This window comes from Sorghum bicolor, chromosome 10, assembly GCF_000003195.3.
Source record: "Sorghum bicolor cultivar BTx623 chromosome 10, Sorghum_bicolor_NCBIv3, whole genome shotgun sequence".
NCBI lineage: Eukaryota > Viridiplantae > Streptophyta > Magnoliopsida > Poales > Poaceae > Sorghum > Sorghum bicolor.
In genome coordinates this window covers 52,972,635-53,044,723 of record NC_012879.2, presented here as the reverse complement: position 1 = coordinate 53,044,723, position 72,089 = coordinate 52,972,635, and the positions used below count along the sequence as shown (strand labels likewise).

The window sequence follows — 72,089 nt, the reverse complement described above, 5'->3', positions numbered from 1 at the left end:
TCAATCTTGTGCCAAATCCATGTCATTAGGTAGCCACCACTAAGTACTCAGCTTATCACACTCAGACATGACATGTGGTTTGTTCGAGGGTTACTCTGACTCACTATAACATAGAGGTGTCCCTTAACTACTCCATAAGCTATGTCACTTGAGATCCAACACTCATAGTGACCTTACCCATTGTTTGAGCCAACTCTCACAACAAGTTAATAACTTAAGTCAAAATTAAAGCATGGCCTCAGTCAATTTGTTAAAATAAGTCATTCCCCTTAAGTGAATGCCAACTCAGTTCATAAACATCCTTACTCTTTAGCATGAGATTCTACCACAATGTGAATTTCTAAACCATGATTATGAGGGAGGTAATCTAAGGATTGAAGAAGAGATAGATGAAGTTACTCTTGATGATTTGCTAAAAATGGGGTCACCAAGATCAAGCTCTTCTTCTTGATGTTCTTGCATCCGTAGGAGGGAAGGGTTTCTTCCACGAGGGAGGTGAAATTGGAGGGAGTGCTCCTTGCTGAGTGATAGAGGGGAGATGAGCTTCGAGGCTTCACTTCAGAATGGAGGGGAGAGTCATGATCTTCATTCATCTCCTATGTTTAAAGAGAGAAAAAGATTAGAGAGAGGATTTGTTCATGAAAATGAGCTAGAGAGAGATTCTTGAGCTTACACTTATGATAGCATGAGGGAGAGAGGTTGAGCTTCATCTTCTTCTCTATTTATAAGTATAATCTTGAGCTTAAATTCCTTCTCTTTTCCTTCTTCTCTTCTTTTCTTACCCTTCTTTCCCTTTATTGTTCTTCCTTTTCTATGCTCCATTCTAGAGAAAGAGAGGAGGGGAGGAGAGTGTTTAGTAGCGAGATGGGGCTAGTTTTCATGAGTTGAGAGTGATAACTCATGCTGATAATGGGGCCAAGGAGAGAGATAGGAGGACAACTCACTCATTTGCGTGTTTGCATAATCTATGATCTGGTGGACAATCTGGTAAAACCTTGTGGAGTCCGTCGTGTTGACAAGTCAATTAGCATTTGACTAGTGGGAATGGTGCCGAGCAGTCAGAGGGTGTCTTCGGACCTTGAAAGGATCAAGATGCCCAAGAGGGGGGGTGAATTGGGCTTCTCTAAAAATTTAAGCAACCTATAAGCTCCAATTCAACCCCTTGTGCCTAGTGTGACTTAGAGAGCTACCGGATAAAAAGTTTTGCAACCTAGTTCCAATCCTATTCTAGCATGGCAATTCTAAGAATGTAAAAACACAAAGTAAATGCTAGAAAGTAAAGGAGTAGTGGAAGAAAGTGCTCGGCGATGTTTTGCCGAGGTATCGGAGAGTCGCCACTCTCCACTAGTCCTCGTTGGAGCACCCGCGCAAGGGTCTTGCTCCCCCTTGGTCCGCGCAAGGACCAAGTGCTCTCTACGGGCTGATTCTTCGACACTCCGTCGCGGTGAATCGCCCAAAACCGCTCACAAGCTTGACACGAGCCACCCACAAGAACTCCGGGTGGTCTTCGTGCCTCCAATCACCACCGAACCGTCTAGGTGATGGCGATCACCAAGAGTAACAAGCAAAGAACTCTCACTTGACCCAAACAAGGCTCTAGAGAGTGGTGGATGCACACTTGACTCTTGGAACTCACTAGAGGAGGATTCTCTCAAGAAATCACTCAAAAACCAATCCTCTCTAGGCTCTTTGCAACTCTCTTGCTCCACAACAAGTTTCTCTGATGTTCAAATGGACAAGAGAGGTCTCATGGACGAGGTGGAGAAGTATAAATACTATCCACGAAGTCCAAAGGTCCGCCAACCGTTTTCCACTGAAAACGGGGTCACCGGACGCACATTATGTTGCACCGGACGCACTGCACGGAGCGTCCGGTGTGACATAACGGCTACCTGCGCTTTTCTCTGACAGGTCACCGGACGCTAACTCTCAGCGTCCGGTGCACCGTTCGGTGCTCGGGGAAACCTTACATGCTCCCTGCGCATGGGACCGGACGCTACCCGGTGCGTCCGGTGCTAGCGTCCGGTGCTCAGGGAAACATTGCAAGCTCCCTGGGTAAGGGACCGGACGCTGCTCGGTGCGTCCGGTGCCAGCGTCCGGTGCCTAACCCTAAGCACCAAACTGTTCCAACGGCTAAGGACCTCACCGGACGCACTCACAGAGCGTCCGGTGCAGCGTCCGGTGCCCCTTTGGGCACCCAAACTTCGTCGAAACGCGATCGCTCCAACACGAAGTTTGTTCCTCTCGATCTAAGGACTATCTCTGAGCTGCCTAGTGCTAGGTTTACCAAGTGTGCACCACACCTAAACCTAAAGCCTTGCCTAAGTCAAGCTACTAGATCAAAGCCCCTCTTAATAGTACGGTCAAAGGAAAAACAAGGTCCTAAACTACTCTAAGTGCCCTTCTTCACCATATGGCACTTAGACCTAGTCTAGTCTTGACGATGTCCATCCATCCTTTGAAAACCGAAACGATTTCCACTATAAGTAGGCATGTACGTCCCTGTCCATCGAGTCCCTGTTTACCATGACCTTACCTATGACTTTGCCTCTGCAAAACACACGTTAGTCATAGTATTCAACAATGTCATTAATCACCGAAATCACTTAGGGGCCTAGATGCTCTTTCAATCTCCCCCTTTTTGGTGATTGATGACAACCTAGAGTAAGTAAAGAGTTGAGGTTTTCAAAGTGACTTGGTTTCAATAAGCATATGACAATAAGAATAAAAGGATTAGGAATGCTTATATCAACCAAGTCCAATACCCTGCATCCAAATATATGAGTGGTATACGACAGGATATAAACACTAGGCTCATAAGTACATCGGAGTAGACATGTGGAAGCAAAAAGTAATATGAGCCAAACACATGACAATAAGATATCACAATAACCAAAGTCATGTCTCACAACCAAAGTATCTCACACAAGTGCAATGCATAAAGGTAAACATGATGCATGATAAAGTAGCACACATAACAAGTATCTCAAAAGAATAGACTCCTCACAAAAGAATAGACTCCTCACAAGAAGACTCCTAAAACCTCTCTAGCTCCCCCTAACTCCTAACTCTCATACTACGAAGTCTCTCCCCCTTTGGCATCAAGCGCCAAAAACCTAAGAAGTCGGTGGAGGAGACGGAGCAGTAGAGTCCCTCGGCGCGGCCACGAAGCGAGCTGCATCATCTGAACTGTCGGCCGTCGAGGCAGAGGAGGTGGAGTGACCCTCTGAAGCTGCAGGTGCTGGAGAAGCGGTCCGGGTCTGCTCTGGCGCTGTCACAGGCTGTGCTGGCTGCTCAAGTCTGGCTGACGAAGCTGGCACGGACTCGGTCGCTGTAGCTGTCATCTCTGGAACGGTAGTAGACGGTGCAAGCTGCTCGGACGACGCTACTGACGACGACAGAAGCTCTGTAGTGGTAACTGGCACCGTAAAGACTGTAGGAGCCTGCAGAGGAGGAGGCGTAGGGTCACCAGTCAGAGCACTGTAGGTGAAGCTGAGGCGCGGATTTGTCTGCGAGTCCCACACAAGCTGTGACGCTGAAGCTGACTGAGGTGTGAAGCCTGAGCGGAGACGGGTAAACTGCGGTACCTGCTCAAAGCCTGAAGAGATAGCACCCTGAGAGACCTGGTGCTGTGGCGTCGAAACGGCTGACTCTGAGCTGGTAGCTGGAGCGGCTGCTCAGACAGGCTCTGAGTCTGAGGCACTGGAGTAGGTGGCCTGACAGTCGACGTGCCTGGGAGCTGGATCTGCGGTAGCTGAATCCCTGAGGTGGCCATGAGAGCGGCCATCATCGCTGTCTGCTGGGCCTAGAAAGCAAGCTGCTGCTCCTGAAAAGTGAGAAGCTGACGCTGGAGCTCATCCTGTCTGGCCTGCATGGCTGCATTGATGGCAGCCTGATCCCTGTCTCGCCTCGCCTGCTCCTCAGCTGCACGGCGCTGATTTGCCCTCATCCCCTCTAAGATAGCAAGGCGGGGTCCGAAGAACTCGAAGAGCCGCCTGCCTTGTGGTCGTGTGCCCTGGGAGGGAGATCAGTCACTGGCGGCTGATAGTCGTCATCTGAGCTGTCTGAGGCGAAGTCGAACTCGCCCTCTGCCTCTGCATCGGCGAACGCCCCGATAGCTACGTCCTGCTGCTCCTCTGTCTCTGCAACAGCTGCTGTGCTGCGGGTGCCCCTAGGAGAAGGTGGGGGCACCGGTCCACATGGAGCACGAGGAGGAGGGGCACCGCGAAGGTCGTGGTGCGCTCTCAACATCTGCCGGGGGTCGTAGTGGGGGAAGACGGTGTCGGACTCTGTCAACTCCCTCTGTAAGTGAGCTGGCAGGGGCAGTGGCCTAGCACGAAGTATAAGCAGGGTGATCCAATGTGCGTAGGGCAACTGACGCCGGCCCCTGAAGCTCTCTGAGATGGTGTCCTCTATCTCTGAGACAATCAGATCCCACAAGTCAAACTCTGTCTGGGAGATAAGGTGAGCGACGAGCCACTGCTGCATACGAGTGAATCCGTCTCTGTAGCCTGTCCTGGGAAGAAGAGTCTTCCTCAACACAAAGTCGAGAATCCTGGCTGGGCGAGTCAAATCTGCCACTGTCCTGCTGGAGCCCTCCCCAAAAGGTGCACGGAAGCATGGAGCAACGAAGTCAACCGGTGGTATCTCACCACCGTGAGGACGACGAGGGGGATCCACGTTCCCGTAGCACAGCTGGTGAATCCTGGTGGGAGAGGCTCGCAGTCCAAGCACCTCTCTGGCCCTCTGAGCTGTCACTCTGTAGTCTGTCCCTGCCAGTGCGTAGTGGATATAACTGTGATCTGGAGAAATCCACACTGACGCATAGAACTCTCTGACCCACTGCTCACAATAAGTACCGGGGAGTGCTAGCAGCTCTGGGAGTCCGTGGAGGTAAGTGAAATACTGCCGAATATCTGCCCCGACCACGTTTTCGAGAATCTCGAGGTCAATCACCCTGTGCTCCCTGAACTGTGACTAAGAACGAACTAGTGCCTCGTGGATGTCCTCCTAGACGACTGTGTAGAAGCGGGCACCGGCTCTGGGATTCCTGGCAGCTGGAAACCAGGTCGGAAACGGAACGAAACGCAGCTGCTGGATCTCTCTGGCTGACACAAGAGTAAAATCCCGGTGGATCCTGACTGGCCTCTGGCGGGAAGCTGGAGTGCCTCTAGCCGGAGTGGCACGAGCTGTGGAAGTGGACTGACTCGGTGTGCCGGTCCGAGGAACGGCCTGGGTGCGAGCACGAGTCGACCTCCTGAGTGGCTGCTCCTGCTCCTGTGCTGGACCCTCTGCCTGGGTCTCTGTCTCAGTGTCTGGATCCTCCTGAGCTGGATCCCTGACCACAAGCCTAACCCTCTATCCTCCAATCGTCACAGTGCCTGGAGGGGATCCATGGAAAGCCTCTGCCTCAAGCACTGCACGCCTCTGACGCGGCGTAAGATCATCCCCAATCCTCAGAGAACCAGAACGACCACCCCTCTCGGCTGCCTCAGCTGCTGCTGCAACTGCCTCTGCGACCTCTGCATCTCTGTCAGTGGCCTTGCGCTTCTTGGTGGCCAGCTTCTTTCCCTTGCCTTTCTCTGCCGCTGAGAAACGACGAGGAGGATCACCTCCACCATCGCCTCCTGGGGAACCTCCTGAGCCGGCTGTCGGTCCACTGATGTTCTTGGTACGAGCCATAGCAAATCAAGCGTCCGACAAGCAACTGACTGGCAATAGAGAACAATGTAATGCAGAGAATTGACAAGATAAGGTCTATATAAGCAATCGTATCGACTAGAGATGAGATAAGCCTGTGGATCACAAGAAAAGATAAGATACGGGCATGAACGGCTTACGATCCACGGACGAGATGCGTTCCGAAAGAGATGACACGATCGGGAACTGCCGGAGAACGCGAAGCTCCTCCTTAAGGTGCTGCACAGGGTTAACGAAGAAGATCGGAGTCAAAACCCATTTTCTAATCCGTTGAGACAAAAATTCAAACACCTTAAGGGCAGGAAACTTAAGAGACTCACTCAAGCCTTCAAATCACTGCGAGATTGAATCTGCGCAAGGGAAGAAGGAAGAGGGAGAGGCTCCGGAGAGGATCTGGCACGGGGGAACCTCCAAGGACGCCGCGGATGGCCGGGATTCGACGGCGGCGGCGGCGCTAGGGCAGGGCGCGGGCACGGGCAGAGAACCGGGGAGGAAAAAGATCGGCCGTGAGATGCCCCTGGGCGCGGGCTTTATGCTCCCACCGCGGGGTCACCGGACGCTCTTAAAGTGGCACCGGACGCGTCCGGTGACCACCGGACTCATGCGCAGAGAGGTTTGCATTTTGGTTTTGCACCGGGCGATGGGCACCGGACGCTGGCTTTAGCGTCCGGTGCTTTAGGTCACACCAGGTGAGCACCGGACGCACCGCACCGGACGCAACAGGGATACTGTACCTGCGTCCGGTGAGTACAGTCTGGCGCACTCACCGCACCGGACGCTCAGAGGCAGCATCCGGTGCATCGTTCGGTGTTCCTCTGAGCACTTTTCCAAATAAGCACCACGTCCGACTTTGACCCAACCAAGTTCCATCTTCAAAAGCACACAAGGAAACACCAAATGGAACTGGTATGAGTGACTTCTCTCAAACCCTCAAGTTTTCACAAATAATTAGCCATAGGCTTAGTAGTTTTTATGAAAATAGTTCAAGAGAAACACCAAGGAGCATCGTATGGCCATAAAGCTAGGGGTTTGAAACATAATGAGCTTGGAATGCTCCCCCTATCTATGGACGAACACAGCGGATGCTCAACGAATAACCGAAAAGAAACGGTCAACTAACAAGCATGCAAATGAAATGAGTTGTAGTGCAATACTTGAAAGTAAACTAGTGCTTGTCAAGTTTGATCCAAGGTTAAGCTTTTTCACACACTCAAAAGGGGTTATCTTAACCATGTTAGACAAGCCCTACATGCAAGTTGAATTTTAGTTTTAAGTATGCATGATATGCAAAGCAAAAGTTATTTACAAGATTCAACACACAACTTTTATCTTTTAGTGAAGTTGGATAGGTCAAGCACATTAAGTTCATTTCTCAACATACAAAACCTAGCTTCATCTAGGGGTTTTGTGAAGATATCCGCCAATTGATTTTCTGTTCCCACATTCTCTAGGGATATGTCACCTTTAGCAACGTGATCCCTAAGGAAGTGGTGGCGGATGTCAATATGTTTTGTGCGGGTGTGCTGAACCGGGTTGTTTGCAAGTTTTACGGCACTTTCGTTGTCACACAACAAAGGTACTTTGTCTAGTACTATTCCATAGTCTAGCAAGGTTTGTTTCATGTAGAGTATTTGTGCACAACAAGCACCGGCGGCTATATATTCCGCCTCGGCCGTTGACAAAGCAACACTATTTTGTTTCTTTGACATCCAAGAGACAAGTGATCTACCTAGGAAGTGGCACCCGCCGGATGTGCTTTTTCTATCAATCCGGCACCCGGCATAATCCGAATCGGAATAGCCTACAAGTTGGAATCTTGCACCTTTGGGATACCACAAGCCTAGGCAAGGTGTGTATTTTAGATACCTAAGAATTCTCTTGACCGCAATCAAGTGAGATTCCATAGGCATTGCTTGATATCTAGCACACATACACACACTAAACATTATATCGGGCCTAGATGCGGTGAGGTAGAGTAGACTTCCTATCATGGAGCGATAGAGAGTCTTGTCAATAGGGTTACCTCCCTCATCCAAGTCGAGATGCCCATTTAATGCCATGGGAGTCTTGATTGGCTTGCAATCCATCATCTTGAACCTCTTGAGAAGATCTTGAGTGTACTTCTCTTGAGAGATGAAAACCCCTTCCTTCATTTGTTTGACTTGAAATCCTAGGAAGAAGGATAGCTCGCCAATCATGGACATCTCAAACTCTTTGGACATCAAATCACCAAATTCCTTGCAAAAATCTTCATTAGTAGAGCCAAAAATAATATCATCAACATAAACTTGGCAAATGAAGATTTCCCCATTCATTTTCTTGGTGAAGAGTGTTGTGTCAACTTTCCCAATATTGAAGCCCTTCTCAATGAGGAAGTCCCTAAGCCTCTCATACCAAGCTCTAGGAGCTTGCTTGAGACCATAGAGTGCCTTGGACAACCGGTAGACATGCTTGGGGTACCTAGGGTCTTCAAAACCGGGGGGTTGCTCAACATAGACAAGCTCATTAATATAACCATTTAAAAAGGCACTTTTCACATCCATTTGAAATAATTTGATATCATGACTTGATGCATATGCAAGTAGGATACGGATTGCTTCAAGTCTTGCCACCGGTGCAAACGTTTCACTGAAGTCAAGACCTTCCACTTGTGAAAAGCCTTTTGCCACAAGTCTTGCCTTGTTGCGCACCACCTTGCCTTGATCATCCTTCTTGTTCCGGAAGACCCACTTTGTTCCAATCACTCTTGCATCTTTGGGTCGCTCTTCAAGTGTCCATAGTTGGTTGCGAGAGAAGTTGTTCAACTCCTCTTGCATGGCCATGGTCCAATCCGCATCACGAAGAGCTTCCTCTATAGTCTTTGGTTCATCTTCAAGAGACACAAAAGCGTGATGTTCAATAAATAAAGCATGTCTAGAACGAGTAGTTACACCACGTGATGGACTCCCGATGATGAGATCTTGAGAGTGATCTTGGAGGAGATGTGATGTTCTTCTTGGTGCCACTTGAGGGGTTGGTTGTGGAGCATCAACATCTTGTGCTTGTGCCACCGCTTGCTCATGAGTGACTAGGGTGTCTTCATGAGCATCTCTCACATCCTTGTCTTCATCTTGTGGACCTTGTGAGGTGGATGGTGGCTCAATGACTTGCACATCATCATCATCTTCTTTAGGCTTGAGGTCTCCCACCAGCATGTTCTTCATGGCATCCCTCAATGGTTCACCACCTACATCATCAAGATTATCACTTGCTCCTTGGGAGCCATTAGTTTCATCAAATTCAACATCAAATGTTTCTTCAACCATGTTTGTGGCATGGTTAAAGACCCTATATGCTTTGGACTTTGATGAATAGCCAACCAAGTAGCCAATGTCACATCTTCTTTGGAACTTTCCCAAGTGTTGGCGCTTCTTGTAGATGTAGCACTTGCACCCAAACACTCTAAAGAATGAGACATCGGGCTTCTTCCCATTGAGCAACTCATATGGTGTCTTCTCTAGGAACTTATGTGGAAAGAGCCGGTTTGAAGCATAGCATGCCGTGTTGATTGCCTCGGCCCACATCTTCTCCGAAGTGTTATACTCATCTAGCATTGTTCTTGCCAAGGTGATCAATGTCCGGTTCTTTCTTTCTACAACCCCATTTTGTTGTGGTGTGTATGTTGAGGAGAACTCATGCTTGATTCCCACTTCATCACAATATTCTTCAATGTTGGTGTTGTCAAACTCTTTGCCATTGTCACTTCTAATTTTCTTGATCTTCACATCAAATTGATTTTGGGCATTCTTTGCAAATTTCTTGAATATTGATGCAACTTCGGCCTTGTCTTGCAAGAAGAATGTCCAAGTGTACCGGGAGAAATCATCAACTATGACCAAACAATATTTGTTGCCTCCAAGACTAGCATATGTGGTTGGTCCAAACAAATCCATGTGAAGTAGCTCAAGCACTCTTGAAGTGGAGAGATAGGCTTTGGTTGGATGAGTGTTTGCAACTTGTTTGCCCGCTTGACATGCACTACAAAGCTTGTCCTTTTCAAATGTCACATCCTTCAAGCCCCTAATCAATTCTTTCTTCATCAACTTCTTGAGTGTGCCCATTCCAACATGTGCTAACCTTCTATGCCACAACCACCCAAGAGAAGTCTTGGTGAATAAGCAAGTCTTGACATTAACTTCATTGGATGAGAAGTCAACCACATATAAGTTGTTGTGCCGGAAGCCTTTGAATATCACTTCATTGTCATCTTCCTTGGTCACAATTACTTCCTTCTTCTTGAAAAGGAATTCAAATCCAAGATCACAAAGTTGTCCAACCGAAAGCAAGTTGAAACTCAAGGATTGCACATAGAGCACATTGGTGATGGAGTTGTCATTTGATATAGCAACCTTTCCTAGTCCCTTGACTTTCCCTTTTGAATTGTCACCAAATGTGATCTTCTCTTGGTTGTCAACATCTTCATCAAGAGAGGTGAACATCCGGGGATCTCCGGTCATATGTTGAGTGCAACCACTATCAATTACCCAATGTGATCCACCGGTCTTGTAGTTCACCTACACACAAGAGATCAAGCTTGAGATTTTGGGACCCACATTTGCTTAGGGCCTTGACCTTCTCTACTAGTTGCTTTGGCACCCAAATTTTTTTTGGCCTTTGCTTGTTTGGTGGCCCCATGAAGCTAACCTTGACCTTGCCACACTTGTCTTTTCTTACAATGTAATGAGCATTGAAGGCAAATGGTCTTGCATGCTTGGGCAAGGGTGGTGGTAGTGGTGCCTTACACTCATGAGCAAAGTGTCCTTCTTGACCACACTCAAAACATCTTTTTGGCTTTGGCTTGCTTGCTTGATCATGAGTGACTAGAGACTTGATGAGCTTTGTTTGATGAGCCTTATAGCCAATCCCACTTTTGTCCATCTTCATGACGGTGTTCATGAAAAACTCACTTTGAAGGTCCTTCCCTTTTGTGAACTTTGCTAACCCCATGGTTAGATGTTCCTTCTCTTTCTTGAGCTTGTTGTTCTCTTGAGTTAGCTTCTTGATGATTGGGTCATTGTTGCTAGCTAACTCATCCAAGATGAATGACTCATCTTCTTCTTGCTTGTCATACATCAAACCAAGCTTGAGATATTGATTTTCTTCTTTGAGTAACTTGTTCTCATATGCAAGTTTCTTGTCTTGATCAAGTGACTCAATCACAAAGGTGTTGTGCTTGGATTGGTCTTGCAATTCTTTCTTGAGCATGACAATTTCATCCTTGAGCTTGATAGTGTCCTCATAACTCTCGGCCACTACCACTTTCTTGCCCTTGCAATTTACACATTTGCTTGTGCTCTCCACAAGTAAGTCATCACAAGATGTGGCTACATCAAGCTTAGCAACATTGTTAGTAGCAACATGTGTTTCATCAATTGCAAGTTCATAAGCAATCTCAAGGTTGTCATAGTTTGCTTTTAGAGTTGTTAGTTCTTCTTTCATTGCTCTATATCTAGTGATAAGCTCATCATGAACACTCTCAAGTTTATCATGTTTTTCTTTGAGCTCTTTTAGAGAGAGTTTGAGCTCCTTGAGCTTAGTGGTCATGATCTCATTTTGTTCTCTAAGCTCATCACTAGAGTTAAGCTTTGCTAGAAGTGTATCATTTTCAAGTTCAAGCTTTTCATTTTCACTTCTAGTCTTTCTTATGACTTTTGTGTATTTGTTTAGCAATTTTACAAGTTCATCATAAGAAGGTGATTCATATTCACTATCACTTTCACTACTCTCATCCTCACTTTGTACCTTCCGGTCACCTTTGGCCATAAGGCATAGGTGTGTAGAGGATGTAGATGGTGGTGAAGATGATGGTGATGGAGCATCGATGGCGATAGCGGCAACCTTCTCATCATCACTTTCATTGCCGGAGGAGTCACCACTTGAGCTTTCAATGTCGGTGAGCCAATCACCAACAATATAAGCCTTGCCATTTTTCTTCTTGTAGTGCTCCTTCTTCTTGCCACCTTTCTTCTTGTATTGCTTCTTGTCATTTTTCTCATCATCACTTGAGTCATCTTGCTCTTTGTTCTTCTTCTTGTACTTGTCCTTCTTGGGCTTTGGACATTGATGAGCAAGATGACCAAGCTCACCACAATTGTAGCAATCCATCTCGGAGATGGGCTTCCTCTTGCTACTTGTGAAGAACTTCTTCTTCTTGGAGTCAAAGTTGACTCCATTCTTGTTGAGCTTCTTCAACATCTTGGTGGTTCTTCTCACCAAGAGGGCAATACATGCATCATCATCACTTGAAGTTGATGACTCAACTTCAATCTTCTTGGCTTTGCCCTTGTGAGAAGCTTTGAGAGCCAAGTCCTTCTTTTCTTTCTTGGCCGATGAGGAGCCATCTTGAGGGTTCATGTGCATGTACATCTCATGAGCATTGATCTTCCCCAATATGGTGGTTGGTGTAGCGGTGGAAAGATCGCCTTGATGGAGCACGGTTACTATGTGCCCATATTTCTCAATGGGAAGCACACATAGTATCTTCCTTGCAACATCCGCCGTACTCATTTGTGTAAGCCCAAGTCCATTTAGCTCCTCTACAATGACATTCAAGCGAGAATACATTTCATTAGAATTTTCTTTAGGAAGCATTTCAAATGTATTAAGCTTGTTCATCACTAGGTGATAGCGTTCCTCGCGTTCACTCTTAGTTCCCTCATGGAGCGCACAAAGTTCCTTCCAAAGTTCATTGGCGGTTTTGTGGCTCCGAACACGGTTGAACACTTCTTTGCAAAGACCTCTAAAGATGTGGTTTTTGGCCTTTGCATTCCACTTCTCGTTTTCTTGCTCTTGTGGAGTAAGAGCGGTGGCTCTTTCCGGAGGGGCAAACCCTTCGGTCGCGGCTTTTAGGCACTTTACATCGCATGCCTCAAGGTATGACTCCATCCGTATTTTCCAATACGGGAAGTCATCCCCATCGAACATGGGTGGCGGTCCATCCCCGTTAGACATCTTTCTCTAGGCGGTGAAGCCTAAATAGTGAGCACTAGGCTCCGATACCAATTGAAAGGATCAAGATGCCCAAGAGGGGGGGTGAATTGGGCTTCTCTAAAAATTTAAGCAACCTATAAGCTCCAATTCAACCCCTTGTGCCTAGTGTGACTTAGAGAGCTACCGGATAAAAAGTTTTGCAACCTAGTTCCAATCCTATTCTAGCATCGCAATTCTAAGAATGTAAAAACACAAAGTAAATGCTAGAAAGTAAAGGAGTAGTGGAAGAAAGTGCTCGGCGATGTTTTGCCGAGGTATCGGAGAGTCGCCACTCTCCACTAGTCCTCGTTGGAGCACCCGCGCAAGGGTCTTGCTCCCCCTTGGTCCGCGCAAGGACCAAGTGCTCTCTACGGGCTGATTCTTCGACACTCCGTCGCGGTGAATCGCCCAAAACCGCTCACAAGCTTGACACGAGCCACCCACAAGAACTCCGGGTGGTCTTCGTGCCTCCAATCACCACCGAACCGTCTTGGTGATGGCGATCACCAAGAGTAACAAGCAAAGAACTCTCACTTGACCCAAACAAGGCTCTAGAGAGTGGTGGATGCACACTTGACTCTTGGAACTCACTAGAGGAGGATTCTCTCAAGAAATCACTCAAAAACCAATCCTCTCTAGGCTCTTTGCAACTCTCTTGCTCCACAACAAGTTTCTCTGATGTTCAAATGGACAAGAGAGGTCTCATGGACGAGGTGGAGAAGTATAAATACTATCCACGAAGTCCAAAGGTCCGCCAACCGTTTTTCACTGAAAATGGGGTCACCGAACGCACATTATGTTGCACCGGACGCACTGCACGGAGCGTCCGGTGTGACATAACGGCTACCTGCGCTTTTCTCTGACAGGTCACCGGACGCTAACTCTCAGCGTCCGGTGCACCGTCCGGTGCTCGGGGAAACCTTACATGCTCCCTGCGCATGGGACCGGACGCTACCCGGTGCGTCCGGTGCTAGCGTCCGGTGCTCAGGGAAACATTGCAAGCTCCCTGGGTAAGGGACCGGACGCTGCTCGGTGTGTCCGGTGCCAGCGTCCGGTGCCTAACCCTAAGCACCAAACTGTTCCAACGGCTAAGGACCTCACCGGACGCACTCACAGAGCGTCCGGTGCAGCGTCCGGTGCCCCTTTGGGCACCCAAACTTCGTCGAAACGCGATCGCTCCAACACGAAGTTTGTTCCTCTCGATCTAAGGACTATCTCTGAGCTGCCTAGTGCTAGGTTTACCAAGTGTGCACCACACCTAAACCTAAAGCCTTGCCTAAGTCAAGCTACTAGATCAAAGCCCCTCTTAATAGTACGGTCAAAGGAAAAACAAGGTCCTAAACTACTCTAAGTGCCCTTCTTCACCATATGGCACTTAGACCTAGTCTAGTCTTGACGATGTACATCCATCCTTTGAAAACCGAAACGATTTCCACTATTAAGTAGGCATGTACGTCCCTGTCCATCGAGTCCCTGTTTACCATGACCTTACCTATGACTTTGCCTCTGCAAAACACACGTTAGTCATAGTACTCAACAATGTCATTAATCACCGAAATCACTTAGGGGCCTAGATGCTCTTTCAGACCTTTTATTTTGTCGATTGAAGTGTTGGGTTTTCTAAAGGGGTTTTCACAAGGTTTTAATTTGGAACAACCATCGGGTCATGACAACATTAGCACATAAGTTCTCCAATTAGATATCATTCAATTAGAATACATGCAAGAAGTTCAAATTGTGCACCTTATTAGCGAACACCGCATGATACTGCGGTCAATATGTTAACATCACCCTATCATACATTAGGCTCATTGCGATTAGGTTTGTCATGTGTCTAGTGCTCTCTATATAAGCATGTACATTCATCCCAAGCTCTATCAATGGTGTTCACTAGCTTCACCGCCGGTCGTATCTAGCAGTTGACGCGGATGGCATCGTCCAATACATATGTCGTCCCACATGGGGTTAGAAAATTGGGATTTCCATTCCCTTGACACCAATTTGGGGGTGTCTCACTACACACGCTCACCGCCTCCATCAATTGGTGGTATTGGGCGCGCCTACTCCTCACCACTCCTCCTTAGCACTATTCCTGCTTATCATCGTGCCGATGATGCTTATTCCTCCTCACTAGCGTGTTCGCTTGCCGTCGACGCCAGTACCCATGCTCACGTCCGGCGTAGCCTAAGGGCTTGTTTGGTTGGAGATGTTAAAATTTAACGGACACTGTAGTATTTTTGTTTTATCTAGCAATTAGTGTCCAATTATGGACTAACTAGGCTCAAAAGATTCGTCTTTTAAATTTTTCTCTAGTTGTGTCTTTAGTTTCGTAAATAGTATATATTTAGTACTCTATGCACGTATCCAAATATTGGATGTGACGGAAGTTAAAGTTTACCACGATGAACCAAATGAGGCCTAAGTTGACGACCTTGGTGAGCCTTTGCATTACTAACAAGGACGACCATATGACCTCTCGCCAATGTTGCTACCGCCACGCCCCTGCTGACTCAACTATGCGCAAGGTAAGCAGCTCATTCTAGCTTCATTCACTACTAGAGTTTAGAAAAAAATCATTAAATTTGAAGTTAGGACGAGGGCAAAAGACTAGTTACAAGTTTTAGAGAGAGATTAAAAAGAAAAACTACGCTTTTTCATATGAAGTTAGTATGAGCGCTTGTTCTATTTTCTGTGTGTGTTTACTTTGTTTTTTTTTTTGTAGAAACTCATAGAATAATTGTAATTTTTCTATGTGTGTTTAATTTTTATTCTGTGCGTTTTACAGAAACGCACACCAAATGTGTTTTTTCTGTGAGTGTCAATTTTTTCTGTGTGTGTATTGTCACGCACAGAAAAATCATATAATTATTTTGTGGGTATTTGTATTTTTCTGTGAGGATATTTTGAAACCCACAGAATAATTGGAATTTTTCCGTGCGTGTCGAGAAAAACTCACAGAAAAATGAAGTATTCGAGTTTCCAGTAGTGCTTGCGAGCCTGATTTTTGATAGAAATTTGGGCCTATGCATGTATTATTTAATGGTAGCTTGGATCTCAAACAGGGTAGACACATAAATTCATCAAAATATATTAAGGAATTTTAATCCTATATATCCTGCCATTGACACTTAGATCTCTAGCTACCTATACTTTAGAGAGCAGCTTCCGCTTCTGAATGAATCTAGTAGTGGAGGAACTACCAACAGTATATTACAACTTATCTTGGTTCACTACCTATGTACACAAAATCACTTGTACATAGATATTATCGTAGAATTAATATAATTACTTTCAATCATAGAATCAGGCCTTGTTTAGATACACCCAAAAAATCCAAAACTTTACAAGATTCCCTATCACATTGAATCTTGCGGCACATGCATGGAACATTAAATATAGATAAAAAAGATAACTAATTATACAGTTTATCTGTAAATCACAAGACGAATCTTTTAAGCCTAGTTACTCCATAATTGGATAATGTTTACCAAATAAAAACGAAAGTGCTACAGTGTCAAAATTCAAAAAGTTTTTGGATCTAAACAAGGCCTGACTTCTCTTGCAGAGAATTAAAAGTAGGATCGAGGAGCTCTATTAAATTGACCCTAACATATGTGCGCATAGTCATACTCATAGTTTGAGAAATGCATACACTCATACTTATCGTAGTGTATCAGATATCTGTCACAACTTAGAAATGTCAATTCGGCCTTGTTTAGTTCCAAAAAATTTTGCAAAATAGGAATAGTAGCACTTTCGTTTGTATTTGACAAATATTGTCCAATCATGAACTAACTAGGCTCAAAAGATTTGTCTCGTCAATTTCGACCAAACTGTGCAATTAGTTTTTATTTTCGTCTATATTTAATACTCCATGCATACGTCTAAAGAATTGATGTGACGGGGAATCTGAAAAATTTTGCAAAATTTTTTGGGAACTAAACAAGGCCTAAAAAGAAGTACTCACTCCATCCCAAATTATAAGTTATTCTAGCTTATCTAGGTACTAGTAACTAGCTACATAGCTTTTATTATATATTCAGACATGACTTATATTAATTTATGCCTTGTTTAGTTGCTGCCAAAAATCAAAAAGTTTTTGGTTTTTAGTAATGAAGCATATTTATAAATATAGCAATTAGTGTTCAATTATGGACTAATTAGGCTTAAAATATTCGTCTTGCGATTTAAAACTAAATTGTACAATTATTTTTTTCATCTATATTTAATGTTTTATGTATGTGTCTAAAGATTTGATGTGATAGGTGAAAAGTTTTTGGGTGAGAAACTATAAACAAGGCCTTAGTTGTATACTAAAAACAATATACCTAAAAACCACTAGAACGACTTATAATTTTAAATGGAGGGAGTAGTACCAAAAACCAGACCCATTTTAGGTATCAGGAGAGGCATAACCAAATTTGGGTATCCTCTCTCCTTGAGACCTATTTGCAGAGAGTGTTGTCTTTTAGGTCTTGTTGTTGGAGAAGACTAAAAATAGGTATGAAACCTTTTACTTGTAGCGCTACCCAAAGGATAAATGGGTATTGTATTTTGGGTAACGATTGTTGGAGATAATGATGGACGCCAAGATCATATACTTTGTTCGCGGTGCATGCATACATATTGCACTGATTGACCTCTGCCCTTGACAAAGATGCATATATGGGACCCAAACCATCATCCAATTTTCTGTTCGCTATATCCGTACCTATGTATAGCTTTTGGTTTTTGCGAAGATTAAAAATTCCCAATTACGTAGATACATGATCGGCTTCATTTAATTTAGTGTGTCCTGCAAACACCAAACTGGGGCATGCAAATTAAAGCAGACTAGCTGGCAGGTAGATGCAGCATAACACTTGATCACTGATGCGCAATGCTCTCATGCATCGATCTTCTGTATCATTCATGGAGCTTCGCTCTGAGCAATGAATGCATGGTTGCATGAGTGTGGATTAAAGAGAAGAGTATATGAAGATTCTACTACCAGCAGTACGATGCTCCCCAAAGATTCATGCATGGAAACGCGAATGGTGTACTAGAAGTAAGCAGCTAGCTAGTAGAGCTGATAGTAGCTAGCTCCTCTAGAAATCTAGCGGAATCCAATCATCAGAGATCTGGCAAGTCTACTGCACAGTTGTGAATTGTGATGTGTGCTGATCCTGTCGTCCTATCATTGCAGTGAATGCTGTGAGTACCACCCTGTTGGCTGCATAGCTGTTGGACACAGCCATTCATCAGGCATTCAGGCAGCAGGTGGGCAAGCAAGTCAGTTGCATTGCTTCCCTTTCCTTGCACTCATTATCTTGTGCTGAAGCAGCCCCTAGTACTCCATCTATTCTACTGGTGTAGATGCTGCTTACTGAAATCATGGCGCCTGTACTATCCAGTGTCCACATTATGTCATTACACATGTAATGTCCCATCAGAGCCTGAAATCCATACAAAACACCTGAAAAACTCTAGTGTGGTACTGGTTCACTTTTTTTTGAAACCAAGTATAGTATGCTAGCACACCATACGTCTGCTGTACTCCTCTATGGCACTGAAGAAGCTTGCTGACATTTAGCTGTTGATGATAATTTATTATGAGAGAAAAACAAAATCTGATCTTGGTAGAACAAGACACCACAGCATAGCTGCTAAGGCGGCGTCAGCAGAGAACACACACATTCTTCTTTTCCATGGCCTGTCGTCACTGATGCAGCTGCTGCCCTGCCATATGCATGAGAGAGTAAATGCATGCATGGCAAGGGAGAGCATCAGCTTCTCTAGTACTAGTACTAGAAGGCAGCAGTAGCCTGCAAAATTTATGATCTGGCAGCCTTAACCAGCGGGACGACTTCTGTGGATTGCGTCTGCTGTTTCTTTGACAAGCAAAGGAAATGTTCAATATGCTGTAGGAGTACGTAACTGCAACTAATTGCATCTGCATCCTCCTAATAAGCCTATCCGTAGCACGCATGATTTTGCCGGGAAGATGTTGCGGATCACGATGCTTTTTACTTTTATTCGTGACGGATTTTAATTTGACGTCAAGGCAAAAACAAAAGTGGTTAAATTTGCATCTGAATTACGTACATAAGGCAATTATTGTTGATCGATATTTCAAGCAATATATGTAATACCATCCTACTGTCAAAATTAAACATAGAAAAGAACAATTCGCCCGGCATGAACTTATAATAAGCTAGATGCCAAATGTCCTCATGATGAACCGCGTGCCATAGCTACAAAGGATCGACGACGACGCATGTGACACATTACGAATGGTGAAGCTAGCTGCAGCTCTGTATATATAGCTAGCTGATGTGAGCCATCTCTGTCTCGGTCGTGCTATATGTCTATCTATCTATCTACTCCTCCATCTAGCTACTCAGTAAGAATGGCAATCATTCAGGAAGCTTACTACAAAGGTATATGTTGATAAAGATTCATTGGACGTTGACGAAGTTCACGTCCCATAACATCATCTCAATCTCTCATATCGTAAAAAAGTTCAGTTGAAGATTCTCTCAAAATCCAGGGAGTAATCGAAGCCTATGCATATGATCCACCGATCGATCGAGTGACAATTCTATGAAGAAACTTTTTGCTATGCGACAGCTAGCAGAATTGCTTCATCCAGTCCTACATCCCTTTTCTTGTCACTTCTTTTCAGAGGATAAGAACACGCTTGTTTTTTTTTATTACAGCCACTCCTTTTTACGCGAGTGTGCGTTGCTGTGTTTCCTCGTTTTTTTATAATAAGAGGCTACGAATGCATGCATGACTGCTTGTTATGTTTGGACATTTTGTGCTCGATGTGATTTTACAATATATAATATAGGATCTCCAGTAGGCATATATATATATATATATATATATATATATATATATATATATATATATATATATATATATAGTCCGTATAACTATGTCTGGGATGTATGTATATAGCTGGGGCAGTATATACATATAACTAGCAAATGTGCTTGTGTGTGTTGTGCACGGTCACTTAGATACGATTTGGAGCTCAAATATATATCCAAAGATCGTCATCTCTTCATCCAATACATAATTAATAAGTTGCTTGACAGCTGAAGCGTCTTGAAATTGATGCGAATTGTTCTAGCAACTTGTATGAGACTATGAGTAATGGGTCATGAGTTCAATTCACATACAGAGAGCACTAAGAGCATGAGGGTGTGTGTGGGTGTGGGAAGTAAAAAAAAAACGACTGAAATTTTTTTCTTTATGTCTTAATATTAGATACAGATTATAAATAAAATAAGAGATGCTTTTCTGTCCCTCCAAACAAAAGGAATTAAGGTAGAATAAGTTAGATCGAGATGAAGATACCCTGGCGATGCAGGAACAACAGCAAAAACACTATAGGATGTACTGCCCCTTCGGCCAAAATTCTGTGCCAAATGCCGAATTGTTTAAAGATATGTGAATACCTAGCTGCCAAGCATGCATATATTTCCCACTTTTTTTTACTGAAGAGATGAATATTGCTATATGTGAAACATCCACGATGATTTTGAAATGAATCTAACCTCAAAAGGTTTAAGAATAAGTAAGCAGGAGGCTCACATAATTATATTGCAAGCATGCATGAATACCAAATTTTGCATCTGTCTCTCCTATTAATTAGTTCCTGTGAAATAAAATTTGGGCCACTAAAAGTGCAGAAAGATGGCATTTACATTGTTTTCTTTTATATATCATCAGGTTGATGCATACATGGTATATTTAAGTTCAAAAATAGGCGGCGTGACAAAAAGTAATATATATATACTAGATACAGTTTGAAGCTAGAGTAAGCATGGAACTATATATACCTTAAATGTATAGATACTTTCGCTCTTTGTTTTCTTCTTGCTTTCTACAATGGACTGGTGCTAATAATATACCAAAAACAATTATTTGATACTTCCAAAAAAGGTAATGTTTAATTGTTTTGAAGTACAAAGTTATGCTTGCAAACAATAAATTGTATTCTCTTGTGAGCACCAACTAGATTTGCTTCTAACAAAGGTAAGCTGAAAATGATACGATGGTACATCTATGGTCTAGATAGATAATCCTGGCAAACCCTCCATTATATTATCATTTTTGGAAGTCGCACTAAAAGAAAGCAAAAGAGCATATGTTAATTATATTATGTTAATTTTTCAAAGAACGAAATTCTGAATTGATAAAGTAGTCAGAGATGCTCTGAGAACTCTTGCAAATTTTCTTGTACCTGTCTTTTTCACTCATTCTGTTAATTTCCATTTTCCCAAGTTCCTACATGCAAACATAACTGTAGTGCGTGGGTATAAACTTTAAGGAGTGGTACCAATCTACCTACTTATATTATATAAATAAACATGAGAGACAAGCAAGCATCGAAGGAATCAAATGCAAAGTAGTAGTAGGGCATACCATGGTTCTCTCTTTGAGGAACAAATTAAGAAGCCATGCATGCATGCAAAGATCCCAAGGAAATGGAGAGAGAAAAGAATTCAAGAAGAGAAGATGGGGCCTTCCAAAAGGGAATGATCTTTTCACAGAGAGCAGAGAACAGAGAAGAGGGGCAGGGAACATAGCCAGGAGAGAGAAGAGGGGATTAAGGCCGGGTAGGAGCAAGCTGGCCACCAAAAGGGGTGGCCTGGTTTTGAGAAATCCCATGATTTTGTTTGAGGGGACAGGGGGCAGGGATTAGGGTTGGCATTGATGCATGGGATCATGCCACTGCCATGCCCTCCCAAAGACAGCTTACCAGCATATCTGGGGCATAACACAGAAAACAAGAACCCAAACCCCTTCTCCCTGGGCAGAAGAGGAGACACACCAATTTTCTTTCTGCCAAGAGCACATTAGAAAAACACTAGGTTGTCTTAGCATCTACTATGTATATATACATATATGCATATATATTGTGGCCTGTTGCAAGTTGCAACACCGCGGGAGTGATGATTACACCCACACAAACAGACTACCAAAATGGCCATTAGTTTATGGCTAGTGCTAGCCAAAGCACGCATGATTGGATATAAATACAAACAACGGCATCAAGAGCCAACAGGCAAGTGAAGTGCTGGAATGTTTATATAACCAAGCCATGCAAGTGAGCTAGCTAGGAGCTAGAAGATCCTCCTCCTCCATGCCTCCGATATAGTTTAAAATAAACTATTGTACACACATCACTACCGGATTTGCGTGCTTTGCCGTGTGCCTGGGGCACACGGCAAAGTGCCTCAGGCACACGGCAAAACTTACGCCGTGAGGGGCACACGGCAAAACGCGCACGGCACAGGGCCAGTCGGCGAACGGCTTCTTTGCCGTGTGCCTTCTGTCGGGCACACGGCAAAACATGACGCCGTGCGCTTGGCACGGCACTCGGCACACAAAAGTGACTTAACGCCGCGGGCTGCGTAACGGCAAGCTTTGCCGTGTGCCAGCTCACCGGGCACACGGCAAAGTAATTATTTTTTAAAAAAAGAAAAACGTCTTTGCCGTGTGCCCCCTCAGGCAGCACACGGCAAACCTTTCATTAAAAAAAATCTGAAAATAAACATTGCCGTGTGCCCACTCAGCCAGCACACGGCAAAGTGTGTATTAAAAAAATCAGAAAATAATTTTAAATAGAGTTTCGGTAGATTTCTTTACCGTGAGCAACGTACGGCGAATTTGGCCTGTTTTGCCGTGTGTCGTGGCTACAGCACACGGCAAATCCTGCGGCACACGGCAAAGACGCTTCCCAGGTGGCTCTGGTAGGCCTCTTTGCCGTGTGCCATGCCGCGGACACACGGCAAAGGACCTCTATGCCGTGTGCTGCACACGGCGAATTTGGTCAAATTTTTTTTTTGGTTTGTTTATTTGCTTCCCCATCAAAAGAAACACACAAATCACATATATATATATATACTCAGACCATCACAGATCACATTTATATCACAAATAACATTTAGAGCTCACATACGACATATATATCACAAATCCGAACAAATCCATAACAATCCATCCTTCAAATGTCCATAACCATCACAAATCATTCACAAGTACATCACATCCTTCACAAGTCCATTATCACAACCATCACAAAGTCCATCATCCACCTACCTCGACGGTCCACCTTGTTCCCCTTGTTGCCCAGGAGGTGGATTGTTTGACGCCGCCGACTGATTCTGCACAAGATAAATATGTTGCTTGTGTCAGACAAAGGTTAGAAATACACGTGTGATTTGTGACAACGGATATATGAACTTAACAAAAATTATAAATAAAAGCCAAACTCACAGGAGTGCTGAAAGGAGGAGTTTGAGGTTGGAACAACATAGCTGGCGGAGGAGGTTGACCAATAGCAGGTGCAAGGTTTTGCAAGTACTCGTACATTGCATTCATCCTGGCTTGCATAGCCTGCGCTTCTTCCTCCCTCCTTATCCTTTCTTCGTCCCTTTGCCTCTCCGATTCTGCCAGCCGCTCCTACACAATTGACGGCAATGTTACAATGTGAAGCAAACATATGTCGAAATCAATGAATGGCGAATAAAATAGAAATTACCTGGAGGTCCGCCACAATGTTCATCGTAGTGTTTGGTCGTTGGCGTATGGGCGCGCTCGTGCCTGTGCTCCTTGCTCGGATCTGGGATAGGCTAGGAACCTCGCCAGAATCCAAGCTGCCGTGGCCAATCATGTACCGGCCACGAACCTTTCCTCCTCCCGCCCTCATGACGACTTCTCCATCAATGTCGTGGGTGGCGGGATCGTACTCTGGCCCATATACCTCCTTTGCCGTCTCTATGTACTGAGTGAGGCGTGCGTGGACGGAGGGGTTGCTGTACGACGAAGCGGGGGCAGCTGGGTCATAGCGAGCGGCTGTCGAGTACTTGGTCTGGTGCCCCATAGCATACGCCTGGAAGTTGGTAATTTGCTCACCACCATGTGCATTCGACTGAAAAAGAAATAACACAATGATTATAAGTAATGCCAAATTAAGCATTAGGACAAAAAATGGATTCAACTTACCCATTTAGCTTTCCATGCATCAAGGCTAAGACTGCCTTGATGGTGCGATGGACCTTGCATCATGGCGCGCCGCTCCCTGCCTTGATTGTGCGCCTCCTGCCACTCAGGGTCGAACCACCTGTCCACCATCATCTCCCAGCACTGGATTTTCGTATTGCACCACCACGGAGGAACCTACACGCCATCAAGCATGTGACATATAAGAAGATCATATAAAGGTTACTTAAGGAAAATATTATTATTGTTGCACATTTACCTTCATGTATTCTTCCTTGGTCAGCGACATGGTTCTCGCTTGTTCCTTGGTCACCTTCCGAAAAAGGTACTGGGCGTGGTACGTCACGACGGCACACGGCAAAGAGTTGACGGCAGCCAACGGTGGCCGACGGCGTCAGAATTTTGCTGTGAGCCCCGTGCTAGCACACGGCAAATAGCTCCTTCACCGTGTGTTTAACTTTCGCCGTGTGTTTTTCTTCGGCACACGGCAAATCTATTGATTTCACCGTGTGCTCTTCTGTTTAGCACACGGCGAAGGACGTAAACGCCGAGTGCCGAATGTTTGACGTGTGTTGGCCTGGGTGGCACACGGCAAATCGCCTCTTTGCCGTGTGCCCGACGTATTGCTCACGGCAAACATGAGGGCACACGGCAACGTCCGGTTTTCCGGTAGTGCATGACACATGAATAAAAATGAAGAACGGTCAGAGGAGGACATTCTGCAAGATCACACGTCCAACTTAAACAAAACCTCTCTCAAATAAATATGTATCGAGAAGAAGGACAATCTAGAGTAACAGGATCTCTCACATCAAAATTATTAACAAATAACAATAACAATGCAATAGGTCGGTCTCCAACAAAAATAGACAAAAAAATCTCCTTAGTAATTAAACTATGTATATAGAAATATAGAATGCTCACATGAGCTACCGAGAGAAACAAATGAAAGAAGAAATAGATATATATAGCAAAGCCGATTTGAAGCAATTGCTAGCCTAACCAAGCCTAAAGGCCAACCCCTTCACTTGCCGCCATTCCATGCATGCAAGGCTATATATGAACTGAACGCCTCAAATCAACAAGAGAGTATTAATCAACCAACCATCCATCCATCCAAGCAGCTAAGATTAACAGCAATTAAACCACAGCAAGCTAGGGTTAGGGTTTCCTCCTTGCAATTAACCCAACAAACTCATCATCATCCTCCAAAATCACCATGAGATCTTGCTAAATACGTACGTAACAAGTAACCACCAATATTATTGCTACAAAATGCAATGCTCTCATATATATACTCTAGCTCTATATATGCGGTAGTGATGACTAGTGAGAGCGAGCCAAACCCTAGTCCGTCGCCGCCGCCGCCGGCAATGGCGGCATGAATGCATGCACGCGGCAGGTACGGTAGAAGGCTCGTCCACAGTGGCGGTGGTGGGCTACTGCCACGACGACACGGACAGCAGTGGCCGCGTCTGCCACCCGAGAAAGCACGCGCCGCGCGCCTCCTGCACGAGGTAGCCCTCCGACGGGTAGTGCAGCCGCAGCAGCAGCCGCGCCTGCGACACGGCGAACGCGCTGAGCGGCCGCGCCGCGAATCCGGCGGCGCGCGCCGCGGCTCCCCACCGTTCGAGCCCGCGCCACCACCTCCCACCGGAGGCATCCAGCGCGGCGTCGATCTCCCTGCCGAGCACCTCCTGCTCCACCGCTAGCCGCTCCCGGCTCCCCGGCGGCACAGTCGCCTCGAGCGCCTCGAACACGGCCGAGTAGTGGTCCATGGCAACCGCGGCCCGCTGTGGCAGGTCGTCGATGCGGTCGAAACCCCCGCCGATTGTCTCCCTCTCCGCGACGGTCACCACGGCGGGGGCCATGGCCTTCACCCACTTCAAGAAGGCGGCAAGCTCGTCCTGCCCGCCTAGCTTGTGCAAGAACATGACGCAGTTGACAGCCAGCGTCTCGTCCGGGTGCAGCTCCAGGCTCGAGGCCGCGCTCGAATTGGTGGTCGTCGTGGTGCTCCCGCTGGCGACGTGCTGATGATGATGGGTAGCGGCGCAGGAGAGCAGGAGCGGCGTGAAGTGGAACGGGAGCTGGATGGAGCGGGCGAAGGCGCGGAGGCGGCTGCCCGTGCGGAGGAGGGTGTCGCGGTCGGCGCCGGCGCCGGTGATGCGCACCTCCGGCGGTCCCGCGGCCGGGTCGGCGCGTTCGGCGATCGCCTGCAGGAGAGGCGGCCACTGGACGCCGTGCGCGGCGTCCAGGTCTAGGATGTGGATTCGGCGCGCGCCCTCGACGGCGTCGAGGATGGCCTGGTTCGCCGTCAGGTGCGCGAAGCGCAGGAAGGGCGCGATCTGGTTGAACGCGAGGTAGGCGGAGGAAGTAGCGGCGGAAGCCACCAAGCCCGGGGCGACGACGCGGCCAGCGGCGACGGCGGCGGCCCTGACATCCGCCCGGAGCGCGAGCGCGCGCGCGAAGTGGTAGGCGAGCCGGTCGGCGGCGTCGGCGCGCGGGGACGCCGCGGACAGGAGGACCCCCGCGGCGCGGCGCGCGGCCTGGAGGTCCCCGCGCTGCAGCAGGTCGGCGCAGGCCAGCACGAGGTCCCGCGCGGACGGCACCGCCGCCGCGAGGACGCCGCTGCTGCCGTTCTTGTTGTTGCCATTGTTGGTGTCGGTGTCGGAGGAGGAGGAGGAGTGGTGGTGGTGGAGTGAGCTGAGCATAGCTTGGACGACGGTCGTCGTTCCGCCCAGGCCGAGCTTCTTGAAATCTTCTTCAGCGGCGCGACGAGGAACGGCGGCGGCCGGAGTCGGCGGTGATGGCAGGCGAGGAGCATGAGGGGGTGGAGTGGAAGGACGTGCATCTCATCTCCTGGCCGGTTTAATAGGGGCGCACGACGTCCAGCAGCAGCAGCAGCATCTGGGGAGGCTGAGGCTGGGGCTGGGGCTGGGAGCCTCGCAGCTGCAGCTTCCTTGACAGTACATCCTCATCTGCCAAAAATACAGAGGTGTGCTTGTGTGAGAGTCTGAGAGGCTGCAGGCCTGCAGCACCTCATCAGCTATACTCCTACACAGTACCTTGCCACTACCTACTCGGCCATAGCCTAGCCTAGCTACTAGTAGCAGCTACTAGTAGATGCATTGTGTAAGAAAGAGAGAGAGAGAGAGAAGTGGATGCTTTCTCTCTCTAGGAGCTAGTAGGAATAGAAGTGGGAGGGAAGGGAGGGGAAAGGTGGCAGCAAGGGTGAGGAGTGAGAGTTGTCTTTTATCTGGTGGATCGTGGTGCGTGTGATTTTGGGGAGGTTTAAAGGAATAGAGGAGGAATCTAACTAAAACATTCCATGGATTGGTACGGTGTTGGTGGGCCTAAACAACCAGAGATTCATATCTGGAGCTAACTCGTTACGCTAAGCCAACAAACTACTAATCTCTATTACTCTCCTACTAAAAACTATGTGCCAAGCTAGCTTGCTTTACATTAGTACTCCTTTCTTCTCTTCTCTTCTCTTCTCTTCTCTTTTCAGTTAATTTTATTGTCAACATCTCATACATTAAACAGTTCACGATTGAAATCATATGAAAAATACTTCCAAATATGAATCCAACAATTCCAAATTTATGTGGTATATGTGCTTAACTAATAATAAAGAAAGGGGAAAACAAAAAACAAAAAGATCGAGTACAAGGCTACTAGCTAGCCAGATGGATGGGACGATGGGTGGATAGAGACATTGGACAGATGAGCAATGTAAGGATATCTCCGTGTGCGTGCTCATTGGATCCAATGCCATAGCCAGCCAGGAGAACTGGATGATGATCATTGGTTCCTCGTGTGCTTGTGTGTATACACAAAATGGATGCTACTCTCATGTTTAGCCCCATGTTTAACCCATTATCACAATTGTGTGCTATTAGGATCTAACCATCAGTTAGTCTCCGTTATCTCTTATTAGCTCATACTTTGCCCTACTATTTAGCATCCAAAATCTAAGGCTAATGGTTAGTAGCCCATAAGATCCAAATAACCCTCAGTATTTCTAGATTTTACATATGCTTCGAAGATATTATGTTTCTTGTGCTCCAACACAATGTACAACACACCTCTATTAAGAGCTAGTTTGCTTACTCCAACATCAGTTAAACAATCAAACTTATAGGTGTGGGGAAAAAGTTGAAATAAGTTAGTTCTAGATAGCTTATAGGATTATATAAGCTAAGGGCATGTTTGGCTGCACTTATGTGTAGCACTGCAGCTAGTGCTCCACATAAGTGCAGTCGAAAAAGCCCTCATAAGTGTCCTAGGTTATAAGCATTGTTCGCCTAAATGACTATTTAGACGCCGTATAAACGCTACACAGTGGTACACTATTTCAGTTTAATCATCCATTTAGTCCGTTTAATGGACTGTTTAGCCCGAATAATGGCTAACAGCAGGTGACCGACTGTTTACCGTTTAGCGTTTAGGAAAACATTGGTTATAAGTTGACTTATTATGAGTTGGGTTGTTTGGTGACATTTTGGTAACATACAAGCTAATTGTAAAAGCTGAAATAAATTGGATTATGCAAGGGGCTTAAACAAACAGATCTAAGGGCCAACATATAACACAATAGGACACAAGAAAATGCATGAATTGGGATGTCAATGAAATTTTGCATGAATGAAAAAGTGCAAAACAAAAGGTTGAGTTTTATATGAATATAAAGATGTTTTTTTTCTTGGACACTGAATGCTAACAGTAATCGCCTACCATGAAGCCATCATTGGACTAAATTGACATTTAAATGAGGGAAATGAGTATTTAAACAAGGTAAATGGTTGATTAGACGGAAACCATGTACCATAAAATAGACTAGTGACTATTTTATGCGAATGGTGATGTAAAGAAAAAGTCAATTTTGTCAAAAATAGAAATATTCATAAACAGACATTTTGAGCATAGTGGGAAACCTCAAATTAGCAATATAAAGAGAAAAAAGGTAGAGAGGAAAATTCCATTATGTATGAATTCATAGCAACTATATAGTTTCTTACTCTCTTGGCTACAAATATACCCATTTATAGAATTTTTATTTAGGACAGATTAAGGAAGACAGAAAATCACTATGGTGCTCCTCAATCACGCAATTAGCTCCTCCCTATTCATGTAGTTGATGCCATAAATGGTAGGTGTATGAACCATGAGCTAGGGAGAGGAGCTACTAGAGGGTCAGATTAGGTAAGAAATGCTTATATCTATGGACAAATTTTGAATGTTAGAAATGTTTATGTATGTGGATAATCAAGTATATAAATGTCAATGTAATGAAAAGTCACCATATTGTTTTTTTTATCTGAACCTCACTCTTGTTTTTATAAACATGCCTAAGAACGTATTTCATTAATAAGAGGGAACAAAGTGTGAACACAAGCTAGTCCAAGCCGGGAAGGGAGTCTTAGACAGCACCGAATACAACAAAGTTTATTACACTAAACAAAAACAAAAAAAATGATCTAAGCTAGGAGCCAAACTACACATTTATGTCGTTGAAGAGCGGCCTCAACCTACAGAACAATGCTTGGATCCATAAGAGTTGTGAAATGTACAGGATTTCCTACCGTAAGTATTGAGTAAATATTATTTAGAAAGAAAACCTTGTCTATCTACAGCTCATATATATGGTGATAATACATACACACAAGATTGAATTTTCAAGTAGCCAAATCACTATAGAAATTAATTTGCAAATTATCTATTCGTGTGTCGATGGGCATATGCATGGTTGAAGAAAACAGGTAGGATAGAATACCTCCAATCCAATTGTTGAAACTAGCTGATCTTTGTGTAACATGTTGTTGACCAGTGGAAGTAATGCACATAATCAAACTATGGTGTCTTATATATTATGCAAGGAAATCATCTTGTGACCATACCATGCACCTTTGTTTGACCAGTTAAATTGGACAAGTGTCCACTTTTCTGGGGCAGTATTAATGTTTTTTCTGTACAAATTAACATCCTAAAAGTTTATGACAAGATCATGTATAATTTTGTTCATTAGACAATACTCCCTCTGTACCTATATAAAAGAAAGGCGTTTAGGACAGTGATGTGGTCTCCAAAGCCCACTGTTTGCCTAAACAGCTGTTTAGACCATTTAAACGCTAGACAGTGGTATTACCGTTTCCGTTTAATCATCCGTTTAGGCCGTTTAATGGACTGCTTAGCCCGAATAATGGCTAAATGAGAGGTGACCGACTGTTTACCGTTTAGCGTTTAGAAAAACATTGCCAAAGCCTAACTTTGACTCCTTGTTTTTATAAAAATATTTATCAAAAAGTGGTATATGCATATTTGTATGAAAGTATTTTTCAAGACATATCTATTCATATGGTTTTCTTTTTTTTTTAAACTCAATGACTTAAAAGTTATTTATGATCTATATTTTCAATATTTGACCCAAACCTTATCTAATATGATTTTTTATAAGTATGGAGGGAGTAGATAGGAACTTCTCTAAGAAGACTGGTTTTGTCGATCTATTTGCACCTAGCTAATGATCACACTGGTCTTGCACGCTTTTATAGTTCTCCGCGCTTTTAAGTTGGGTAGTAGTGCAAGCTAGCATGAATGCATGGCTTTTCATTAATACCAGTAATCCTGTTTTGTTATTTGCCTAGTTTTAGCTTGCTGCTTATATTAGTGTGAAACCTGTTTGCTGATCTTGATAGTAATAGGCAGTGCAAGTTGGAACTCTTTTAATCATTGTGGAAGCCTCAGGATGCTCCCTTTCCAAAAGATTTGCACACAGTATTATAGTCTGACGATTTGGACGGCTAGGCTACCATCTCTCTCTGTGTCTGTTCTCTCTCTATGTGAGTGTGCACACAAACACGCAATGCTTTAAATGGGTGAATAGAGACTAGACAGAGCCGACTCTCCAACCATATCATGTTTTGTCCCAGGGTGGGATCTCCATTGATGGCTCGATCGGCCCTGATGCGAGATCGAAGAAGAGCACACCGCACCCTCACCTGGCGCTCGCTATGCCAGTGCTGCACATTGCACACACATGCTTGTTGATACCACAAGTAAGGCCTTGTTTAGTTCCAAAATTTTTGGCAAAATGAGCATTGTAGCAATTCGTTTGTATTTGACAAATATTGTCCAATCATGGACTAACTAGGCTCAAAAGATTCGTCTCGTCAATTCCGACCAAACTGTGCAATTAGTTTTTATTTTTATCTATATTTAATACTTCATGCATACGTCTAAAGATTCAATGTCACGGAAAATCTGAAAAATTTTGCAAAATTTTTGGAAACTAAACAAGGCCTAACCTGCAGCTACACTCGTCCCCGATTGGCTAGCGGCTACGTTCTTGCTTGCAGGATCACATGCAATCCTAGCCCAAGCAACAGTGAGTGCAGGTGTATGTACACGCATGCTGATGCATGAGAGAGAGAGAGAGAAGGCCGGGCAGTGAGGACTCACATCGAAGGCATCTTGATACAACACATTAGCAAACAAATGGAATATTGCAGCAGCCAGGGGTGAAAGCTGTGAATGTGAGGCAGCATGACACTGGGCGGCCTTGGATGGAATGTCTCAGTCCCCAGATGAGGCAAACTATCATCACCTCCACCTGCACACCATCATTGCCCACCAAAAGGGACATGTGCCTCTGTGTCAAGCAGCTGCAGATATCATCCCTCCCTTTGCTTCCAACTCTGCAAAAATATTTTGTACACGTATATATACTCATGGCATCAGAATATGTATAGTACATGGCAATATATGCATATGCATGCATGGAGAGAGACAGAGAGCAATACAAGTAGCATACACATACAGTGGCCAAAAGAAACAAAAAGTCATAGGGGAGAGAGATCTTATCCCTTGTGGCAAGAGGGAAGAGATCTTTGCATATGTGTGCAAGGCCCTAGACTACCACTGGCGCCTGTGGCTAACTTGTGTGCACCAAGGGAATCTACTCTAGTCACTCTTCCCTGCCGCGGCATGCTCTTACATACTACCTCAAGGCAAGGCATGTAAGCATGTAGCATGAAGAGGAAGGGGAAACTTGGCATGAGACCACTGTGAGAAATGCCCAAAGTGAGCAAGGCAACAAACAGAAGCAGCTGGCTCTCACTCTCTCACGCGTCACTCAAACAGTAGAGATAAAAGTAATAGTTGAAACGAAGAAAAAAAACAGAGAAAAAACTTGTGACTTTACCTCCTGGTGCATCAAATGCTGTGATTTGACATGTTCCAAAATCTAACCCCGCTGGTACAGCATCTCTCCCAGGACCACTCCTTGATGAACAGCGCTCCTGATATGTAGGAGTACTATGTGTTTGTGAGAGAATGAGAAAGAGGAAGCTGATCGAGGTTTGGAGCAGCCTCGTTGCTTGGCATCAAGATTAAGTAGCTAGGAGGAGCACAGTCTTGAGTGGAGTTGAAGGAAGGGAAAGCCACGCTATTGAGAGGGGGAGCACACTCAAGGACGAATGGGGACCAAAGGTCCATGCATGCCAAAAGGAGAGATAAACTAACAAGGATTATATTAGCCCAAAGAGGACATGGCAATTGTTAACGCAAACAAATCTACAAAAGGTATATCGCCCCCACTCATATTGTTTTTTTGCTGCCACTTTTTTGCATAGCCTTTTCTATATTCTCTCTCCTATTTCGCTCTGTCTCTCTCCCCTCTCCTAATCCTATGTAGCCAGCCAATGGTTGAACCTGCTATGAGTGCAAACTGTTCCATGTGCTTCCAGTCGGAGACTTGACATCTGATGTAATGCAACAGATAGAAAAGGATTATTCCATCTCAAATAGGGTTCTTAAAACTAGCAACCACTTGAACCCATTGATAGTAGAGAACTCTAGCCTTTCATCAATGGCCTGGGGTGTCTTTTCTGCTCTCTGCAAGAAAGATGCAGACCTAACACACTCCAGTTCGATCCCGTCAGATCATCGCACCCAACAACTCCTTGCCCCTTGCCCAGTTCCCAACAACACAACACATAGGCAAAAGTCAAACGAACAAACATCTTTCAGGATCTTCTCTCCATGGCACCAAAGTCAAGAGGGTCAGAGTAATGTGCGCATCTGGCGGTCACAGTCTCACGGATTCACATGAGAGAAAGATCAGATCTTGTAGTAATGTATGATGAGATGTACCATGCACGATTGCACATGCCATGAAAGACGAAAGGTGAGCTGAGTTCGCAAGAGTTCTACTGTTGCTTATGCTAGGAACTTGGATTATGCTGCTGGTTATGTTGAAATGTTGGGAGAGAAAAACATTGTTCATTCATTAAAAAGTAATACTAAAATAGTGTTGTAGAACATGGCGTATATCATTAGCTCTCTTTATTAGGAAGACAACGACAAAAGAAAGTCGTTTTGGACAAGGTTTGAGTCAAACATTAGGAATATATAAATTATAAATAACTTTTAAGTTGTCGAGTTTGGAAATATAAAAATAAATAGATTTGTCTTGAAAAATACTTTTATAAAAACATATATATACCACTTTTTGATAAATATTTTTATAAAAACAAGGAGTCAAAGTTAGGCTTTAGAGACCGTATCATTATTCTAAACCACTTTCTTTACAGGTACAGAGGGAGTGTATAAGAAAAAAGAGACATTACTTGTACGGCTAGGAGCATACATGCACTCAGTAATAGGTTAGACGGTAACTAATCATGCATGCTAATTACTTTTGGACAAGTCTTAGAACACATTTAGAAGTGATGGTAAAGAAAAAAGGCATGGCATTTTAGTAGTCTATACCGGATGGTGTTTATTAGTAAAGAAAACTTTAAACACATTGAAAATGATTCAGCTAATAAAGAAAAATGGAATGGGAGAAGATAATGTAGATTATTAGATGGCTGAAGTGATATGCAATCACACTCGCTTATAGCATGTAGGACCAGTTAACACCTAGGAAACCTCACTTCGGGGGCAAGAAACTACTAACAAGAAACTCCATACATTCTTCTATTAAATACCCTATTAGATTAGCTAATATATATAGGAAGTTAATCACTTAAATATGTACCACCAGAAGATAAGCTCATATAAGGACTTCAAAATAACTTAAAAGTCGTTCTGACAACTTGTTCCATGATAAATCTTGTGCAGTAGATTAATTATTTCTTCCTTTATTTAGTCTTTTAGAGACATATATAGCAAATCAAGTACTGTACTTGGTTTGACGTGTAGAAGCATTGAAACATCCTCATGAAATCAACTCATCATCACCAGCGCGAATATCCACTTTCAATATGAATCACAGGATGTCTATAAGAAAAGAGATGCTCTGCTATTACTTTTGAAGTAAAAAAGATTAAATATGCTATTGGTCGGCTCTCAGTTCTTTGGCATAAAATACTGGTGATGCATGACACGGGCTATCCTTTCCGATCCACGTACCTTTGCTAGATATGCAAAGGCATCCAAAACTCACTAGAGTACTCATACAAGACTCTAGATTACTCATAAACAAATAGCTCCTCCCTTCATATCCCATAATAATTAATATATACAGCTAATTCTGAGTGTCCTAGCTATGTCAAACTCTGTTAGGTTTAAATAAATTTATAGGAGACAATATCAACATCTAGAATACCAAATAAGTATCATTAGGTAAAATATGAAATAAATTCTCACAATATACTTAGTTGATATAGCAGCTGTTCCTATGAAGCTGGTAAATTTAAAATAGGTTGACTTGTGACAAACCCAAAACTGGCTATTTGGAATGCAGGTAGTACATGTTATTACAAAGATACTACATCCAAAAAAAAAGATTTTGACACATCTATGTAACATGTTTATAAAAAAAATGTGAATACATGTGTAAAATTTAAGAAACTAAGCCAGCCCAATTAATTGAGGGTGTGGATGTATGCACCAAGGTTGGTTCATCTTTTATCTTTTAAAAAATTTAAGTGTGTAAAGCACCAAAACAATAAAGAGCATAAACTAAATGGCAAGAATTAGGATATAAACTAGACATTAATATCACCCACACACACATCTGACCCATCTTTGTTGCAGGCAGCATATTTCAATTAACGGGACTAATTTTTCCTTGCGACACCAATTATATATATGCTTTTACTAACTTTAAAGCCTTTGTTTATTTTTCATCCCATGGGGATTAAGAGGGATTGAAGGGTATATTGAGGAGGATTTTGACTTGTAGGGGATTTAATCCCTCTCAACCCTCTTGGTTTAGGAGCAAAACGAACAGGACCTAAGAAAAATTGAACCCCAATCAAGGTTTCATTTGTGTTTTCCCTCTCAAATCCTATAGAAATTGAACTGAGGCCTTGTTTAGATGTGAATTTTTTTAGATTCCACTACTGTAGCATTTTCGTTTGTTTGTGGTAAATATTATCCAATCATAAACTAACTAGCGTCAAAAGATTCGTCTCGCGATTTACAGTCAAACTGTGTGATTAGTTTTTGTTTTCGTCTATATTTATAATGTTTAATGCATATGCCGCAAGATTCGATATGACAGAGAATCTTGAAAACTTTTTGAATTTCGGGGTGAACTAAACAAGGCCTGATTTTCATGGCACTTAGCTCGCATACACTTGAATGCTGTACAAGTAGCTACATGCCGCACTAACAACGAGGCAGTCAGTATCCGTTATCAACAACCAGCAGCCAGTACTCTGTACTCCTACTACTGCTACTACTACTCCTGAGCAACTCATGTACTCCGTACACGACAGTAGGTGTACAAAGGTTGAGCTCCAAACTACGATGGATCTGACCAATCGACCGAAACAGAATTGCCATACTGCTGGTTGCTGAAGAGAAAAGTCGTAGGAAAAAAAAGAACAGAAGGTCCCAGGCAGGGGCGGGGTGAGCTATATCCAGCCTAGCCTGGCTAGGAGCCTTTCATCCAGTAGTATGTACTCCCTCTCAAAAAAAATATTTTTTATTTTGAGGCATCGTTTTTCTTATTCAAAATTTATGTTCAAATTATAAAATAAATAAATTATTATTAAAGTATCTCTAATGATCAAATAATTTACATTAAAATGGATAATATTTATAAAAAAATTAATAAGACAGATGGTTAAATAAGATGTTCCAAAGTCAACAATAACAATTTTTTGAGAGGAGGAGAACGCTAAGGCCTTGTTTAGTTCTAAAAAGTGAAAAGATTTCGGTACTGTAGCACTTTCGTTTGTTTATGACAAATATTATCTAATCATGGACTAACTAGGATCAAAAGATTTGTCTCGTGATTTACAGCTAAACTGTGTAATTAGTTTTTATTTTCATCTATATTTAATGTTTCATGCATGTGCCATAAGATTCGATGTGACGGGGAATCTTGCAAACATTTTGGTTTTGAGGTGAACTGCCTTGTTTAGTTCCAAAATTTTTTGCAAAATCGATACTGTAACACTTTCGTTTGTATTTGACAAAAATTGTCCAATCATTGACTAAGTAGGCTTAAAAGATTCGTCTCGTCAATTTCGATCAAACTGTGCAATTAGTTTTTATTTTCATTTATATTTAATACTCCATGCATGCGGCTAAAGATTCGATGTGATGGAGAATCTGAAAAATTTTGCAAAATTTTTTGAAACTAAACAAGGCCCTAATATAAAAAATTCTCCAAGTGCAGGGTCACGTCAAATCTTTATGAAATTTTTATATCGCATTCAGCCCACGCTCTCCAGTAGTACTACACGGTGTGGCCTGTGGCCAGGACGCCAGGTGAGAGAGATATGAGGGGACAGGCACTCAGGCAGCCTCACAGCCGATTGATCGTTGTCCCCTGCTGCTGTAATTATTAAAACATGCCCTTGTCGTCCTACAACAGCAGGGGAAAGGATCCACTGCGGTTGTTTCGCGTCTAGTGTAATTTGTTTGCCTATCTAGGTGCCTTGCCCTCGTGTAAGGTTACCAGAGAGAATGATGTTGTGGGTTGATACTAGAGCCTAGAACCATGTTTCTCCACTAGTACTTGGATCAAATCTCTAAGCTATAGAGACTGGGTCAAGTAAAACTACTTCCTGCGTCATTTGAACACTAGTCAGTTTACACCAGAAAGAACACACAAACTATTATGGATTATTATTGCTACGAGTATATTTGACATATGTTTTTCAAGTTAACACGGAGCAACAATGTTAATAAAAGTCATAAATCTGTACGTGCAGTGTCAGCAATCATTTTGCGTCCTAGTTTACTTACTGGTATATAGACAAGTAAAACAACAATATATGAGGAGCAAGGGTTGTAAAAAAAAAGTTATAGAGAAACTTAGCTCATTAGTTGTCTGACCTGAATCACAAGGAATCGTGAAAAGACCCAGAGGCCAACTTGCCCTGTGGAGTAGAGATGAACCGGATGAACAAGCAGCAGCAAGCTTGGACCTGTCAGTAGCACAGAACAATACCTTGCACCCAATGGTTGTTTACAGAAGCACTTCACAGAAGATCCGTGATGTGGCCACCTTGCACGGTCTAGTAGCATTGTCTACGAATATAAAGTCAACCAGCTTTTGGATTTTGAAGACAAGCCTTAAGCACGGAGCAAAGCAACCCAAGATCATGTTTCTCTGAACATAAACATATTCCTCCAACGAGTAAGTTTCTCCTGAACTTGTCTGCCTATTTTCTGGAAAACAAAGACAAGGGTTAGTTTAGGACTTGAATATTCCCAAGTGGCCATACATTGTTAAATCATCACAAGAAGTAAATTATTAGTCACTAAAACCATAGTTTTCGTACAAAACTGACATCCAGATTCTTTTCTCAATTTTTTTTCTTTGAAAGGTAGCTAGCTGTTTACCTGCCCCAAAAAATGCAATGTAGGCGTGGTCACTAGCGGGCCCAACGGCCAGCTGTGGGACATGACAGGAACTTGGAACGAGTGGTTCCAGCATTCAGATTTGTCCTCTGCCTAAAAACAAGTATTCAGAATTGTTCTGTGATTCTTTCAAAAAGAATCGATCGTTTCTACTTATTTGTGCAAAAAAGATTGCCTCCTTTAGGAGGAGAAAATGCTATGCAAGTAGCTTGACCAAGAGATGACATACTCCAAAAAGGATGCAATTTTCGTCAACAATTTTAAGTTCAAAAATAGCATTTATGATATTAATTAACACTAAATACATAGTAAGCCTATTAGAAGAAATAAATATTAATATTATTTTGTATAAACTTAATTAGTCAAATTTAAGAAAAAATGATTTGTTTAAATCTCAAATTATACCCTTTTTGGATGGAGAAAGTTGATGAACATAACATGTCTATGTACAATAATAAGATGCAGTGCCACAAGGGGATTGATTCGTAGAAACGTCAAAAGGTGACAAAAAGATGAATGTAAGGTAGGGATTATTTCATACATCCAAAGTCAAAGGTACGTAGGAGGGTATTGCACTATAAGTTTGGTTTAGCACCAATGAGAAATATACAATTAGAGCAAAATGCAGTCTTGGTCCCCCTATAAACACTCAACCTTGCTACAGATTTAAAGGGCGAATCCATCATTTGGAAGGCAGCACCAAGAAGAAGAAAAAATATGAATGAAATGGACGGGAGCAAGTCAAATCAGTCCCCAATCTATAGATTTATCCTAGCTATATAACATATTTATATTCACAACATCATGAACAATATAGAACATGCATGGTCCAAGAGGGCAACTAATAGAAGCTATAGAAGCATCATGGAGCTTAAAGGCATGTCCATCCACACAGGCAAAGTGCAGGCTGTGCATACATTGAACTTCCTAAATAGGTTTTAATGCTTCACTTGATCTTCCCTACAGCTAGTCACGTAATCTAGTTGAACTTTGATGTGATAAGAACGGAACTAAAGTCAAAAAACCAATGTGCTCAACCAAGCTAGCCATCAATTTTTAATTGGCAACTTACCAAGATTCCCTTATCCCAGACCACTTTTAACGATTAGTTAATCTTTTCGATCCTAATCGTAGAGACAACTATCATTCCTATACTTCAAATCTTCTTTGGCCTTTTCTTGATGCTCTAGCTGTGAGAATATATTTGTGTAAAAAGTGTCTTGGACTTTTAATGGCTATTATTTGAATGGAACAAGGCAGGGTCCAACAAAGGATGATAATGCTCAAGATGCTCTGGATCAAACTGATGGTGACATTAAACTTTGTAGGCTTAGTGGAAGAAGTAGAGAGCTGGAAACCAGCAGCACTTATGGCATCTTGGAAGGCTGCGGTGCTCCAGACCTGTCTATGGATATTATTAGAACACACATTGCAATAGTGTAAATAAATAAAAGCACTCGTCAAAAGGCAAAATTTTGGTCAACTGTATACTGAACTTATAAACTATGAGACTTTTCAAATTTGAATATGTAGCAGCACCGCCACAACACTAGCACCATGCTATACATTACTGTATCATGTAATAATAATAAGCCCTCGAATTCTAATTTTGTTTTTATCTAAAAAAATTAAAATTGGGTCAAAGCGAAACTTGACAATATGAAATAACTACATTGACATGTGTGTCATGATCAGAAAAGAATTTTACGTATGCACTGAGGAGAATGATGAAGCCTTGCACCAAAATCCTCCAATAATCCCCACTACTAATAATTACTGGACCCTACGCATGGTAGATGCCTTAGATTTGCAAGCTTTATTAGTCACTAGAAACGTAAAGGATCCATCCACTTAATCATAAACTTTGGAGACTATGAATAAGTTAATATTTGCCGCTAGCAAAGTTAAAAATCAGGACCTAAAGAAAATCTGCATAAAGTAAAAAGTAGCAGGAGATCCTGGGACAGTAGGTCGAAAAGCAAACTCCTAACTAAAATTTCTGATATTATCACCAGATATAAACCAAAAACAAATTGCAGTTCCAACTGAAAAATTGTGGATGTAGAACAACTAAGTATCAGCAGAGATATATTCCTCTTGCCTCTGTTATGATCTTGACAAACCTTTCTTTGGTATGCTAACTCTGAATGAGTACAGGTATGGTCAGAAATAAAAACAGCCATACGTTATGCGAACGTAAGAACAAAGTCAAAAAATCTTAGCTTAATCATGTTTTTGCCTAATCCCAAGGATCCAAGCTATCTTAATTTTGTTTGTATGGTTGCCCCCTTTCGGTAAGTACCATTGACCCTACATTTACTTGAGGATGTTTGGTTTCTACATGGAAAAAACAAGGGTATCACAAGGACATATCTGTGTGGTAAAGTGTGATAAGATTCACCCAAAACATCCACCCACCCAATAATCAACTCTACATTGTCAAATAATCTACTTCTCCATCTAAAAGCAAAGCATGACAACTGTTACCCCTCAAATAATCAGTAATTTTCCTTTTATTTATAAATAAATAGCAGCTTACTGTTACCAACTTTAAGCCACGGTTACATTACAGATTACAGACAATTTGTCAGACTTAATTTGTTTGATTCCTCAAGGCCTCCCGTACATGCTATATGATTCAAGAGTAAATTCCTCTGCTCAATATCTACAAAGTTTACCTCGATACCATTATCTTGCAATTATCACTTCGAATTAGTTGAATTTATGACTAGAGCATCATAAACATTTTTGTTCCTGAACAGCATGCCTAAGAAAGAAACAAAAGCATAGCGGCATGGGATTTCCATGCGTACATGTCAAGTCCATTTTGATCAGGTTCATGTCCCAGCCGCTATCACTTTCTCAAAGGAACAAAAGCTAGGATACAAGCAAACTTTATCATAAAAAGAAAAGGTGAAAGGAAAGTAAAGCAAGATTGTTTTGACCCTAATAAGTTCATGGTCCCCTTTGACTACACTGATACAAAACAGAGTAATCTACAGAAGCCACAGCCCACTGGTATAGATGCCATGCTGTCTAAGTTAACTTTTGTGACTGCAGATCAAAAATAAATCCTTAGATGCCATTCAAGGAACAACCAAAGTAAATTCACCCATGCGTGGTCGGCTGGACCATATTCCCCAAGTACTTGGTTCAAGACTCTCTAAGCCACTTTTGACTGCAGTTGCAACAAACCAAAAAACCGTGCGCAACCAATGCGAGTGAAGGGAATCGCGGCACTGAACATTCAATATTTTACAACTGCCATTCACTCCCCCAGGAGGCCATAGCTCGTTTTAGCTACAGGCTCGTCATGGAATCCTACCAGTTTCAGAGAAGGGTCATGCACAATGCGACAGGGCACGACAGAACAGTTTTTGTCACATGATCCGACAGGCTAAGACAACAAGATTTAGCACACGTGATATCATTTCGCAAAAAAAAAAGCATGACTGTTTCAGATTATATGCCTGAAAACAGCTTAGAGGTTAAAATGCTACAGAATTCAGACACGAGGCAGAACTGAATATCTTACTGTTCGTCCTGACACAGGTGTGGAAAACAAAAACGTGATTCTTCGTTGTTTGAGGTTGGAGCTAGAGCTGGTTGGTTTGTTTGTTTGTTTTCGGTTGATCAGTTTGGTCAGAATAAAATGCCAAAAGCATCTAACAACTGCTCGAAGAGCGCTGACATGATTGAGAATACTCGAGGACTGGGTGAAAAGTTTGGTACGTACCGTAGGCATCGCCGCTGGAGATACTTCCTCGATCTTCCGCGTGGAGCGCCTCGCTGGAATGATGCCAAATCCGCCGTCGGATCGCGTCTCGGGACCGCCGGCGGCGGCGACGCATCTCGCTTCGAGAACGAGGACGCGGCGTGGCCGGACTACGTGGAGAGATGAACGGGATTGTTCCTGGGCCTCTGAGGCCACTTGATGGACTGGGCTCGTTAGCATAGTGAGTGGTTGGCCCAATGAGAAAAGAGAGACTCAGAGAACGAAATTAGGCCAGCAACGTTTATGCATGTTCATCCGATCCGACCTTATATACTTAAAAATAAATATATGAAGTGTTTAGCTAGCTAGAAGGTACCCAATGAGAAGAATATAAATTATCATAATAATTAAAAAGATATAGTCATCAATTGATTAGATTCTAATTAATTACCATTGATAATAATAATAGTTTGATCTAATATGTTTTTTTAAACATTACCCACATCTATTGTCATGAAGAAAGTATATAAAGAAAATCTCTAGAGTTACATCTAAACTACCCACCTATTCCATTACAAAAACATAACATAAAGTTACCCCTTAAATTTTCATCTACTTACCCATCATGCTATTATGATAATAAATAAATAAATAAATACTCTTTTTTTAGAATTACATAGTATAACGCAAACACTCACAACTCACGCACACTCACCCTTATAAATACATGTACCTAAACTCTACCCCTATGAGTACCTCCGAAGGACTGAGTCGACAGGTCACGAGATTCACGAAGTCATCACAAACGTCTCACTGTCGATGGTGACGCCGCTTATTACTAAAAGCATGTGCCGTTAAATCATGAAATAAATCCAGGAAAAAACGAGCGCTCGTGCCAAGTTGAGAACTTAAACCCGAGTGGATAGATTCCACCACAAAGAACCCAACCAGCTAATTTATGATCAGTTTACAAATAAATAAATACTCTCTCCCTTCTAAATTATAAGACATTTTGGTTTTTTTAGTTACATTATTTTTATTATATATCTAGATATAGTGTATATGCAAGTGCATATAAGAAACTATGTATTTATAAAAAAAATATCTTATAATTTAGAATGAAAGAGACTAGCAATTATGCAAGGAAAAAACATCATCTCGTGCCTTTAACCTAATATGAACATGATAAAAAAAACTCAAGTGAACCCTTGATAACGAGTCACGCGGCGGATATTGAGATTTTGTTTTCTCGACTAAACAAGGCCCTAAGGTGTTATGTTTCAAACATTCATGTCTTTCTTCGATCGTTGATGACCGACCACATTCCAATACGAGGCTTCGGCCCTATTTGGTTCCTGCTAATTTTTTTTAACTCACAGCGCATTGAATATTTAGATACATACATGGAGTACTAAATACATATTACTATTTACTAAAATAAAAACATAACTAGAGAATAATCTGTGACACAAATCTTTTAAACCTAATTAATATATAATCAAACACTAATTATTAAATAAAATGAAAATACTATCGTACTTATTAAATTTTAACACCTCAAACCAAATACCTCTAAGTTTTTGTTATTCTTGGTTCGAATTAAATTAAGGGTGTGTTCATCTGCTCTCTTCGTCAGGTATCTCAGGCACGTGCCATGTGGGGTTCCGTGCACGCGGGATGCGCCCGCCGAGCAAAATATATTTTTTTTTTTGAATATACAGCACTCTTCGGTTCATGTTCTTGTTCATTTCACTCTGAAAAGCAAAACAAATGCCATTTCTTTGTCAGAAAATTTTAAGAATTTGGCCCGCTCGAAAAAATAAAATTGGCACTCAATATACAATACATCCCCAAGAGGATCCTTTTCGCTCCTGCACCATGCAACGCGCGACTGGCCGCCTTTGCCGGCCGGCGCCCTCATCACGCGCTTTCTCCCGGCCCCGCCCCGCCCCGCGCGCGTGCTCGCGGACACGGCTACTTCATTAGCCCCCCCCACCACACGGCGAGGCGATCCCTTATTCTTGCCTGCGCATACACACACACACATGAACCACGGCCCAAGCAGCAGCTAGCTAGCAGGCAGCACACACAGAACACGCACTAAAAAAGCGACGACCGCGCGCCATGTACGCGTACGCGGCGGCTCCGAGCAGCAGCAGGCTGGCCACCGCCGCCGCCTTCGTCGTCGTCTACCTCTCGCTGCAGCTGCTCGTCCGCCACTTCGGCGCGGCGGCGGCGCAGGAGCTCGGTAGGCGTCCCGGGTCCAGCTGGTTTACGCACGCACGCGCGCAGCGCCGTGAGTGACCGATCGAGTCGAGTCAGTCGGCTCTGTTTTGAATAATGCATAATAGTTACCGGTAGCAGCAGCTGGTCGTTGTGTCATGTCATGCGTGCGTGCATCCGGTCGTTTCCTGCTTCTTGTGACACTGACACTGCACGCTCCCCGTGCTGCTGTCGTCTGTGCTGTGCATGGTTTCCATTAATTGATGCGTTGCAATGGCTGGGCTGGGGAATCGATCGGTGGATGAAGACGAGGAGGACTTCAGCTACCGGCGAGACGCCGGGAACGGGCCGGCGCGGTGGGGCATGATCCGGAGGGACTGGGCGACGTGCTCCGTGGGGCTCATGCAGTCACCCATCGGCCTCACCGACACCGTGGCGGGGCTCAGCGACCGGCCTGGCCACGTAGGCCGCTCCTACCGCCCCGCCGCCGCGTCCCTCGTCAACCGCGGCCACGACATCATGGTACGTACCAGTAGCCAAGTATATATCTCGTCGTCGACGACGACGACCGAGAGGGGTTATAACTAATAATAATCTGCATGCATGTGCGTACGTACGTGTTCTTCAGGTGAGGTTCAACACGGACCCGGGCGGCGTGGTGGTCGACGGCGTGGCGTACAGGCTCCGGCAGATGCACTGGCACGCGCCGAGCGAGCACACCATCAACGGCCGCAGGTACGCACTGGAGCTGCACATGCTGCACCAGAGCGACGCCAACAACAACAAGTACGCCGTCGTCTCGCAGCTCTACAGGGTCTCGCGGCATCATCGCGACAGGACCATTCGCAGGGTAATATTTGTGTTTACTTGGGTTCTCACAATAAATCAGCCAACAGTACACTGTCATGTCTTATCAGTCAAACGAACAAGACGGTCCAACCAACCAACCAACCAAATTGGTGATGATCGATCTCATGCGTGTATATATGTGTGCATGCAGCTGGAGAGGTACGTCCGGAGGGTCGCGAGGAGGAAAGACCACGAGGAGCTCATCGACGAGGAGGTGGACCCGCGGCGGCCGGTGAGCCGGAGCTTGGCCTACTACAAGTACATGGGCTCCTTCACGACGCCGCCATGCACGGAGGGCGTCACGTGGCTAGTCGCGCACCAGGTAATTAATAAATCCTAAAATCCATGCACGAGCAACCAGCTACACACAGAGGTGCACGGCGATGTACGTGTGTGTGACGTGGCGCGCACTTGCGTGCACAAGCTAGGTTCATAGTTGTGGGTGTACATGTACCCAGCATAAAAATTTAAAAATAACCTACTATTACAATCAAAATTTTATCATTGTTACACTTTAAAATTTCATATTTGCTAGAGAACTGCATCATTCTCTAATTTACTCTAGCTTCGCCACTGCGTGCAGACACGGAGGGTGACGCGGCGCCAGATCAGGCTGCTGCGGAACGCCGTCGACGACGTAAGCACCCACCCATCCGTTCGTTCACCGCCGGCCATTGCGTCGAAGAGTTTGCAGTAGTAAGTACACTGGTGGTGTGTATACGCTGACGAAAGATGTGTGTGTGGCTTTTTTGTTTGGTGTGCAGGACTCGAGGAGCAACGCGAGGCCGCTTCAGGCGGCCAACGGCAGGGGCGTCACCTTCTACTACACCTCGCCGGCGCACGGCCGAGGGGCGAACGGGGACTAGCAAGAGGAGACGACACGGCCGGCGAAATCTTGGCGTCCCTCCGCCGTGCCCTGCGTTTCTATCTAGGCGACACATGCAGTGTTAGGACAGAATGCAGACTACTTTTTTTTTCCTCTCCCGCGATCATCTCATTTCATTGCAACGTAATGCTGTATGAAGTGCGATTGCTTTGGCAAGTGAGTTTGTGCCAAGAAAAGAAAAGGCAGCAAATTAGAACGTTTGCAATGGAAACAGAGTATGAACTTGGAAGCTTCTTTTCCTTGTGAGTGTCCCTAAAGCCATGTCCTATATATGTACAATAATAAAGTTAAAAAATGTCATTATAATCAATACATTCTTAACAGGAAAGATCAAGCCCTATATGTCTTAACAAAAAACATTTCTAGATAAACTGTTGGAGATAACAATATAGACTTTTTTAGAACCTTTCACGCAACTCATAATGCATGATTTTTTTGTATGAAGCCAATGTATGTGAACACCGTGAAAACATTAGAACGATGTACAATATAAATATTAGAACAAAATCTTTTTCCCGTTACAACGCACAGGCACGATTCTAGTAAAATATAGATGATCAAAGGGAAGTCTCACATGTGTAGGAAGATGGTTCCCAAAACCTGACCATGGTGGAGGCTAAGGGATGGTAGAGAAGAGGCAGTGGATGGCGAAGGGATATTAGATATATGAAGGCTTTAGCAGCAGCGAGGTTTAGGTTTATCACGAGGCTTTGGCAATGATGAGGCGAACAATTTATTACATAATTAGCATCATAGACCGTGGCTTAGGTGGAGGCAGACCCATCGGTGGCTGGGCTTAAAGGCAAACCCATGGTGGGCTGAGCTTAAAGACATACCTATGGCGGACTAGGCTTGGAGGCAAGGTAGACTCATTGTGGGCTGCCTAGAGGCAACGTCAAAAGTTTAACATTTAAATTTCAATGGTTGCGTCTAAATTTTCACATCCAACTAGTAGATATGAGATTGAGATTTGGATTCATAATTGTTCCTACAGTTGTAGACATGAGATTTAGATTTGATCCATACATGTTCTTATGGTTGCAGGCCTTAATAAGGGGAGGCTGAACGAAGATAGACACTATATATATATGTTCAGCTCATTGTTGGTTACGGGTCCCGGTGCTACCTCCGCCATCTCTCACTACCGCACCATGCTAGTTAGAGGGAGAGGGGGAGGGAGGAGTGCAGTGGCGGATTCAGAAACGAAGCACAGGAGAGGCTAAATAACAGAGGCTAATAGGTTAAATCCCTATCGTGGGGGGCTAATGGGCTTAATAGCCTTTTTATGTGTTTTTTATGAAACAATTCTCTACTGTTATTTAAGCTTCGTCCCGTGCTACAGCCCGGGCAGCACGGGCCGTACATCCGCCCTGGAGGAGTGGGAGCCTGGAGTCGAAAGATGGGCGTCCGAGGGATAGGTGAGATAGAGACAATGGTTGAGAGGTGCAAGGGAGAGAAAGAGGGTAGGCTAGAGGGGAGGGGCAGTGGCTCTATGAGAGTGGGGTGGGGTTATGGTCTGAGTGTTTTGGTCTTTATATTGGCCCTGCAAACAAATCAACGGTGATACCTTTTTGGTTATCATCGTCAGTTTGTAATGCGAACCAACAATGATGGCTGTTTTTATCACTATAAACGGCGGTGATAGCTGTCGTCGCTAGTTTTTAATTAAGGAAGTGATTATATGAAAGAATTGATTCTTTAGGATGAACTGTATGTCAAAAGTGATTGTGTGCATAAGTGAATTAGAAGAAACTACTTCTTTTAGCTTCTAACCTTCTAGTTTATTTTAAAACTTTTCTATAAAAAAATGTTTGGACATCTTCCTAGATTCAAGCTAGAAGCTGCTTGAGAGCTCCACTAAACGCTCCACTAAACACTCTCCAAGTATTTTTGTACTATGAGTAAATTATACTTGTTCATAGATCCTCAAACTAAAAAAAAAAAAGAATTTTGCTAAACCAGATATACTCATTTTTGCTAGGGTAGGTTAATTAGCACCGTGAAATGATACAAAACTTCGCTCTTTCATTGGCCGCAAATATTGACAAAAAACAGAAGGGAAGGTAATGTAATGCTGTTTTGTCTCTAAGCATACGTGCTCCCATGTGCATCACCATTGAATACACATAGAGTACATGCTCTCTTCTGCAGTTCTGCTACACATACATCCCCACGTGCATCCACCATTGGATGCCTAGGGGATGTGTGCCCTTAAGATCAATTTTTCAGCGTCTAGGGAGGGAATTGTACATTGATTTACCATGTGCAATATAGTTTGTGGTCTCAACAAGATCAATACTAATTTGTTACAAGCAGCAGCAGGCTGGCCATGAGTCCTGATGCAACGCTTCAGGCTCCTTTCCATGCATCAGCCAAGCCAGAGCATATGAACAACAGGTATGATGCAGCAACCAACGGACGTTCTAGTGGAACTTGAGGCTGGTGAGCACGTTGTTGTTGACGGGGTCGGAGAGGTGGTCGAGCAGGTTCTGGAACGGGCCGACGCCGGTGACGAGCCCCTGGATGAAGTAGCCGAGGATGGCGAGCATGGCGAGCCTGCCGTTCTTGATCTCCTTGAGCTTGAGCTCATTCATCTCCTTCTCGGTCTTGCCGAAGCCGAGCGGGTTGAAGAGTGGGCCGCCGGGGTAGGACGGGTCGCCGGAGCCGGCGAGGAACTTCTCGAGGCCGAGGAAGTACTGCTTGCCCATGGAGCCCGGGTTGTACCAGTCCTGGAGGCGGCGGTGCTCGGCGAAGCCCATGAGCGCCATGTTGAAGACGAAGAGCGTGTAGGAGTCGGCCCAGTAGTTGTAGGTGCCCGCCGGCGGGATCACCCCCGTCTTGAACCACGGCAGCGCCGTCTCCGGCGGGATGATGCCCAGCTTCCCGAAGACCTCCGGGGCGATGGCGCCCGCCGCTCCCAGCATCGCGAAGCGCCCGTTGATCACCTCGCCGTAGGCCAGCCACTTGGGCTCGATGAAGCCGCCGGTGCCCTCCGGGTCCGAGAGCCCCAGCGGGTCGAATCCATAGTCGCCGGGCAGCCTGCAGCAATGACGCCGGTGAGCATATGTGTTGTGTACTAGATTGCCATTGCTAGTAGAAGGTTTTGCTGCGTGCGTGCGTGCGTGTGAGCAGAGGTACGTACGTGCCATCGAGGTAGGAGAGGGACTGCTTGGACGCGAACCACAGCTGCCTGTCGGCACCTTGCTGCGAAACGAAAACAATGGAGTCAGCATTCAGTAGTCCTGTCTAGAAGGAGCTTGAGATCGGAGGTTGACGACGACGGACGGATCGTCGGAGCTGCTACTACTACTACTACTAGTAAGTAGCTAGGGTAGGGCCTACGGCGCAGACCTTGGCTGGAGGGCTGGAGCTGGCCCTGACGACGAAGGGCGCCTTCCTCGCCGACGACCTGGAGACGGCCGACTGCACGGCCGGGCGGGAGAGGAGAGCCTGAGCCGCCATAGATCGGTGCTGAGCTTCGGACAAGGTGCGTGCGGTGGCGAGATCGTGTCGCTGCTGTACCTCCGCAGTTTGGGTGGGAGGAGAGGGGCACAGCACAGAAGAAGAGGCGCGGAAAGTATGTGATGACCGTGGCTGCCGCGAGGTGGTGGATCGGAGGGGCCCAGGGAAATCTAAAACCGCGCCGGGGAGATGAGGCCGCATCCGCGGGGCCACTGGCGGCGCGCCGTGTGGCGGCTACGATGGGATAAGGGGGCGCCAGGGGCATGTGGCTCGCAGGCGTTGGCAGTCGCTGGGCCGCTGGCATGCACGCACGCCTCAACACTTGGCCGAGATTTTCTTTTTTCCGCCCAACTGCCCCCAGGGCACGACCACGCGTACGTATGGTACGCTGGTGATGGATGTTGGATAATTTGGCCTATCTGAATGTGGATGAGACGTTTTTGGCTCAAACGAAGCCTATAGAGGAAAAGTCTACTACAAATCGTCTAAATAACCTCTGAGATGGTTTTGAAGGTAGTTTCAATCATGCGGCATGTTATGTGTGGATACTGACATAACGGTGTGTCGTCATTGCATAGTAGAAAAAAATCGACATAACATACACCCTAACATATTAAAAGTTAACTATGTAACCCCCTTAACTATAAACTCTGGTGCTGTAATCCTCAAAGTATCCAATAATGTTCAAGTGACTTTATAGATGGTTTTGTGAAGCAGGTTTGACATTCTATCCCGCCATTAGCCTAAGTGCCTATGCTTGCATGCAGACTCATATGTAGGGATGGATTTAGATAGGATCCGCACAGAATCGGATACGAATAGCACTATTATTTTAATTCAAATTTAAATATGAATACAGATATTATCGGATACTAGTGCAAAACGAATGTCTTAAATTTGAATTCGTATTCGGATATCTACTAGATTTCGATGGTAACAAATATCTATTTGCTTATTGATAGTTTTAGTAGAACAAAATCTTTATGCATGTAGAGAATATTATTATGGACCTGCTATTCGGCGCTGTTTATGACATATATTTTATACTAAAATTACATATTTCATTCATTGCAATTTCTGTAGGCACAATCTACAATTTCTAGTAACGAGAATAAAGAACATGTTAACACAAACCCGGCAACTGATTTGTGTTGGTAGAAAGACAATTAATTAACGATTAACAATTCTTTCTATAGGTAGAAAAGGACAAATTTTGAATATATTATGACACAAAAAAAAATTATAAAATTAATAATTTACTTGTACTAGTTGGTGGTACAAGAGTATTGCCTAAAATCATTTAAAATTCAGACACCTAAAACATAGGAGAAGTTTATTACGATTATATAATCCCTATAGATAATGACAACTCAAAAAATAACATATAGAATAAATATTTGTAAATTTAAATATATCATAAATCAATAAACCTATAAATAATATTTATCAATAATTAATAATTTTAAATATATAAAATAATTTCATTATATATGAATAATCAAAGTACTTAAAATTAACATGATTAGCTATATTAAAACTAATCTTTATATATCATTATTAATAATAAGGTAAATGATATTATTAGCCACAAAGATAAATTTTGAATAGCTTAAATGCTGCATATTATTTATATTAAAGTTGATATCATCTACATTACTAATTAGTCGTAGGTAATTTTTAGATGGTTTTACAGGTTACTTTGTCATTTAGTATTTAAAATTGAATCAGATTCCGAGTCTTTCCTTTTTGCTCAATGCGTCTGTGGCGGCGAATCTTTCATGTCCTACCGATCTTCATCGGCGGTACCAATGAGAGCATCCACATTTTCCTCGCGTCTTGGTCCTCACCACTGGTGAGTTTGTTCTACACATACAATGGAATGTTCAAAGCAACATTTTTCAGATGATCATTCAATAGAAGCAGTCCTCTGGTCATCCCCTTTTATGGAGCTCTTCATGATAGCAGCCCGGTGTATTTGGAAGGAGCGCAATGTTTACATTTCCAATCATAAAGTTGAAACCCTCTTGACACCCTACACTTATGAATTGGCTCCAAATGTTGCAATCCTCTTTTTTCCCAGGTAAGTCCTTTGGTTAGCCCTTTCTTTGGCTAACCCTTGTAACCGTTGCCCTGTATTTTGGTTTTAATATATTCTGTGGCTAGGGAGCTTTGCCCCACGGTTTTCTTTCAAAAAATAAAAAAAAAGAAGTCAGGCATCAAAACTAGATCAAACAGGGTATAAACTTGGCCCCACCATCACCTCGACAAGACAATAAACTGCACGGGCAGCCTTGTGATTTCTATTGTGAAAGAGTGAGAACTCCTCCTAGACTCATCATCACTAAGTGAAGAATGACTCTACAAAAATACAAAATAAGAAGTTTCAATCGATCACAAAACACAAGTTTCAATCAATCATAAAACACAAGTCGAGTGTACAACAGACATCATACAACCAAGATTTAAGTATGCACCAAACAAAAGATAGCACAGGTCTAATCTAATTCTGTTATGCGTATATGAATGGGAACACTAAAGTTAATTGTACAACGTGTATGATACTATAGCACAAGTGCACAGCTCTTTGTTGATAAGGATGAAGCTATTAGATATCTTATCCAATTTCAACCAAAGAAATGTAAAGAAGACAAAGGTTCTTGAAAGGATCAAGATGCCCAAGAGGGGGGGTGAATTGGGCTTCTCTAAAAATTTAAGCAACCTATAAGCTCTAATTCAACCCCTTGTGCCTAGTGTGACCTAGAGAGCTACCGGATAAAAGTTTTGCAACCTAGTTCCAATTCTATTCTAGCAAGACAATTCTAAGAATGTAAAAGCACAAAGTAAATGCTAGAATGTAAAGGAGTAGTGGAAGAAAGTGCTCGGCGATGTTTTGCAGAGGTATCAGAGAGTTGCCACTCTCCACTAGTCCTCGTTGGAGCACCCACGCAAGGGTCTTGCTCCCCCTTGGTCCGCGTAAGGACCAAGTGCTCTCTACGGGCTGATTCCTCGACACTCCGTCGCGGTGAATCGCCCAAAACCGCTCACAAGCTTGACACGAGCCACCCACAAGAACTCCGGGCGGTCTTCGTATCTCCAATCACCACCGAACCATCTAGGTGATGGCGATCACCAAGAGTAACAAGCAAAGAACTCTCACTTGACCCAAAAAAGGCTCTAGAGAGTGGTGGATGCACACTTGACTCTTGGAACTCACTAGAGAAGAATTCTCTCAAGAAATCACTCTAATATCAATCCTCTCTAGGCTCTTGCAACTCTCTTGCTCCACAACAAGTTTCTCTGATGTTCAAATGGGCAAGAGACCTCTCATGGACGAGGTGGAGGAGTATAAATACTACCCACGAAGTCCAATGGTCAGCCAACCGTTTTCCACTGAAAACGAGGTCACCGGACGCTCTTTATGTTGCACCGGACGCACTGCACCGAGCGTCCGGTGCTCCATAACGGCTAACTGTACTTGCGTCTGACAGGTCACCGAACGCTAACTCTCAGCGTCCGGTGCACTGTCCGGTGCTCTTGGGAGTTTTACATGCTCCCTACGCATGGGACCGGACGCTACCCGGTGCGTCCGGTGCTAGCGTCCGGTGCTCGGGGAGGTTAACAACCTCCCTGGGTATGGGACCGGACGCTGCCCGGTGAGACCGGTGCCAGCGTTCGATGCCTAACCCTAAGCACCGAGAACTCCCAACGGCTAAAGACCTCACCGGACGCACTCAAAGAGTGTCCGGTGCAGCGTCCGGTGCCCCCTTGGGCACCCTAACTTCGTCGAAACGCGATCGCTCCAAAACGAAGTTGGTTCCTCTCGATCTAAGGACTATCTCTGAGCTGCCTAGTGCTAGGTTTACCAAGTGTGCACCACACCTAAACCTAAAGCCTTGCCTAAGTCAAGCTACTAGATCAAAGCCCCTCTTAATAGTACGGTCAAAGGAAAACAAAGTCCTAAACTACTCTAAGTGCCCTTGTTCACCATATGGCACTTAGACCTAGTCTAGTCTTGACGATGTCCATCCATCCTTTGAAAACCGAAACGATTTCCACTATTAAGTAGGCATGTACGTCCCTGTCCATCGAGTACCTATTACTATGACCTTACCTATGACTTTGCCTCTGCAAAACACACGTTAGTCATAGTAATCAACAATGTCATTAATCACCGAAATCACTAGGTGCCTAGATGCTCTTTCAATCTCCCCCTTTTTGGTGATTGATGACAATAACCTCGAGTATGAAAAGAGTTTAGGTTTTTCAGATGACTTGGTTTCAATAAGCATGATACAATAAGAACAAGGGGATTAGTCATGCTTATATCAACCAAGTCCAACATCCTGCATCCAAATATGTGAGTGGTATACAACAGGATATAAACACAAGTCTCATAAGTACATCGGAGTAAAATGCGGAAGCAAAGGTAAATATGAGCCAAAAACACATGACATTAAGATAACACAATAAGCACAAGTCATGTCTCACAACCATAGAGTATCTCACATAAATGCAATGCATAAAGATAAACGTGATGCATGATGGAGTAGCACACAAAAGAGTATATCAAAATAAAGAAGACCCTCAGCCTCTCTAGCTCCCCCTAACTCTCATACTCTCTACTCTCTCTCCCCCTTTGGCATCAAGTGCCAAAAACCTAAGAAGTTGGTGGAGGAGGCGAAGTAGTGGAGTCCCTCGGCACGGCCTCAAAGCGAGCTGCATCGTCTAAACCGTCGGCCGTCGAGGCGGAGGAGGTGAAGTGACCCTCTGAAGCTGCACGGGCTGGCGAAGCGGTCCGAGTCTGCTCTGGAGGCGCTGGAGCTGTCACTGGCTGTGCGGGCTACTCGAGTCCTGCTGACGAAGCTGGCACGGACTCGGTCGCTGTAGCTGAAGTCTCTGGCACTGTAGACGAGGGTGCTAGCTGCTCAGACGATGCTACGGACGACAACAGACGCTCAGTAGTGGTGACTGGCGCCGTAAAGGCTGCAGGAGCCTGCAGAGGTGGAGGCGTAGGGTCACCAGTCAGAGCACTGTAAGAGAAGCTGAGATGCGGATCTGTCGATGTGTCCAACACAAGCTGAGACGCTGACGCTGACTGTGGAGTGAATCCAGAGTGGAGAGGTGTAAACTGTGGTACCTGCTCAAAGCCAGAGGAGATAGCACCCTGGGAGACCTAGTGCTGTGGCGTCGAGAACGGCGGACTCTAAGCGGGGAGCTGTAGGGGCTGCTGTGACTGACTCTGAGTCTGAGGCGCTGGAGTGGGTGGCCTGACAGTCGAAGTGCCTGGGAGCTGTATCTGTGGAATCTGAATCCCTGAGGCGGCCATGATAGCGGCCATCATCGCTGTCTGCTGGGCCTGGAACGCAAGCTGCTGCTCTTGAAAGGTGAGAAACTGTCGCTGGAGCTCATCCTGCCTAGCCTGCACTGCTGCATTGATGGCAGCCTGGTCCCTGTCTCTCCTCGCCTGCTCCTGAGCTGCCCGGCGCTGATCTGCCCTCATCCCCTCTAAAATAGCAAACAAAGCGGGGTCTGAAGCACTCGAGGAGCCTCCTGCCTCATGGTCGTGTGCTCTAGGGGGGAGGTCTGTCACTGGAGGTTGATAGTCATCATCTGAGCTGTCGGAAGCAAAGTCAAACTCTCCCTCAGCCTGAGCATCTGCAAGCGCCCCAATGGCTATGTCCTGCTGCTCCTCAGTCTCTGGTACTGCTGCTGTACTGCGAGTGCCCCTAGGAGAAGGTGGGGGCACTGGGCCACGTGGTGCACGAGGAGGAGGTGTAGCTCTGAGGTCGTGGTGTGCTCGCAGCATCTGCCTGGGGTCGTAGTGAGGGAAGACGGTGTCTGAGTCTGTCAACTCCCTCTGCAGGTGAGCTGGTAGGGGTACTGGCCTGGCACGAAGAATAAGCAGAGTGATCCAGTGTGCGTACAGCAGCTGACGCCGTCCCCTGAAGCTCTCTGAAATAGTGTCCTCGATCTCTGAGACTATCAGATCCCACAAGTTGAACGGTGTCTTCGAGATGAGGTGAGCAACTAGCCACTGCTGAATCCGAGTGAATCCATCTCTGCAGCCTGTCCTAGGGAGAAGGGTCTTCCTCAACACAAAGTCGAGGATCCTAGCTGGGCGTGTCAAGTCTCCCACTGTCCTGCTGGAGCCCTCTCCAAACGGTGGACGGAAACAAGGAGCCACGAAGTCTACAGGTGGTATCTCGCCACCCTGAGGACGACGAGGGGGCTCGAAGTTCCCGTAGCACAGCTGGTGAATCCTGGTGGAGTAGGCTCTCAAACCAAGCACCTCTCTGGCCCTCTGTGCTGTCACTCTGTAATCTGTGCCTGCCAGTGCGTAGTGGATATAGCTGTGATCTGGAGAAACCCACACTGATGCGTAGAACTCTCTGACCCACTGCTCACAGTAAGTACCAGGGAGAGCTAGCAACTCTGGGAGGCCATGGAGGTAAGTGAAGTTGAAAGTATCAAGATGCCCAAGAGGGGGGGTGAATTGGGCTTCTCTAAAAATTTAAGCAACCTATAAGCTCCAATTCAACCCCTTGTGCCTAGAGTGTCCTAGAGAGCTACCGGATAAAAGTTTTGCAACCTAGTTCCAATCCTATTCTAGCATGGCAATTCTAAGAATGTAAAAGCACAAAGTAAATGCTAGAATGTAGTGGAAGAAAGTGCTCGGCGATGTTTTGCCGAGGTATCGGAGAGTCGCCACTCTCCACTAGTCCTCGTTGGAGCACCCGCGCAAGGGTCTTGCTCCCCCTTGGTCCGCGCAAGGACCAAGTGCTCTCTACGGGCTAATTCTTTGACACTCCGTCGCGGTGAATCGCCCAAAACCGCTCACAAGCATGACACGAGCCACCCACAAGAACTCCGGGCGGTCTTCGTGCCTCCAATCACCACCGAACCGTCTAGGTGATGGCGATCACCAAGAGTAACAATCAAAGAACTCTCACTTGACCCAAACAAGGCACTAGAGAGTGGTGGATGCACACTTGACTCTTGGAACTCACTAGAGGAGGATTCTCTCAAGAAATCACTCAAATCTCAATCCTCTCTAGGCTCTTGCAACTCTCTTGCTCCACAACAAGTTTCTCTGATGTTCAAATGGGCAAGAGACCTCTCATGGATGAGGTGGAGGAGTATAAATACTATCCACGAAGTCCAAAGGTCGGCCAACCGTTTTCCACTGAAAACGGGGTCACCGGACGCTCATTATGTTGCACCGGACGCACTGCACCGAGCGTCCGGTGCTTGATAACGGCTAATTGTACTTCTCTCTGACAGGTCACCGGACGCTAACTTCCAGCGTCCGGTGCACCGTCCGGTGCTCGGGGAAACATTACATGCTCCCTGCGCATGGGACCGGACGCCGTCCGGTGCTAGCGTCCGGTGCTCAGGGGAACTTTACAAGCTCCCTGGGTATGGGACCGGACGCTGCCCGGTGAGTCCGGTGCCAGCGTCCGGTGCTTAACCCTAAGCACAGCACTGTCCCAACGGCTAAGGACCTCACCGGACGCACTCACAGAGCGTCCGGTGCAGCGTCCGGTGCCCCTTTGGGCACCCAAACTTCGTCGAAACGCGATCGCTCCAAAACGAAGTTGGTTCCTCTCGATCTAAGGACTATCTCTGAGCTGCCTAGTGCTAGGTTTACCAAGTGTGCACCACACCTAAACCTAAAGCCTTGCCTAAGTCAAGCTACAAGATCAAAGCCCCTCTTAATAGTACGGTCAAAGGAAAACAAAGTCCTAAACTACTCTAAGTGCCCTTCTTCACCAAATGGCACTTAGACCTAGTCTAGTCTTGACAATGTCCATCCATCCTTTGAAAACTGAAACGATTTCCACTATTAAGTAGGCATGTACGTCCCTATCCATCGAGTACCTATTTACCATGACCTTACCTATGACTTTGTCTCTACAAAACACACGTTAGTCATAGTAATCAACAATGTCATTAATCACCGAAATCACTAGGGTCTAGATGCTCTTTCAATCTCCCCCTTTTTGGTGATTGATGACAATCCTCGAGTATGAAAAGAGTTGAGGTTTTTAAAGTGACTTGGTTTCAATAAGCATGATACAATAAGAGCAACGGGATTAGACATGCTTATATCAACCAAGTCCAACATCCTGCATCCAAATATGTGAGAGATATACGACAGGATATAAACATAAGGCTCATAAGTACATCGGAGTACAACGCGGAAGCAAAGGTAATATGAGCCAAAACACATGACATTAAGATATCACAATAACCACAAGTCATGTCTCACAACCATAGTATCTCACACAAGTGCAATGCATGAAAGTAAACGTGATGCATGATAAATTAGCACACATAAAAAGTATCTCAAAAGAATAAACTCCTAAACACCCTCTCTAGCTCCCCCTAACTCCTAACTCTCATACACACTCTCTCCCCCTTTGGCATCAAGCGCCAAAAACCTAAGAAGTCGGTGGAGGAGGCGGAGCAGTGGAGTCCCTCGGCACGGCCACGAAGCGAGCTGCATCATCTGAACTGTCGGCCGTGTTGATGGTCCTTAAGTATCAAATGTAATTATCAAATAAATAAAGAAAAGGATCCAAATGAAATCAACATCTAGACTTAGGGTTTTATCTGACAGAATTCCACGAGTTTTGGTGTTTATCTATTTCTGGAGGGGGTTATCAGGAAATACGGAAGAAAGGCCCACACGTCGGGATTACATAGAGATATTAACGTGCCGCGCAATTATCTTACATCTAGAAGACTCCAGAAGCCACGAGACCGAAGTGGAGGCGAAACGGGGCCAGAGGCAGGGCGCCCGCCCTCCTGCCCTGGGCGCCCGCCCCCTCTAGGAGTCCAATCAGGACTCTGCTTCGCGGGAGATCTACACCGACCTAAAGGATGAATCTAAACCATACAATCTATGTCGGTTTAATCCAATGGCCCATATTCACTTGAAGGGACTATAAAACCAGACCCCCTGGCCCCTGGAGGAGAGAGCCTCTCAACCCTAATTCATTGTTCTTCAAGGGAGAAGAAGCCTCTGATCAAGATTAGAGCCACCACATCAATTAGATATCTAGATTAGCATAGCTACATAGGATTAGAGCTAGAAGGAGTCAATCTTCGATTGGTTTCTGGATCTATCAAGAGGATTCTTGGTAATTCTCTAATTGTGCTTCTAATTGCTTTCTAATTATCTTTGTTCTTCAATATTATGAATATGACTTTGTTCTACTTCAATATATTGCTTATGACTTTGCTCTATTTGCTTATATTCAAGATTATATTGTTCTTAGTTTATCATAGTTATGTACTTGGCTTAGTTAGATTTGATCTATATACATGCTTAGGATCGTATAGCGTTTATCCATCGGATCCATGGTTAAATGATAGATATTGTGTAGGCGTGGTGCTTATACCGTATTTATCTACGATTGTACCCAATATGCCAGATCGTGGGGTAGTTCGTGATAGTGACAGCTTCATTGATTCTTATATAGTCCCCCTCTCGTGTATTGGGCTGGCAGAGCAACATTATTACAGGGGAGTGATTGCTATGTTTCTCATATTCCTTGCTAATATCACTATGCATGGGCGTAGTCTTGTCTCACAATGATTGCTAAGTATGCTTGCACTAACTATGATATGCTAGACTATATAGTTGAGAATAACTTAGGGAATATTCTTGTAGTTCGTTCTAATACCATGCTAATGACTTTCTAGAGTATCTAATTGAGGTGCTTATCATATTTATTATGTGGCTAGATCAGATTAGTTATCCTTGTCACTATTATTATTTCATATATCTTTTATGTGACACTTATCCCTGTATGAAGAGTTAGATATAATGTTCTCAATTATACATGCAATGATAGATGCTCAATCTCATATTCTACTGTGTAATCAATATTGATGATTGCTAATCCCTTCCCAGTGGTAAAAATATAAATAACGATACCTAGAATACTTCCCGGTTAAAATGCTGCATCGGTATTAATCTGTGCGCTTGCAGATCCCAATCATTATTTATTTAGAAGAGCAATTGCATATTTCCATACCGCGTCTCTTATATCATGCTGGGGATGACAACTTGGCTTAAGTGGTGTGAGGGATAGGTTTGGCATTTTTGGCACCGTTACTAGATTTAGAGAACTTAGTCTACTTTTGGTAATGATGTTAAGAATACCCAACAGGCCGTCGAGGCAGAGGAGGTGGAGTGGCCCTCTGAAGCTGCAGGAGTAGGTGAAGCTGTCCGGGTCTGCTCTGTAGGTGCGGGAGCTGTCACTGGCTGTGCTGGCGGCTCGAGTCCTACTGACGAAGCTGGCACGGACTCGGTCGCTGTAGCTATCGTCTCTGGCACGGTAGAAGACGGTGCAAGCTGCTCGGACGATGCTACAGACGACGACAGAAGCTCTGTGGTGGTGACTGGCGCCGTAAAGACTGCAGGGGCCTGCAGAGGAGGAGGCGTGGGGTCACCAGTCAGAGCACTGTAGGTGAAACTGAGGTGCGGATCTGTCTGCGAGTCCCACATGAGCTGTGACGCTGACGCTGACTGAGGAGTGAAGCCGGAGCGGAGAGGAGAAAACTGAGGTACCTGCTCAAAGCCTGAAGAAATAGCACCCTGAGAGACCTGGTGCTGTGGCGTCGAGAACGGCTGACTCTGAGCTGGTAGCTGGAGAGGCTGCTACGACTGGCTCTGAGTCTGAGGCGCTAGAGTAGATGGCCTGCCAGTCGACGTGCCTGGGAACTGAATCTACGGTAGCTGAATCCCGGAGGCAGCCATGAGAGCGGCCATCATCGCTGTCTGCTGGGCCTGGAAAGCAAGCTGCTGCTCCTGAAAGGTGAGAAGCTGACGCTGGAGCTCATCCTGCCTGGCCTGCATGGCTGCATTGATGGCAGCCTGATCCCTGTCTCGCCTCGCCTGCTCCTCAACTGCACGGCGCTGATCTGCCCTCATCCCTTCTTAGATAGCAAGCAGGGCGGGGTCTGAAGCACTCGAAGAACCGCCTGCCTCGTGGTCGTGTGCCCTGGGAGGGAGATCTGTCACTAGCGGCTGATAGTCATCATCTGAACTGTCTGAGGCGAAATCAAACTCTCCCTCTGCCTCTGCATCGGCGAAAGCTCCAATCGCGATGTCCTGCTGCTCCTCTGTCTCTGGTACTGCTGTTGTACTGCGAGTGCCCCTAGGAGAAGGTGGGGGCACCGTTCCACGTGGAGCACGAGGAGGAGGTGCAGCTCTGAGGTCGTGGTGTGCTCGCAGCATCTGCCTGGGGTCGTAGTGAGGGAAGACTGTGTCTGACTCTGTCAACTCCCTCTGCAAGTGAGCTGGCAAGGGAAGGGGTCTGGCACGAAGAATAAGCAGGGTAATCCAATGTGCATATGGCAACTGACACCGTCCCCTGAAGCTCTCTGAGATGGTGTCCTCAATCTCTGAGACAATCAGATCCCAAAGGTCAAACTGTGTCTGAGTGATGAGGTGAGCAACGAGCCACTGCTGAATACGAGTGAATCCGTCTCTATAGCCTGTCCTGGGGAGAAGAGTCTTCCTCAACACAAAGTCGAGGATCCTAGCTAGGCGTGTCAAATCTCCCACTGTCCTACTGGAGCCCTCCCCAAACGGCGGATGAAAACAGGGAGCCACGAAGTCAACTGGTGGTATCTCACCACCATGAGGACGACGAGGGGGCTCAACGTTCCCGTAGCACAGCTGGTGAATCCTGGTGGGAGAGGCTCGCAGTCCAAGCACCTCTCTAGCCCTCTGAGCTATCACTCGGTAGTCTGTCCCCGCCAGTGCGTAGTGAATGTAACTATGATCTGGAGAAACCCACACTGACGCGTAGAACTCTCTGACCCACTGCTCACAATAAGTACCAGGGAGTGCAAGCAACTCTGGGAGACCGTGGAGGTAGGTGAAGTACTGACGAATGTCTGCTCCAACCACGTTCCCCAGTATCTCTAGGTCAATCACTCTGTGCTCCCTGAACTGTGACTGAGAGCGAACCAGTGCCTTGTAGATGTCCTCCTGTACTACTGTGTAAAACCTGGCACCGGCTCTGGGATCCCTGGCAGCTGGAAACCACGTAGGAAACGGAACGAACCGCAGCTGCTGGATCTCTCTGGCAGACACGAGAGTGAGATCCCTGTGAATCCTGACTGGCCTCTGTCGGGAAGCTGGAGTGCCTCTGACTGGTGTGGCACGAGCAGTGGAGGTAGACTGACCCGGCGTACCAGTCCGAGGAATGGCCTGGGTACGCGCGCGAGTCGACCTCCTGAGGGGCTGCTCCTGCTCCTGTCCCTCTGTTGTGCCCTCTGCCTGGGTCTCTGTCTCTGTGACTGGATCCTCCTGAGCTGGATCCCTAACCACAAGCCTAATCCTCTGTCCTCCAATCGTCACGGTGCCTGGAGGGGATCCATGGAATGCCTCTGTCTCAAGAACTGCACGCCGCTGCCGTGGCGTGAGGTCATCCCCAATCCTCAGAGCACCAGAGCGACCACCTCTCTCAGCTGCCTCAGCCGCTGCTGCAACTGCCTCTGCGACCTGTGCATCTCTGTCACTGGCCTTGCGCTTCTTGGTGGCTAGCTTCTTGCCTTTGCCTTTCTCTTCCGCTGAAAGGCGACGGGGAGGATCACCTCCACCATCACCACCTGAGGAACCTCCAGTGTCGGCTGCCGGACCGCTGGCATTCTTGCATCTAGCCATTGCAAGAACTATCGACTGATCAAACGTCCGACAAACAACCAACTGACAACAGAGATTAACGCGCTGCAGAGAATAGACAAGATAGGATATATATAAGAAATTATAACAACTAAAGGTGAGAGAGAACCCTATAGATCGCAAGATGAGATAAAGAATCGGGCGCGAACGGCTTACGATCCACGGACGAGACGCGTTCCGGATGAAATCTCTCGATCGACAACCACCGGAGTACACAAAACTTCTCCTTAAGGTGCTGCACAGGGTTAATGAAGAAGATGGGAGTCAAAAACCCTTTTCTAATCCGTTGAGACAAAAACTCACACACCTTAAAGGCAGGTAACTCAAGAAACTCACTCAAGCCTTCAAATCACCGCGAGATCGAATCTGCACGAGGGAAGAAGGAAGAGGGAGAGGCTCCGAAGTGGATCTGGCGCGGGGGAACCTCCGAGGACGACGGGAAACAGCCGAGGTCGCCAGAGGGAAACGGCGGCGCGGCTTGCGGCGAGTTAGGGCACGAGCGCGGTTGAGAGAGAAAAAGAGAATCCGTCCACGAGATCTCCCGGGCGCGGGCTTTATGCGCCCGCCGCGGGGTCACCGGACGCTCTTTAAGTGGCACCGGACGCGTCCGGTGACCACCGAACTCATGCGTAGAGAGGTATGCAAAACGGCATTGCACCGGACGACGGGCACCGGACGCTGGCATTAGCGTCCGGTGCTTCAGGTCACGCTAGGTGAGCACCGGACGCACCTCACCGGACGCTGCAGGGACACTGTTCCTGCGTCCGGTGAGTGCAGTCTGGCACACTCACCGCACCGGACGCACATAGGGAGCGTCCGGTGCATCATCCGGTGCTCCTCTGAGCACTTTTTCAACTTAGCACCTCGTCCGACTTTGACCCAACCAAGTTCCATTTCCAAAAGCACACAAATAAACACCAAATGGAACTGGTATGAGTGACTTCTCTCAAATCCTCAAATTTTCACAGATATTTAGCCATAGGCTTAGTAGTTTTTATGAAAATAATTCGAGAAAATCACCAAGGAGCATCATATGGCCATAAAAGCTAGGGGTTTGAACCACAATGAGCTTTGAATGCTCCCCCTATCTATGGACGAACACAACGGATGCTCAACGAATAACCGAAAATAAACGGTCAACTAACAAGCATGCATATGATATGAGTTGTAATGCAATACTTGAAGGTAAACTAATGCTTGTCAAGTTTGATCCAAGGTTAAGCTTTTCACACACACGAGGGGGTTATCTTAACCATATTAGACAAGCCCTACATGCAAGTTTTGTATTTTAGATTTAGTATGCATGATATGCAAAACAAAAGTTATTTACAAGATTCAACACACAACTTTTATCTTTTAGTGAAGTTGGATAGGTCAAGCACATTAAGTTCATTTCTCAACATACAAAACCTAGCTTCATCTAGGGGTTTTGTGAAGATATCCGCCAATTGATTTTCCGTTCCCACATTCTCTAGGGATATGTCACCTTTAGCAACGTGATCCCTAAGGAAGTGGTGGCAGATGTCAATATGTTTTGTGCGGGTGTGTTGAACCGGGTTATTTGCAAGTTTTACGGCACTTTCGTTGTCACACAACAAAGGTACTTTGTCTATACTTCATAGTCTAGCAAAGTTTGTTTCATGTAGAGTATTTGTGCACAACAAGCACCGGCGGCAATGTATTCCGCTTCGGCCGTTGACAAAGCAACACTATTTTGTTTCTTTGACATCCAAGAGACAAGTGATCTACCTAGGAAGTGGCACCCTCCGGATGTGATTTTTCTATCAATCCGGCACCCGGCATAATCCGAATTGAAATAGCCTACAAGTTGGAATCTTGCACCTTTGGGATACCACAAGCCTAGGCAAGGTGTGTATTTTAGGTACCTAAGAATTCTCTTGACCGCAATCAAGTGAGATTCCATAGGCATTGCTTGATACCTAGCGCACATACACACACTAAACATGATATGGGGCCTAGATGCGGTGAGGTAGAGTAGACTTCCTATCATAGAGCGATAGAGAGTCTTGTCAATAGGGTTACCTCCCTCATCCAAGTCGAGATGCCCATTTGATGCTATGGGAGTCTTGATTGGCTTGCAATCCATCATCTTGAACCTCTTGAGAAGATCTTAAGTGTACTTATCTTGAGAGATGAAAACTCCTTCCTTCATTTGCTTGACTTGAAATCCTAGGAAGAAGGATAGCTCGCCAATCATGGACATCTCAAACTCCTTGGACATCAAATCACCAAATTCCTTGCAAAAATCTTCATTAGTAGAGCCAAAGATAATATCATCAACATAAACTTGGCAAATGAAGATTTCGCCATTCATTTTCTTGGTGAAGAGTGTTGTGTCAACTTTCCCAATCTTGAAGCCCTTCTCAATGAGGAAGTCCCTAAGCCTCTCATACCAAGCTCTAGGAGCTTGCTTGAGACCATAGAGAGCCTTGGACAACCGGTAGACATGCTTGGGGTACCTAGGGTCTTCAAAACCAGGGGGTTGCTCAACATAGACAAGCTCATTAATATATCCATTTAAAAAGGCACTTTTCACATCCATTTGAAATAATTTGATATCATGACTAGATGCATATGCAAGTAGGATACAGATTGCTTCAAGTCTTGCCACCGGTGCAAAGGTTTCACCGAAGTCAAGACCTTACACTTGTGAAAAGCCTTTTGCCACAAGTCTTGCCTTGTTGCGCACCACTTTGCCTTGATCATCCTTTTTGTTCCGGAAGACCCATTTTGTTCCAGTCACTCTTGCATCTTTGGGTCGCTCTTCAAGTGTCCATACTTGGTTGCGAGAGAAGTTGTTCAACTCCTCTTGCATGGCCATGATCCAATCCGCATCACGAAGAGCTTCCTCTATAGTCTTTGGTTCATCTTCAAGAGACACAAAAGCGTGATGTTCAATAAATAAAGCATGTCTAGAACGAGTAGTTACACCACGTGATGGACTCCCGATGATGAGATCTTGAGAGTGATCTTGGAGGAGATGTGATGTTCTTCTTAGTGCCACTTGAGGGGTTGGTTGGGGAGCATCAACATCTTGTGCTTGTGCCACCGTTGGCTCATGAGTGACTTGAGTGTCTTCATGAGCATCTCTCACATCCTTGTCTTCATCTTGTGGACCTTGTGAGGTGGATGGTGGCTCAATGACTTGCACATCATCATCATCTTCTTTTGGCTTGATGTCTCCCACGGGCATGTTCTTCATGGCATCCCTCAATGGTTCACCACCTACATCATCAAGATTATCACTTGCTCCTTGGGAGCCATTAGTTTCATCAAATTCAACATCAAATGTTTCTTCAACCATGTTTGTGGAATGGTTAAAAACCCTATATGCCTTGGACTTTGATGAATAGCCAACCAAGTAGCCAATGTCACATCTTCTTTGGAACTTTCCCAAGTGTTGGCGCTTCTTGTAGATGTAGCATTTGCATCCAAACACTCTAAAGAATGAGACATCGGGCTTCTTCCCATTGAGCAACTCATATGGTGTATTCTCTAGGAACTTGTGAGGAAAGAGCCGGTTTGAAGCATAGCATGCCGTGTTGATTGCCTCGGCCCACATCTTCTCCGAAGTGTTGTACTCATCTAGCATTGTTCTTGCCAAGGTGATCAATGTCCGGTTCTTTCTTTCTACAACCCCATTTTGTTGTGGTGTGTATGTTGAGGAGAACTCATGCTTGATTCCCACTTCATCACAATACTCTTCAATGTTGGTGTTGTCAAACTCTTTGCCATTATCACTTCTAATTTTCTTGATCTTCACATCAAATTGATTTTGGGCATTCTTTGCAAACTTCTTGAAAATTGATGCAACTTCGGCTTTGTCTTGCAAGAAGAATGTCCAAGTGTACCGGGAGAAATCATCAACTATGACCAAGCAATATTTGTTGCCTCCAAGACTAGCATATGTGGTTGGACCAAATAAATCCATGTGAAGTAGCTCAAGCACTCTTGAAGTAGAGAGATAGGCTTTGGTTGGATGTGTATTTGCAACTTGTTTGCCCGCTTAACATGCACTACAAAGTTTGTCCTTTTCAAATGTCACATCCTTCAAGCCTCTAATCAATTGTTTCTTCATCAACTTCTTGAGTGTACCCATTCCAACATGTGCTAACCTTCTATGCCACAACCACCCAAGTGAAGTCTTGGTGAATAAGCAAGTCTTGACATCAACTTCATCGGATGAGAAATCAACTACATATAAGTTGTTGTGCCGGAAGCCTTTGAATATCACTTCATTGTCATCTTCCTTGGTCACAATTACTTCCTTCTTCTTGAATAGGCATTCAAATCCATGATCACAAAGTTGTCCAACCGAGAGTAAGTTGAAACTCAAAGATTGCACGTAGAGCACATTGGTGATGGAGTTGTCATTTGATATAGCAACCTTTCCTAATCCCTTGACCTTTCCTTTTGAATTGTCACCAAATGTGATCTTCTCTTGGTTGTCAACATCTTCATCAAGAGAGGTGAACATCCGGGGATCTCCGGTCATATGTTGAGTGCAACCACTATCAATTACCCAATGTGATCCACCGTTCTTGTAGTTCACCTACACACAAGAGATTAAGCTTGAGATTTAGGGACCCACATTTGCTTAGGGCCCTTGACCTTCTCTACTAGTTGCTTTGGCACCCAAATCTTCTTTCGCCTTTGCTTGTTGGGCGGCCCCATGAAGCTAACCTTGACCTTGCCACACTTGTCTTTCCTTACAATGTAATGAGCATTGAAGGCAAATGGTCTTGCATGCTTGGGCAAGGGTGGTGGTAGTTGTGCCTTACACTCATGAGCAAAGTGTCCTTCTTGACCACACTCAAAGCATCTCTTTGGCCTTAGCTTGCTTGGTTGATCATGAGTGGCTAGTGACTTGATGAGCTTTGTTTGATGAGCCTTGTAGCCAATTCCACTCTTGTCCATCTTCATGACGGTGTTCATGAAAAGCTCACTTTGAAGGTCCTTCCCCTTTGTGAACTTTGCTAACCCCATGGTTAGGTGTTCCTTCTCTTTCTTGAGCTTGTTGTTCTCTTGAGTTAGCTTCTTGATGATTGGGTCATTGTTGCTAGCTAACTCATCCAAGATGAATGTCTCATCTTCTTCTTGCTTGTCATACATCAAACCAAGCTTGAGATATTGATTTTCTTCCTTGAGTAACTTGTTTTCATATGCAAGCTTCTTGTCTTGATCAAGTGACTCAATCACAATGGTCTTGTGCTTGGCTTGTTCTTGCAACTCTTTCTTGAGCATGACAATTTTATCCTTGAGCTTGATAGTGTCCTCATAGCTCTCGACCACTACCACTTTCTTGCCCTTGCAATCAACACATTTGCTTGTGCTCTCCACAAGTAGGTCATCACAAGATGTGGCTACATCAAGCTTAGCAACATTATTAGTAGCAACATGTGTTTCATCAATTGCAAGTTCATAGGCAATTTCAAGGTTGTCATAGTTTGCTTTAAGAGTTGTTAGCTCTTCTTTCATTGCTCTATATCTAGTGATAAGCTCATCATGAACACTCTCAAGTTTATCATGTTTTTCTTTGAGCTCTTTTAAAGAGAGTTTGAGCTCCTTGAATTTAGTGGTCAGGATTTCATTTTGGTCTCTAAGCTCATCACTAGACTTAAGCTTTGCTAGAAGTGTTTCATTTTCAAGTTCAAGCTTTTCATTTTCACTTCTAGATTTTCTTATGACTTTTGTGTACTTGTTAAGCAATTTTACAAGTTCATCATAAGAAGGTGATTCGTATTCACTATCACTTTCACTACTCTCATCCTCACTTTGTACCTTCCGGTCACCCTTAGCCATAAGGCATAGGTGTGTAGAGGATGTAGATGATGGTGAAGATGATGGTGAGGAAGCATCGATGGCAATGGCGGCAACCTTCTCATCATCACTCTCATTGCCGGAGGAGTCACCACTTGAGCTCTCAATGTCGGTGAGCCAATCACCAACAATGTAGGCCTTGCCATTCTTCTTCTTGTAGTGCTCCTTCTTCTTGCCACCTTTCTTCTTGTATTGCTTCTTGTCATTCTTGTCATCATCACTTGAGTCATCTTGCTCTTTGTTCTTCTTCTTGTATTTGTCCTTCTTGGGCTTTGAACATTGATGAGCAAGATGGCCAAGCTCACCACAATTGTAGCAATCCATCTTGGAGATGGGCTTTCTCTTGCTACTTGTGAAGAACTTATTCTTCTTGGAGTCAAAGTTGACTCCATTCTTGTTGAGCTTCTTCAACATTTTTGTGGTTCTTCTCACCATGAGGGCAATAGATGCATCATCATCAGTTGAAGTTGATGACTCAACTTCAATCTTCTTAGCCTTGCCCTTGTGAAAAGCTTTGAGGGCCAAGTCCTTCTTTTCTTTCTTGGCCGATGAGGAGCCATCTTGGGGGTTTATGTGCATGTACATCTCATGAGCATTGATCTTCCCCAATATGGCGGTTGGTGTAGCGGTGGAGAGATCGCCTTGATGAAGCACCGTTACTTTGTGCCCATATTTCTCAATGGGAAGCACACATAGTATTTTCCTTGCTACATCCGCCGCACTCATTTGAGTGAGCCCAAGTCCATTTAGCTCCTCTACAATGACATTCAAGCGAGAATACATTTCATTAGCATTTTCTTTAGGAAGCATCTCAAATGTATTAAGCTTGTTCATCACTAAGTGATAGCGTTCCTCGCGTTCCCTCTTTGATCCCTCATGGAGCGCACAAAGTTCCTTCCAAAGGGCATTGGCGGTTTTGTGGCTCCGAACACGATTGAACACCTCTTTGCAAAGGCCTCTAAAGATGTGGTTTTTGGCCTTCGCATTCCACTTCTCGTTTTCTTGCTCTTGTGGAGTAAGAGCGGTGTCTTTTGCCGGAGGGGTAAACCCTTCGGTCGCAGCTTTTAGGCACTTTACATCGCATGCCTCAAGGTATGACTCCATCCGTATTTTCCAGTACGGAAAGTCATCCCCATCGAACATGGGTGGCGGTCCATCCCCGTTAGACATCTTTTCTCTAGGCGGTGAAGCCTAAATAATGAGCACTAGGCTCTGATACCAATTGAAAGGATCAAGATGCCCAAGAGGGGGGTGAATTGGGCTTCTCTAAAAATTTAAGCAACCTATAAGCTCCAATTCAACCCCTTGTGCCTAGTGTGACCTAGAGAGCTACTGGATAAAAGTTTTGCAACCTAATTCCAATCCTATTCTAGCAAGACAATTCTAAGAATGTAAAAGCACAAAGTAAATGCTAGAATGTAAAGGAGTAGTGGAAGAAAGTGCTCGGCGATGTTTTACCGAGGTATCGGAGAGTCACCACTCTCCACTAGTCCTCGTTGGAGCACCCGCGCAAGGGTCTTACTCCCCCTTGGTCCGCGCAAGGACCAAGTGCTCTCTACGGGCTGATTCCTCGACACTCCGTCGCGGTGAATCGCCCAAAACCGCTCACAAGCTTGACATGAGCCACCCACAAGAACTCCGGGCGGTCTTCGTATTTTCAATCACCACCGAACCGTCTAGATGATGGCGATCACCAAGAGTAACAAGCAAAGAACTCTCACTTGACCCAAAAAAGGCTCTAGAGAGTGGTGGATGCACACTTGACTCTTGGAACTCACTAGAGAAGGATTCTCTCAAGAAATCACTCTAATCTCAATCCTCTCTAGGCTCTTGCTACTCTCTTGCTCCACAGCAAGTTTCTCTGATGTTCAAATGGGCAAGAGACCTCTCATGGACGAGGTGGAGGAGTATAAATACTACCCACAAAGTCCAAAGGTGAGCCAACCGTTTTCCACTGAAAACGGGGTCACCAGACGCTCTTTATGTTGCACCGGACGCACTGCACCGAGCGTCCGGTGCTCCATAACGGCTAACTGTACTTGCGTCTGACAGGTCACCGGACGCTAACTCTCAGCGTCTGGTGCACCGTCCGGTGCTCCGGGGAGTTTTACATGCTCCCTGCGCATGGGACCGGACGCTACCCGATGCGTCCGGTGCTCGAGGAGGTTTACAACCTCCCTAGGTATGGGACCGGACGCTGCCCGGTGAGACCGGTGCCAGCGTCCGGTGCTTAACCCTAAGCACCGAGAACTCCCAACGTCTAAAGACCTCACCGGACGCACTCACAGAGCGTTCGGTGCCCCCTTGGGCACCCTAACTTCGTCGAAACGCGATCGCTCCAAAACGAAGTTGGTTCCTCTCGATCTAAGGACTATCTCTGAGCTGCCTAGTGCTAGGTTTACCAAGTGTGCACCACACCTAAACCTAAAGCTTTGCATAATTCAAGCTACTAGATCAAAGCCCCTCTTAATAGTACGGTCAAAGGAAAACAAAGTCCTAAACTACTCTAAGTGCCCTTCTTCACCATATGGCACTTAGACCTAGTCTAGTCTTGACGATGTCCATCCATCCTTTGAAAACCGAAACGATTTCCACTATTAAGTAGGCATGTACGTCCCTGTCCATCGAGTACCTATTACCATGACCTTACCTATGACTTTGCCTCTGCAAAACACACGTTAGTCATAGTAATCAACAATGTCATTAATCACCGAAATCACTAGGGGCCTAGATGCTCTTTCAGTTCTCATGGAGCTGCTATCTCGAGAATAAAAGAAATCCTTTTGACTTGTAGACATCTTCAAAGCTTGATTTTCTTTAGTTGGCTTAAGGAATGAACTCTGCAGGCTATTGCCAGTTGGCACTACTACTTTCGCATTTATTCCACTAGAAATATACGGTGAGAAACTTCCATGTCATTCTGCGCTCAAAAGAACAAACCAGGGATTAAACAATAAGAATTGCAACAGATATGTACAATTTATATCAAACACAGAACTGGGAAAAGCTTAATGTATTATTGGGTCTTTGAAACAACAAACTTAAAATACTTTAACGGGAACCATATATTGGGTCACAGCAAAACATTAAGAAACTTGGATTGAGTAACCTAACATATTTGATAAAAAACAAAATATAACGTGAGAAGCTTGAAGCAAATTGAACTAAAAAGTGGACTGGCAGGTATAACTGCATTACAGCCACGCAGTTTAGACTTTTGAACTTATGGAAATATTTTCATACTAGATTGCCGGACAACATCAGCATATTGAAGCTAACAAACAAACAGAAAGTATAAGGGAAGACAGGCATCGACCAAACAACTGAAGAAACAACAAACAATGCAAACAAATATTGTGTATATGCTGCATCATCAGATACTATATTAGTATCAAGTCTGAAACATAGTACACACCAAAGAATAGAACTAAACCAAACCACATGTATCGAAGGACCACTCGACAAACAGTAAAAGACATTTGAACTTTAGTCGTACATAAAGAGAAGAATGTTTTTGTGAGTTAAGAACCTTGTTTTGTCACAAAAATGGAAACAATTTTTTTCCCCAGATTTTCCTAACAGATCAATGCGACCACATTACATAGTTTAATCTAAACTGAATGTCTAACGACATACAGTAGAAAAATTATAGTACTGACCCACATTTACATCCTAATCACACCACTGTTGCAAAATCAAACGAAACCATCACTGCGTTCAACATTCAGCCAATAGCACATTCTCAAACGATGCAGCAATTACTTCTCCATAGCACAGTGACAAATCAATAGAAGTGCTGATTCATCTATTATTTTAGTCACTTGTATACAATAAGGCAATACAAGGAGCAAAATTTACTCAACTCTAACACAAATAATAAACTATACATGCAAAATCTAGCAAAATGTGCATGTTTGAGACTATCCTAAAAGGTTTTCACAATTGGAGTAATATCATAGGAGCAAGTCATCTTGAATCTTGACGGAACAATTGACTGGAGCTAGTTATGTGCATGTTTGAGACTCTATCCTAAAAGGCCTTAACAATTAGGGTAGTATTAGAGGATAAATTCATATTGAATCCTGAAGGAATAATTGACTGCAGATAGTTATGCTATCAGGTGAAAAAACAAGAAAAACTTGTTACAGATTACTATAAACCAATAGCTGTGGACAGCTTGCTTGACAGATTCCATGTCCGGATGGTGGCCAAGGCCAACCGACCCTACCATGCCACCCCTAAGGGCTCTGTGGTTGCACTCAAATTAACATATACTGGGTAAAGCAGATTTGATTATCATTGCAGAGCGGATCTATCCTGATTTTTATCAATCGATGGACTGAATTTTCAAGATGCTACCTGGTGTCAATTTGCAATAGCAGCTCATAAAAGTAGTCTTTTTGAAACAAGACCTGCTAAAATTCGTCTGAACAATTCAGAAATGACTTATAAGCATTATTCCAGTTTGTTCCTGCTAAAATCCTAAAAGTATAGTCTGTTTACACCAATCCTGCTTGTTCCTGCCTCTTTCTTTACCTTTCTTGATTTCATCACCCTCCTTACCTCTACAGCATCTTCCCATCGCCCAATCGTCCTGTACACATTTTCAAGAAGAACGTAGCTCAGGTGGAAATGAGGCTCCAATTCCATCATCTTCTTTGCAACCCTTACAGCTACATCTGGGTTAGTATGTGTGGCACAGGCACCAAGAATTGCTGCCCACAGTGATGAATCATCTCTAAACGGTGACTTGTTTACAAGATCTTCAGCCTCTTCCAGAAACTCTACTCTACTAAGGAGGTCAACAATGCAATTATAGTGTTCAATACCAGGGGGGATGCCATAGACCTTGCTCATTGAGTTGAAGTAGTTCCTTC

At 44.7% G+C, this 72,089-nt stretch overlaps 5 protein-coding genes and 1 pseudogene across 5 annotated transcripts in view; 1 reads left to right on the top strand and 5 right to left on the bottom strand.

Annotated features, from left to right (window-relative positions):
* On the bottom strand, positions 7,200 to 8,234 carry LOC110431003 (uncharacterized mitochondrial protein AtMg00810-like; the record flags this gene model as incomplete). Its single annotated transcript, XM_021449435.1, has 1 exon — positions 7,200 to 8,234. A coding segment is annotated over one exon (1,035 nt), but the record flags the coding sequence as incomplete, so codon positions are not given.
* LOC110430816 lies at positions 22,618 to 25,127 on the bottom strand. The gene is made up of 5 exons (XM_021448827.1): positions 23,966 to 25,127; positions 23,710 to 23,883; positions 23,246 to 23,635; positions 22,981 to 23,166; positions 22,618 to 22,868 (listed from the first exon to the last, which is right to left on the bottom strand). Exons 1-5 carry the CDS (start codon positions 23,993 to 23,995, stop codon positions 22,800 to 22,802), a joined length of 849 nt encoding a protein of 282 aa, XP_021304502.1. The 5' UTR covers positions 23,996 to 25,127; the 3' UTR covers positions 22,618 to 22,799.
* Positions 24,796 to 41,394, bottom strand: LOC8065091 (protein MONOCULM 1). The gene is given in 5 exon segments (XM_002437226.2): positions 24,796 to 26,462; positions 26,465 to 26,684; positions 31,168 to 31,403; positions 37,006 to 37,341; positions 41,270 to 41,394. Coding segments are annotated over 2 exon segments (1,410 nt in total). The 5' UTR covers positions 26,558 to 26,684; positions 31,168 to 31,403; positions 37,006 to 37,341; positions 41,270 to 41,394; the 3' UTR covers positions 24,796 to 25,145.
* Positions 43,373 to 45,252, top strand: LOC8082434 (annotated as a pseudogene).
* On the bottom strand, positions 47,268 to 49,005 carry LOC110430685 (chlorophyll a-b binding protein 8, chloroplastic). Its single transcript, XM_021448484.1, has 3 exons — positions 48,558 to 49,005; positions 48,349 to 48,410; positions 47,268 to 48,245 (listed from the first exon to the last, which is right to left on the bottom strand). Exons 1-3 carry the CDS (start codon positions 48,867 to 48,869, stop codon positions 47,630 to 47,632), a joined length of 990 nt encoding a protein of 329 aa, XP_021304159.1. The 5' UTR covers positions 48,870 to 49,005; the 3' UTR covers positions 47,268 to 47,629.
* Positions 71,695 to 72,089, bottom strand: part of LOC8082280 (pentatricopeptide repeat-containing protein At1g03540) — a 1,794-nt gene continuing 1,399 nt past the window's right edge. Inside the window, exon 1 of the mRNA XM_002437225.1 lies at positions 71,695 to 72,089. This exon is cut by the window's right edge and continues 1,399 nt beyond it. Within this exon, the coding sequence (XP_002437270.1) occupies positions 71,695 to 72,089 (395 nt within the window).

Coding starts and splice junctions, on each gene's coding strand:
- LOC110430816 (XM_021448827.1), bottom strand. CDS start 23,995: ATGTCGCTGACCAAGGAAGAATACATGAAG. Junction 23,884..23,965: donor CCAAGGAAGAATACATGAAG/GTAAATGTGCAA, acceptor GATGGCGTGTAG/GTTCCTCCGTGGTGGTGCAA. Junction 23,167..23,245: donor ACATTGTGGCGGACCTCCAG/GTAATTTCTATT, acceptor TCAATTGTGTAG/GAGCGGCTGGCAGAATCGGA.
- LOC110430685 (XM_021448484.1), bottom strand. CDS start 48,869: ATGCGGCCTCATCTCCCCGGCGCGGTTTTAGATTTCCCTGGGCCCCTC. Junction 48,411..48,557: donor GCTCCAGCCCTCCAGCCAAG/GTCTGCGCCGTA, acceptor TTCGTTTCGCAG/CAAGGTGCCGACAGGCAGCT. Junction 48,246..48,348: donor CTCTCCTACCTCGATGGCAC/GTACGTACCTCT, acceptor TCATTGCTGCAG/GCTGCCCGGCGACTATGGAT.